The sequence below is a fragment of the Manis javanica genome, chromosome 2 (genome assembly GCF_040802235.1).
Source record: "Manis javanica isolate MJ-LG chromosome 2, MJ_LKY, whole genome shotgun sequence".
Lineage (NCBI taxonomy): Eukaryota > Metazoa > Chordata > Mammalia > Pholidota > Manidae > Manis > Manis javanica.
The window spans coordinates 12,058,334-12,111,069 of record NC_133157.1 but is presented as its reverse complement, the minus strand read 5'-3'; the positions used below and the strand labels follow the sequence as shown (position 1 = coordinate 12,111,069).

Below are 52,736 nucleotides of genomic sequence, written 5' to 3'. Positions count from 1 at the left end.
ATTAGGGAGCCAGTCCCATGTGACTCCAGTTCCCTCTGGCTCCTGGACACACGGCTCCCAACCAGCAGTAAGAAATTGGCCAATTAACCTGTGGTGGCTCCTCCTTCACCACGAAGAGAAGCTGAGGGCCTGGGAGGCAGTCTGCAGGAGGGGTGTAAACTCACCAACCATGAGCACAGGTGGGAAGGAGCTGAAATTCTGTACTTGGAGATGGATCTGCCTGTGCGCTTGTGGGTTTGTGCACGAGTATGTCTGTGCTCATGAGTGTGTGTGTGTCTGCATGTATGTTGTAAGTTTGTGTACATGTTGTTAGACAATTGCATGCATGTGTGTACTACATTAGACTACAGTCTGACTTTTTACTGAGTTAGATCCAGTCTGGGGTCTGTGTTAGTGCAAATACACAGGTTATCAGTCATCTAACGTGTGACAAGGGACTCTGGATTCATGCCTGTGATGCTCAGTATTTGCGTACTTTTTGCAGGACTGGGGCATTTCCCAATCAGGCAGGAGTCACAGCTGAGCGGGTCAGAGCCCAGATCCAGGGGTAAAATTGTTGTCTGTGCTGTTGGAGAAGAAGCCTCCTGACCTTCCAAGGAACAGGGTCAGAGGGCTCACAGCTCTGCTCACAGTGGGTGCTAGTGCCATGTGACTGTGTGGGGACACGTCTGGGTGTGAGAGCAGGACGTGTCCTGTGGGCTGGCCTCTATGTATCTGCACCATGTGTGTGTTACCATGTGTATGGATGCAGGTGGTGGTGTAATGACGGTGCCTGTGACCAAAGAGGCTTACCTCCCTGGGAATGGGGTGGGTCGGAAGTGGTCGAAGCTCACCTCTCAGTGATGGGAGTGTGTGCACTGCTTGTTGTAGTGAGTGTGTCGTGGGTGCGTGTGGGTGTTGCTGGAGCATGTTTCTTGTGAGATTTTGCTGCCGTGTGTGATCCTGTGTGTTTTTGTGATGTGTATACACAGTGAAGAGTTATGTATATGTGGTGTGTGAGTTGTGTGTTTCAGTAGACGTGTGGTGCTTGTCTGTCAGTGGTGCATTGTGAGTGTATATGTGGGTGACACATTATTGGATATTGTGCATGTGTTAGCTTGTCTGTAATATATGACTTTTACACATATGAGTGTTTATGAATGAAGCACATACTGGTGTTCCTTCCCTCACAATGGGAATCAGACACGGGTGAACGGAATCCTCATCTCAGAAGTGTGCATGTGTATGTGTGTGTGTGTGTGTGTGTGTGTGTGTGTGGTTGGGGACTTCTAACTTGCAACCATGATCTCAACTACATCCTGTGCACCCTCCCTGTAGGGCCACCAGCTGAGATAACCGATGCCCCAGCTGAAGAGGACCTGCTGTCACTGTCATACACCTGCGTGTGACTGAGTCCCTCAGTCTCCTAACCCTTCATGTGCACTTACCATCCCAGGCAAAGATAGGCACCATGCTGGGTGAAGTTAGATGGCAGAAGCCACACAAAGTAGCTGCAAGACGTTTGGAAGGTCCCTAATCCCTGTGGCCTCACATTAAGGTCTATAGAATGGAAGCTTACAGGCCCTCATAAACATCTGTGGCTAGAATTAAAGTTAATGTATCAGAAGGCCTTTTCTCAATTGGAAAACATACAGATATGAATGAAGGAATTACCTAGCCCGAGCACTAGGACAATTTTGGACTTCAGGTTTCTTGCAGTCCTAAGATAAGACAGGATGTAGGTGCTCATAAGCACCAAAATGGGAGACTCTCATGTTACAGCATGGGTTCTGATCACACAATAATATTAAGTTGAATTACACTAAATAGCAATACTTAATCACCTTCAACCACAGAAAATGTCAGTTATATATAGTCCTATATTTGTACATACATATGCAATATTCCATATATATAAAATGATACTTTAATCTATATATATCAGGAAATATACACATATATATTTTATGTTATATATGTGTGTATATGTATATATATATGCTTCATATGTTTTGATATATTCCTCCATATATGTATATATAAAGACATTCATATAGAGATGGAATGTACATATAGAGATGGAATGCATATGTATACATATATCCCCATCTCTCTCTATATATGTGTATATGTATTTACATATCCCATCTCCAAAAACTGCTGTTGTATGTCTATGGAATTTATATTATTTATGTTTCTTTTTCCTAACAGCTTAAATGGGAAAAACACCCAATCTTGCTGTAGCAGTGAGATTTTATCTGGTAATGGATGCTCATGTTACATTTTTCTTTCATTGTAGAATCTTGGCTGTGTGTGTGTGTGTGTGTGTGTGTGTGTGTGTGTGTGTGTGTGTGTGCATGTGTGTGTATATCCATATATATATATTTTTTATTAAGGTATCATTGATATACACTCTTATGAAGGTTTCACAAGAAAAACAATGTGGTTATTACATTCACCCTTATTACCGAGTCTCCCCCACCATATCCCATTGCAGTCACTGTCCATCAGTGTAGTAAAATGCCACAGAGTCACTAGTTGTCTTCTCTGAGGTACACTGTCTTCCCTGTGACCCCACACACACCATGTGCACCAATCACGATACCCCACAATCCCCTTCTCACTCTCTCCCCACCTGCCCTCCCCCAGTCCTCCTCTTTGGTAACCACAAGTCCATGCTTGGAGTCTGTGAGTCTGCTGCGAAGTTGTTCCTTCAGTTTTTCTTCATTGTTATACTCCACAAAAGAGGGATATAATTTGGTATTTGTCTTTCTTTGCCTGACTTATTTCACTGGACATAATACCCTCTAGCTCCATCCATGTTGTTGCAAATGGTAGGATTTGTTTCTTTCTTATGGCTGAATAATATTCCATTGTGTATATGTACCACATCTTCTTTATCCATTCATTTACTTATGGACACTTAGGTTGCTTCCATTACTTGGCTATTGTAAATAGTGCTGCAATAAACATAGGGGTGCATATATCTTTTTGAATCTGAGATGTTGTTTTCTTTGGGTAAATTGCTAGGAGTGGAATTCCCAGGTCAAATCATATTTCTATTTTTAGTTTATGAGAAACCTCCATATTGCTTTTCACAATGGTTGAACTAGTTTATATTCCCACCAGCAGTGTAGGGGGATTCCCCTTTCTCTGCATCCTCACCAGCATTTGTTGTTCTTAGTCTTTTCAATGCTGGCATCCTTACTGTGTGAGGTGATATCTCTTTGTAGTTTTAATTTGCATTTCCCTGATAATTAGTGATGTGGAGAATCTTTTCATATAACTGCTGGCCATCTGAATTTCTTCTTTGGAGAAGTGTCTCTTCATATCCTCTGCCCATTTTTTAATTGGGTTATTTGCTTTTTGGGTGTTGAGGTGTGTGAGTTCTTTATACATTTTGGATGTTAACCTTTTGTTGGATATGTCATTTTCAAATATATTCTCGCATACTATAGGATGCCTTTTTGTTCTGCTGATGGTGTCCTTTGCTGTACAGAAGCTTTTTAGCTTGACGTAGTACCACTTGTTCATTTTTGATTTTGTTTCCCTTGCCCAAGGAGATGTGTTCAGGAAAAAGTTGATCATGTTTATATTCAAGAGATTTTTGGCTAGGTTCTTTTCTAAGAGTTTTATGGTTCTATGACTTACATTCAGGTATTTGATCTATTTTGAGTTTACTTTTGTGTATGGGGTTAGACAATAATCCAGTTACATTCTCTTGCATGTAGCTGTCCAGTTTTGCCAACACCAGTTGTTGAAGAGGCTGTCATTTCCCCATTGCATATCCTTGGCTCCTTTATCATATATTAATTTATTAGACATGCTTGGGTTTATATCTGGTCTCTCTAGTCTGTTCTATTGGTCCTTGGGTTTGTTCTTGTGCCAGTACCAAATTATCTTGATTACTGTGGCTTTGTAGTAGAGCTTGAAGTCAGGGAGCATTATCCCCCCCACTTTATTCTTCCTTTTCAGGATTGCTTTGGCTATTTGGGATCTTTTGTGGTTCCATATGAATTTTTTAACTATTTGCTCTAGTTCATTGAAGAATGCTATTGGTATTTTGATAGGGATTGCATTGAATCTGTAGATTGCTTTAGGCAGGATGATGTTGAATTTCATTAGGAGATGTATGTAAAGCCCTTAGCAGAGTGCCCAACACACAGAATAATCTCCAATATGTTCACCATTTTCATAGAAGATTCTTTGTGGATATTCTGCATTGGGAGAGATTCTGACATCAGGGGGCTCTCAGTGATCACCCATTTCTAGAGTACTGATGAATTCAAGGCTGGTGGCTGCTGGGACAGGCCAGCTCACAGGAGGAGTGTGACAGCGCTCCAACACCACCTCAGCACGGGAGTCTCACATTACTGTAAGGTAGAAACTACTGATACAACTTTGCTGGGGTTCATCTACTATTTCTGCCACAGTGAACTATTAGAGGTTCGCTCTGACACAGTGTCATAAATTACCCAGTAAGCTCATGAAATAGCATATTACAGAGGGCAGGGACCTTTTATTTTTGTTCACTGCTGCATTCTCAGTTCCTCATGGAGGAGAGGATTCAGACTCAATGTTCAATAATAAATAATGGTTGGATGAAACTTTGAATGACCTCTTGCTTCTGCACATCTTCCTCGCTTAGTGTGATATTTCCCGGAGCAGACTGGGATGCAGTGACAAAGCACGCAATCACAGGTGGGAATAATTAACAGGAATCTAGTTAAAAAGTCACTCTTAAGTCAGAAAAGTACAATATAGAACATATCCCCATCATCTTTTCTGATATTTCTCTCCCTCCCTTTTCCCCAGCAGGTAACAGCCCAGCATGAGGCCTGAGAACCAGAGCAGCGTGTCTGAGTTCCTCCTCCTGGGGCTCCCAGTCCCCCCGGAGCAGCAGGGCATGCTCTTCACCTTGTTCCTAGGCATGTACCTGACCACGGTGCTGGGGAACCTGCTCATCATTCTGCTCATCAGACTGGACTCGTGCCTCCACACCCCCATGTACTTCTTCCTCAGCCACCTGGCCCTCTCTGACATCTCCCTTTCTTCCATCACTGTCCCAAAGATGCTGACAAACATGCATAGTCAGTGGCAGTCTATCACATATTTGGGATGCATTTCACAGGTGTATTTCATCGTCTTCTTTGGTTCCCTTGATGGCTTCCTTCTCACAGTGATGGCGTATGACAGGTATGTGGCCATCTGTCACCCTCTCCACTACACCACCATCATGAGGGACGATGTGTGTGTCATTTTCATGGTCGGGTGCTGGCTCTCCTCCTGGGCCCAGGCTCTGTTGCACACCCTCCCTGTGGGCCGGTTGTCCTTCTGTGCAGGGACGATCATTCCCCACTTGTTTTGTAATCTTGCTGTTGTGCTCAAGTCCTCCTGCTCAGACACCTCCCTCAATGAGCTGCTCATCCACACGGAAGGCGGACTGGTCTTCATCGTGTCGGTGAGTGGGATCCTGGGCTCTTATATCCGCATGGCAGTCATCATCCTGAAGGTCCCATCTCTCAAAAGAACCTCCAAAGCCTTGTCTACATGCGGCTCCCACCTCTTCGTAGTGTGTTTATACTATGGGACACTCGCAGGTGTTTACTTTTTCTCCTCATCAGGAAAGTCCAAAGAGAAGGACATCATTGCTTCATTGATGTACATTATGGTCACCCCCATGCTGAACCCCTTCATCTACAGTCTGAGGAACAGTGATATGAAATGTGCTCTTCAGAAAATTATCAGAGGCAAGGTCTCCACTTTGAGTCATTAATGCAATCCTGCTGTCATGGGCCCTTGTGGGGGCTGTAAAATATGTCTCCTTTATAAGTTGCTACATGAATAATTCTTAATGCTATCACCATTCTTCTCCCAGTCTCATTTTATGCTTCCTCACCTTCTTCTTCTCCTGATTGTTTATTTTCCCGGCCTGCTCTTGGAAATCTGTGCATACATGAAGTTTTCTGCCGTGAAATTCCAGTCCCTCCTGGATGTTCACTGCAAGCTTGTGAGTCTATGATCCCATATCCCTGGACTTTAAGAATTGTTCTTATCTCTATCTTTTTCTTCAATAACCTTCTTTAAATGGTACTGATATCAATACATATTCACATGAATTTTCTTAATACCATTAAACTTCATTCATTTCATGTTTGGGAAAAATCAGAAGAACTTACCACACTGTTTTGTTTACTGAAGAGTGTCTATCACATCTGGTCCTAATTAATCATTTACATTTTATTTAATCATCAGCTCAAGCCACTTAAAAGGGTGCTAATATGTTGCAAATTTCCAGATTAGAGATTAAGTAAGTAGCTTCCCTAAGACTTCATCTCAAACATGTGACTTTGAAACCCTGTATTTAACCAGTTTATTATATTGCCACATGGTGAATGTACATCATGCCACTGAATTATATGGCTAAATGAATGAAATATAAATGGCTAAAATGATCAATTTCTTGTAATGTACATTGCCATTATCCTGGTTTCTAATATCATTTAATATCATAACCCATTTGGATGTTTTTGATCCTTATATATAGCATTCAAAAGTACTCTGACATTCCATTTTTAAAATTCAGTATACTTAGGGTTAACTCATTCTCAATGTTTATAGTTTTCAAATGTTCTATATACCTTAATATATTCACTTTAGGCTGAAATGAAAAGATAGCATATGGTAACTTAAAGTCATTTGCAGACATAAAGATAAGTGGGAAACACAGCTGTATAGGTAAAAAGCAAAGCCAGTATTACTTTATTTTTCATTTTCATTTCCTGCAATACGAAAACACAGATTCATAAAGCAATATTTATAAGTCTATGCTAATTCTAGTCACACAATGTGTAGCAATGAGATGTCATTTATGACAATAACAGTATAGAGGGGGAGACATGGAGGCAAACAGGACCACAGGTTTGTGTGCTATTGGAGCTTAGTAGTACTAATTCAAACTATGGTGTTTATGTTTAAGATTATTATTGGAATGTCCAAGGTAACCACTGAGAAAACAACTAAGATACATACAGAAAAAGGAAACTACATGAAAATAAAAAACACACTAAAATAATTAAACACAAAAGAAGGAGGTAATGGATAATTTAGTAATAAAATATATACTAAGCATGTGGAAACCAAATAGCAAAATGGAGAAGTGAGAACTTTCTCCTCAATAATTGCCTTAAATATATGTGGACTATAGTCTTGAATTTAAAAGCAGAGACTGGAAAAAGGGTTTTTTAAAAAAGCATCATCCTTTTGTATACGGTTAATAAGATACTCATTTCAAATCCAAAGACACAAGGAGTTGAAAATGAAAGGATGGAAATAGATTTTCCTTGCAAATAGTACCTGAAATATAACTTTAACTATACTCATGTCAGACACATCGACTTGAAATAAAAAACTGCACCAAGAGACTAAGTAGAATATTTTATACTGGTTAAACTGTCAACCACTAGGAAGATGTAACAATTACAAACATATACACCAAATAACAGAGTCCCCCCAAAATATGAAGAAACCCTCAGAACTACAAGACATACTACTACAATAAAAACTGGGCCAAAGAAGTAAATAGACATTTTCCAAAGAAGATATTCAAATGGCCAACTAACGCATGAAAAAATGCTCTACATCCGTAGTCATTAGGGAAATGCAAATCAAATCCACCATTTCATACCTACTATGATGCTTGTAATTTTGTAAATGAAAAATAACCAGTGTTGGCTGGGATTTGGAGAAACTGGACCCCTCACACATTGCTGGTGAAAGGTAACTGTGGTGCAGCCACTGTGCCTCCAATCAAAACATTTTGGTTCTTTCTCAGTAAGTTAAACTTAGAATTACCACATGATCTAGCAACTCCACTCGTGGCTATAGATGCAAAAGATGTGAAAACAGGTAACAAAACAAACACTTGTATGTGAATGCAGCAGCTTTGTTCAGCAGTCACAGGTAGAAATAATCCTAACGTCCATCAACAGATAAATGGATAAACAAATGTGGTGCATTTGCACAGTGAAATAGTTGTAAAGGTCTGAAGTAGTGACAGATGCTACAACACGGATGAACCTTGGAAATATTATCCTAAGTGAAATAACCCAGACTCAACAGAGCACACATTACATGTTTCTATTTATATGAAATATCCAGAACAGGCAAATCCATAGAGACAGAAAGAAGACTACTGGTTGCCATGGACTGTGGGGAGGGTGGAATGGGGAGTGACGTCTTAAAGAGCACGTGGTTTCTGTTAGAAGGAATGCAAAATTCTGGAACTCAATATTGGTGGTGGTTGCACAACATGGTGAATGTACATCATGCCACTGAATTAGATGGCTAAATGAATGAACTATAAATGGCTAAAATGATCAATTTCATGTAATGTACACATTAGGGCAATAAAATAAAGAGGAAATAATATACTTAGTATCTGTTCACTTGAGTAAAGGGAACAAGAATAATGTACCAGAAAACAATGAATCTGAAATGGATTCCACAGCCAATTCACTCAAGAAGGCCACGTCATTTCTTGATAAGATGACGGCTGGGGCAGCTTTAGAAACAGCTTCCCTGGGTCCGCTGTCTCCTGCCTTATCTATCAGCTGATTCTTACTGACATGCGTAGCTCCTCAAATTAAAAGACTACATTAAAGTTCATGGGTCTAAATGCAAAGTCTCTTCTGATGGATCCCAGAACAAAAAAAGGACTTGAGTGGGAAAACTAGTAAAAATTCAAAGAAAGATTGTAGTTTACTTAGTGGTAAGCTACCAATCCTAATGTCTTGATTGTGCTGAGTGACCATGGTTATGTAAGATATTAACAATAGCAGAAACCTTGTGAAGGGTATAGGAAGTCTCTGTACTATTTTTATAATCTTTCTATGAAATAAAAATTATAGAAAATAAAAAGTTCATTAAAAAATAAACCGAGTTTATTACAAGTGTGGGTGCAAATGGGGTAGAAAAGTTGGGAGACGAGGACACCTGTCTGGATAATTTGGATGATGTTATCTTTCAACTTTTCAAACAAAGAAGAAATGAACCAAGAAGAGTAGAATGAAAACAAACTTATTAACCCTCCCGACATTTCAGATAACTTGATTCTTGAAAGGGGAAAAAGTAACCCTAGTAAATCTACTTACATGCCCTTTGGATAAACGTTCATGAATGAGCCAGTGTTTGCGAAAAAGAGACAAAAGGGGAAAGAAGGGGAAAGGGAGAGAGAGAGAGAGAGAGAGAGAGAGAGAGAGAGAGAGAGAGAGAGAGAGAGAGAGAGAGAGAGAGAGAGAGAGAGAGAGAGAAACAGCAACGTCTGTGTGACTTGTGAGCCGAGAGGAAGGCTCACCAGGTCCTGAAAAGCCACGGCTGCGGCTCCTTTCTGTGCCTCTATTGCAACAAGGACCGTGGTCCTGAGCTGTCCTGGGCCACAGACAATTATGAAAAGGGTTCCCCTAAAGCCAATGAGGTAGCTACTGTGGCGGTTCCCTAAGTGTGATGGTACTGATGGGGCCTGCCTGGAGGAGGAAGCTTACCACCAGGTTCTGGGTAGAGAAGACCCATGAATGTATATCCTCTAACCACTTACACAACATAAGGGGAGGAAACCAAAGCAGATGCCTAAGATATCACTCAACTGGAAATGCAAATTTATTAATTATTTCATGCAATTAGCATATGGAAAAGATGCTAAATGGCTCTTGCACATACACAGTGCTGGCTCATGTTATTACCTCCTGACAAGGTGTAACAATTGGGGGGCATATCTGGCCTTCCACAATCAATATGGGATCCCATCAGATTCTCAAGGAACAGCAGGAAACAATAGACTTCTGGAAATGGGAGCACCTCCCACTCCCACACCCGCGCCCATCCGCAGACTTTCCTCCGCTACCCTGGGGTCCATGGCATGGAAAACAGCCCACCCTCCTCCTGTACTCAGTAAAGCACATGTCCTCACCAAATGGCAACTTCAGAAGAGGGACACCGAGTATTAAGGAACGTTGATATGGTCACGGGGTGTATCCCTCTGCTGAGCGCTCCAATGGACAGGAAGTTCTATCCAGTCCTGAGGAGACGACCGCTGACGCTTACACCCAGTAGGTATTCCTCAGGGAACACCAGCAAATTCTAAGGCTTCCCTGCTCCCTTTAATTAGTTAAATGCCTACTCTTAGAGAGTCACTTGATGGTCCAAGATTATTGGCTGCTCTGAGGAGCATGTGATCCCCAGGTCAATGCTTACAACAGTCACAGAGCCTACTATGGACTCAGACCCCCATGCCTGACTTTTCCAGGGCCAGCTTCCCCCCACTGCAGGACCCTCATCAAAAGACCTGGAATTGGTGGCTCTGGAGTCGGCTTCCTAGTTATGATTCCCAGTAGGAAGCCCAAGGAGCTTCAGGCTCTTCCGACAAGCTACGCAGTGCATCCAATCTCTTCCTCCTCTAAACCCACGCCCCTGGTGCAGAACCCACTGTGCATTCCCTGATCTAACACAGCCTCATTAGGGACATGGCATGCTCCTGGTCCTGGGTGCCACCTAGGGACCATCACCCTTACGCTACCCAGGTGGCCCGTTCATTACTTCACAGTAACCAACATTTTATGGACTTGACTGATCCCAGTATTAACCACAGCAATCTCAGGAGCCCACTGAATTTCAGGAAGGAGCTCTCCATGGTCTCCAGGTGTTATTACACACAGATGGAAGGAAAACAAGCCTGCCTTACGCTGACCACTGGCCAAATAATTTTGTCTAATTTTTCAGATGTCATAGTTCCCATCATTCTTTGATTTCCATAGCTGGGATGCATGTTCTAGATGGCTATGTGGACCCTGCAATTAAGTAAAAATAGGCCAAAACTGTTGCCTTAACCAAATGGGATGCCATTTTCTTGCCACAACTCTTCAAGTTCTTAGTATGGCTCAGTATAAACTGAAACAAAACTGCCCAGGCTTGAGAGCAATTAGCCAAGATCTTTTAAGAGAAGGGATAATTATTTCTGTTGTTTTTTTATTTAAGAGCCCAATTTGGCCTGTTCTGAAACTTGGATGTACGAATGGTCACTTGTGTTGGATACAATAACCTTCACGCTGGGGTCCCATCCACTAAGTCTCCTCTACATAACAGGGTTGTAATGACCAAGGCCATTCCGTCTTCACTGACAAGTCCTGGGCAGTTAAAGGTGCACCTCTTACATGGCCACACACATTAAGAGCCAACTTTAACAGCCTCTCAGCTTTAATTTACATTCACTTTTGAAAGGACATGATACACCTGTACTTGGGTGCCTGTGGGGAGCCTCAACAGTCCACTCATCACACACACACCTCCAGCTGGCAAGGCTTGAGGAGATCTAGCTGTCCACAGGCACCCAGGGGTGTCAATACATGGATCACATCCTCTTAGGAGGAGATTGACTAGACACATACAAGCTACTCAAACACTTGCTACAGCCTTTCCCAAAGGGACTGGCATACTCCCCACCTAAGGTTCAAGGACCTGCCACTCCAGTTAAATTCTTAAGCACCATCTGATCCACTGAGGGACACTGCATATCTGGTAGAGTTTAAAGCCTACTCCCGTCTTTGTCAGCTCTCAAGCAGGCCGACACCTGTTAGATCACTTAGGCTTCGGCAGGTGGCATATTTCCCATTTACAATTAGTAGTGAGACCTGTTTACATAACCACCAGCAATCAGCCCACTTGGAATGGGGCCCATTACAGTAGAAGGCACTGGGGTTATGAAAGATACAGACACTTCCCTTAGTGCCTCCTGGGCACTTCTTTGCAATTAAAGCTCAGGACATGACCTAGTATGTTCTTTAGTGTTTAAAAATGACCAATAATGGCTAAGAGTTGCCTGTGGGGTTCTTGTCTAGAAGATTGTCTCCTAAGGCCCCATGCCGCACACCATCAGAGCAACCATTGCTGGGTGCAAACGGGGCTCTCACTGAGACTGAGATTCTCAAAAGTCCTGAACATGTGATGCTCTGCACACCTTTGGCCAATGTGACCTGGTCATGGAGGCAGCACCTGGCAAGCTCAGCACAGACGTGGGGTGCACCCAGTTAGATGGAGACGGCAACCACAGGATGGAGGAAATCTGAGCCTCGGGCATATCCCCCCTGTGGGAGGCCGCCTCCCTGGCCAAAAATCACTTCTGATGTCACAGTGCCACAGGAGGCCACCCCTCTCCTTGATCCCTGGGATTCCTGGGAGCCTTTGGGTTCAATGAAATGAACTTCAAAGTGAGTTCAGATATTTTCTGAACAGAGTGCCACCAGCACCCTGATGGAGACTGGTGGATGGAAGCTCATTTTCATCCCTCAACTAGAATGTCCTCAAGGGTCAGTGCAGTTGGCCAAACCCAGGCAAACATCCTGACATCAGAAGATGCCCTCGCCAACAACTGACCCCATTTCACGTGTTCAGCTGTTGGCCATTGCCAGTGATGTAGCCATATGTCCTTACCAATGGTCACAATGATTTCTTATTCATGATTTACTTTTCTTGGTAAAGAACTCTGAGAATTCCTTGCTTATCAAATACCAGATACAGATTTAGAGCACACAACACCTGCCACAGAGCCCTGCCTTTTTTTTTTGTCCACACAATGATTCAGACTACTAAGGCCCAATCTATGCTTAAAGTGATTATTATAAACATATATGGATAGACACAAGTCCCAAACTTCCTAAGATCACAGTCCATGTTCCATTTCTTTACCTCTGGCTCAGTAGGCATGTGAAACATCAGGTCCCGGAGGAGCCTCCACCCTTCGGCCCTGGACTGCGTGCAGACATCATTCCCTCTCCTCCGCCATGGTCCTCCTGGCAACAAGCCTGACCCCCGTGTGCGAGGGCACAGCACTAGGTGTGTGATCACTGGGGTGGCATCATGGGGATCACGTAGTGATGTAGACACAGTTTTTGGGTCATTGAGGCCAAACTGACATGCCTCTGAAGAATGCCTTGACCTTGGCAGGTGACTCCACTGGCATCGTGCCCACCCCACCATTCCTGACACTGCCCAATGTACAACACGGGGCCTCAGGAAACATGCCTCATCCCTTCTGGAGTTCTAGGCAGTGCTGATAGTGACCAGCACTCACGTTGCTTCTTAAAGCTCATCAGCCTTATGCTCACCAGCCAGCCCGCGTTCAATTCAAGCTCCATCGCCCTTATTGTGCTGACTGACTGGGGGTCCTGGTGCCTCCATGGAGGCCACAACGTTACACAACCAAGTGAAATCATTGATGCCAGTCACAAAACATGCAAAATATTATGCAAATATGTGATCTGAGCAGCCGCCGCCCTGAAAGCCTGGAGTGAGAGGCAGGGCTCTGTGGCAGGTGTGGTTGCTGATAACCCCTGGCCTCAGGTGTTCTTCTGGCCGGTCAAGGGGCATTTGTCTCCTTTGTGTGTTTTATCCTATATGTGGATAAGGAACACGGGCAATATGCTTGGTTGCCGCTGTACATGATGTGTTTCTCCAGCAAAATTTCCCCAGCACCTCCCTTAATCACTACAAACTCCCAATACCATTCCCTCTGCTTCACCAAACCTACTCGATCTCCTGCACCCACTCAGCTCTCCCCAGGAATTCTGTGTATGAATAGAAAACTTTGTCTTAAATTCTCTTCCTGAGTGAAGAGAGGAGAGCTTCTGACAACTGAAAGAAATGTGTTTTTGATAACACACTGGGGTATGCCTACCAAAGGTCTACAGGCTGAATCTCTAACCCCGACCCCCTGCCATATACACAAAATGTAAATTAGTAAAATATTAACCTTCATGGAGTGTCAGTGAGGGTGGTTCAGAAATTCCTACTATCATCTTTACAGCTTTTCTAAGCATGAAATCATTTAAAAATTAAATGTAAATATGAGTCACAGCAGGACCCTAGCCAAGAAAAGTTTGAGCTTGGAACCGTGCCCAGGAAATATGGACTCAAAACATCCCTATTAGGGACACCGTCTCCTGTGACTTCAGTTCTCCCTGGACACGCTCATCCACACTGGAGGTAAGAAATTGGCCAATTAACCCACGATGGATCCTGCATTCCCGTGAAGACAAAATGAGGATTTGGGCCACTTCTGGAAGAGGTGTCTACACGCAAAGATGAGTGGAACAGGTCAGAAGTGCTGGAAATGTACACTTTGCAGTGGATATGCGTTTGTGCTTGAGGGTGTGCGTATGAATGTGTGTGTGAGTGTGGGTGTGTGCATGCATTATTGTGTATGTTTGGACAGTAGCATGTACATGCGTGTGTGTCTGGGTGTTTCTGTGTGTGTTGTATCTGACAATAGGCTGATTCTTTTCCCAAGTTAGATTCAATCTGGGCTCTCTTTAGCACATGCACACCAAGTGATCTGCCTCCCAGCATGCGACTATTGACTCCTGCTTCATGCCTGTGAGCCTCAGTATTTGCTTCGTGTTGTCAGGATTGGCACATTTCCCCACTGGGCAGGTCACAGTTGAGCCAGTTAGAGCCCAGCAGTGGGGGTAAGACTGTTGTCTCTTCTGTGGGAGAAGAAGCCTCCCAACCTGCTGAGGAACAGGGTCAGAGGGCTCACCCCTCTGCTCGCAGTGGGTGCTAAAGCTGTGCCACTGTGTGGGGTGCATCCAGGTGTGAGAGCAGGACATGTCCTGTGTGCTGGCCTCTGGATGTCTGCACCATGAGTGTATTACCATGTGCATGGATGCTGGCAGTAGTTTAATGATGGTGACTGTGACAGAAGAGGCTTAACTGTCCCACACTGACGGCCTCCCCAGGAAGGGCATGTAAGGGGCCAAAGTTTGCCTCTCAGTGAGGGGAGTGTGCGCACCATTTGTTGTAGTGAGTGTGTGGTGGGTGTGCATGAGAGTTGGAGTGGGTTTCTTGTGAGTGTTTTCTATTGTGTGAGGCCTTGTGTGTTTTCCCTGACATGCATGTATAGTGATGAGTTAGGTATTTGTGGTGTGTGAGTTGCGTGTTTTAGCTGATGTATGGTGCTTGTGTGTCAGTGGTGCACTGTGAGTGTATTTGTGGGTGACACATTATTGCATATTGTGCATGTGTTAGCTTGTGTGTAATTTATGACTTGTATGCATGTGAGCATTTACAAATGAGGCATATACTGGCGTTCCTCCCCTTAGAAGGGAATTTGACACATTGGACACAGGTGAATGGATCCTCAAGTCAGCAATGTGTATGTGTGTGTGTGTGTGTGTGTCTGTGTGTGTGTGTGTGTGTGTGTGTGCATGCATGGTTGGAGGCTTCTAACTTGTAACCATGATCTCCAGTACGTCTTACCCACCCTCCTCGTGGGGCACCACCAGCTGAGATAACCGGTGCCCCAGCAATCTGTCCTGAAGAGGAGCTCCTGTCACTGTCACACACCTGCGTGTGACTGAGGCCCTCAGGTTCCTGACCCTTCACGTGCACTTACCATCCAGGCAAGGAAAGTTAGGCACTGTGCTGTGCAGAAGTTTGCTACTTAGATGAAGTCCCACTTGTTTATTCTGTCGCTTCCCTTCTCTGGGAGACGTATCCAGGTGGCCAGTACTCAAGAGTTTACTGCTTGTGTTTTCTGCTAAGAGTTTTCTGGTTTTACATCTTGTACAAAGTCTTTAACCATTTCCAGTTTATTTTTGTGTGTATAGTGTAAGAACTGGTCCAGTTTTATTCTTTTGCACATAGTTCTATAGTTTTCCTAACACCATTTACAAAGAGACTGCCTTCTTCCCAGTGTGTATTCTTGACTCCATTGTCATATTAATTTACCAGATAAATATTAACTGCTCAATAAATTAGACTGAGCTACATGAAATAACCAGTATTTGGTCATTTTTAACTTGCAGAAAATTGCATGGAGAGAGTCACATAGACACAAACAGACATTTTTATTTAGCATTGAAGTTGAATTTCAATATATATGTATATATATGGAGATATATAAATACATATAACATATCACACACATGTGTGCTCCATATATTTGGCATATATAATATTCCCATGTATACATATATTCCTGGAGCCAGACTGGGATACATGATGAGGCACCACCCACAGGCAGGACAAATTAAGAGGAATGTAGTTTAAAAGTTGTTGATTTCACAAAAGTTGTAACTTGGAATGTATCTCCATTGTTTTTTCTCATATTCCTCTCCCTCCCTTATCCCCAGCAGGTAACAGCCCAGCATGAGGCCTGGCAACCAGAGCAGCGTGTCCGAGTTCCTCCTCCTGGGGCTCCCCGTACCCCCGGAGCAGCAGGGCGTGCTCTTCGCCCTGTTCCTGGGCATGTACCTGACCACGGTGCTGGGGAACCTGCTCATCGTCCTGCTCGTCAGGCTGGACTCGCGCCTCCACACCCCCATGTACTTCTTCCTCAGCCACCTGGCCCTCTCTGACGTCTCCTTTGCATCCATCACTGTCCCAAAGATGCTGACGAATATGCAGAGTCAGTGCCGATCTATCACATATTCCGGGTGCATTTCTCAGGTGTATTTCTTTGTATTGTTTGGTTCCCTTGACAGCTTTCTCCTCGCTGTGATGGCGTATGACAGGTATGTGGCCATCTGTCACCCACTACACTACACCACCGTCATGAGGGATGAGGTGTGTATCCTCCTTGTGGTTGGGTGCTGGCTCTCCTCCTGTGCCCAGGCTCTCCTGCACACCCTCCTTGCGAACCAGCTGCCCTTCTGTGCAGGAACGACCATTCCCCACTTCTTTTGTGATCTTGCTGCTGTGCTCAAGTCCTCCTGCTCAGACACCTCCCTCAATGACCTGCTCATACTCATTGTAGGAGGATTGGTCTTCATCCTGCCATTAAGTATGATCCTGGGCTCATATATCCGCATGGCAGTCATCATCCTGAAGGTCCCCTCCCTCAAAAGAATCTCCAAAGCCTTGTCTACATGTGGCTCCCACCTCTCTGTAGTGCTTTTATACTATGGGACAATTGCAGGCGTTTACTACTTCCCTTCATCAGCTGACTCCAAGGACAAGGACATGATTGCCTCTGTGATGTACACGGTGGTCACCCCCATGCTGAACCCCTTCATCTACAGCCTGAGGAATAATGATGTGAAACGTGCTCTTCAGAAAATATTCAGAGCCAAGGGCAGCCCTTGGTGCCATTAATTCAATCCCATTGTAATGGGCATTCACAGGGGCTGTAAAATAGGTGTCCTTAAAAGTCCTAATTTGGATATCACATCACTGATACCAATCTTCTCCCAGTCTCATTTTCTGTTTCCTAGAGTCTTTTCTATGCCTGATTTTGTTTTTCCCTACCTGTTCTCTGAATTCTGTGTATTAGTGTTGCTACAGTGAAATTCCAAGTCCTCCTGTGATGTTCACTACAGCTTGTGAGTCTGTCTGTCCATGTCTCTGGCATTAAGAAGTGTTCTTATCTCCATCTTTTTCTACCATGATGTTCTGTGCATGGTTCTTTTAGCAGCACATACTCACAAGGATTTTCTTAATATAACCAAGCTTCATTTATTTCTTATGTGATGAATTCACAGTAAGTTATGAAACTCTTTCATCTGTGGAGGGGTGTCAATCATGACTTCTTTTAACTAATCATTAAAAGGCATGTTTTGTTTAATTATCATAATAAGTCGATTGTAAGGTGCTAATATTTTCCTTATTAGCAGCACAGCAAACAAAAGCCCAGATGGATCAATTAAGTAGGCTCTCTATGACTGGATCTCAGATCTGTGAGACATCAGGACCACATGTTAATGAGATTACTTTATTGCCATTACATAGTGTCTGATCCCACTGACTAGTGTCAGTGTCCTTGACCCTTACATAAAGCATGTGACAAGTACTCTTTTGTGTTCCCCCTTTTAAAATTGTCATGATAGCTAACCCATTCTCAGTGTTTATTGCTTTCAAATGTGTGTATATGCGTTCAAATATTCATCCAGGGAGTGCTCAGGCTGAAATGAAAAGACACTATTTGCTAACACTAAGTCAGATGACATCATGAAGATCAGGGGCAAACAGTGCTACACAGGTAAATGTAAATCTGGTGTCACTGTGTTTTTGTTTGTGAGTTCTCCTTCTGTTTCCAATATGATTAAGAAACAATATAATAAACTAATTATGAAACTATGCTAACAGGCACACAATGTATAAAGATGTTAGACACGACAACAATATCGGGTGGGGGCATGGAGATATGCAGGATCAGAATTTTTGATCCATTTCTAGTTTACTTTTGTGTATGGAGTTGGACAATTATCCAGTTTCATTCTCAAACATGCAGCTGTCCAGTTGTACCAACACCAGCTGTTGAAGATGCTGTCATTTCCCATTTGTATATCCACGACTCCTTTATTATATATTAATTGACCATATATGTTTGGGTTAGTATCTGGATTCTCTATTCTGTTCCACTGTGGGTCTGTTCTTGTGCCAGTACCAAACTGTCTTGATTACTGTGGCTTTGTAGTAGAGCTTGAAGTAGGGAAGCGAGATTCCCCCCTGCTTTATTCTTCCTCCTCAGGATTGCTTTGGCTGTTTTGGGTCTTTTGTGGTTCCATATGAATTAGAACTGTTTGTTCCAGTTTGCTGAAGAATACTGTTGGTATTTTGATAGGGATTGCATTGAATCTGTAGATTGCTTTAGGCAGGATGTCCATTTTGGCAATATTAGTTCTTCCTAGCCAAAAGCATGGGATGAAATTCCATTTGTTAGTGTCCTCTTTAATTTCACTTAAGAATGTCTTTTAGTTATCAGGGTATAGGTCTTTCACTTCCTTGGTTAGGTTTATTCCTAGGTATTTTATTCTTTTTGATGCAATTGTGAATGGAATTGCTTTCCTGATTTCTCTTTCTGTTAGTTCATCAATAGTGTATAGGAATGAAGCAGATTTCTGTGTATGCTGCAACTTTGCTGAATTCAGATATTAGTTCTAGTAGTTCTGGAGTGGATTCCTTAGGGTTTTTAATGTACAATATCATGTCATCTCCAAATAGTGAGTTTGACTTCTTCCTTACCAACTGGATGCCTTGTATTTCTTTGTTTTGTGTGACTGCCATGGCGAGGACCTCCAGTACTATGTTGAATAAAAGCAGGGAGGGTGTGCATCCTTGTCTTGCTCCCAATCTTAGGGGGAAAGCTTTCAGCTTCTTGCTGTTAAGTATGATGTTGGTTGTGGGTTTGTAACATATGGCCTTTATTATGTTGAGGTACTCGCCCTCTCTACCCATTTTGTTGAGAGTTTTTATCATGAATGGATGTTGAATTTTGTTGGATGCTTTTTCAGCATCGATGGAGATGATCATGTAGTTTTTGTCCTTTTTGTTGATACGGTGGATGATGATATGGATTTCGAATGTTGTAGTACCCTTGCATCCCTGGGATGAATCCCACTTGGTCATGGTGTATGATCCTCTTGATGTATTTTTGAATTTGGTTTGCTAATATTTTGTTGAGTATTTTTGCATCTGTGTTTATCAGGGACATTGGTCTGTAATTTTCTTTTTTGTGGTGTCTTTGCCTGGTTTTGGTATTAGAGTGATGCTGGCTTCATAGAATGAGTTTGGAAGTTTTCCTTCCTCTTCTATTTTTTGGAAAACTTTGAGGAGAATGGGTATTAGGTCTTCTCTAAATGTCTGATAAAATTCAGTGGTGAATCCATCTCGCCCGTGAGTTTTGCTCTTGGGTAGTTTTTTGATTACCACTTCAATTTCATTGCTGGTAATTGGTCTGTTTAGATTTTCTGTTTCTTCCTTGGTCAGTCTTGGAAGGTTGTATTTTTCTAGAAAGCTGTCCATCCTTCTAGGTTATACAGTTTGTTAGTGTATAGATTTTCATAGGATTCTCTAATAATTCTTTGTATTTCTCTGGTGTCCATTGTGATTTTTCCACTCTCATTTCTGATTCTGTTTATGTGTGTAGATTCTCTGTTTCTCCTAATAAGTCTGGCTAGGACTTATCTATTTTGTTTATTTTCTCAAAGAACCAGCTCTTGGTTTCATTTGTTTTTTCTATTGTTTTATTCTTCTCAATTTTATTTTTTTCTTCTCTGATCTTTATTATATCCTTTCTCCTATGGACTTGGGGCCTCATTGGTCTTCTTTTCCTAGTTTCATTAATTATGATCTTAGACTGTTCATCTGGGATTATTCACCCCACAGATTTTGGGGTGTTGAGATGTTGTTTTCATTTGTCCCCATATATTGCTTGATTTCTGTTTTTATTTGGTCATTGATCAATTGATTATTTAAGATGATTTTGTTTTTGTTAAGCCTCCATGTGTTTGTGGGCCTTTTTGTTTTCTTTGCATAAATTATTTCTAGTTTCATACCTTTGTGGTCTGAGAAGCTGGTTCGCACAATTTCAATCCTTCTGAATTACCTCAGGCTGTTTTTGTTTTCTAGTATGTGATCTATTCTGGAAAATGTTCTGGGTGCACTTGAGAAGAATGTACATCTTGCTGCTTTTGGGTGGAGTGTTCTGTACATGTTTGTTAGGTCCATTTGTTCTAATGTGTTGTTCAGTGCTTCTGTCTCTTTACTTATTATCTGTCCTTTGGAGTGAGTGATGTGTTGAAGTCTTCTAAAATGAATGCATTGCCTTCTATTTCCACTTTTAATTCTGTTAGTATTTGTTTCACAAAACTAGGTGGTCTTATGCTAGGGCATAGATATTTATTATGGTTATAACTCCTCTTGAACTGATTCCTCTATCATTGTGTATTGTCCTTCTTTGTGTCCTGTTATTTTCTTTGTATTGAAGTCTATTTTGTCTGATACAAATACTACAACATCTGTTTTTTTCTCCCTATTATTTGCATGAAATACCTTTTTCCACCCCATCACTTTTAGTCTGTGTATGTCTTTGGGTTCCAAGTGAGTCTCTTGTAGGCAGCAAATAGATGGGTCTTGTGTTTTCATCCATTCTGTAACTCTATGTCTTTTGACTGGTGCATTCAGTCCATTCATATTTAGGGTGATTATCGATAGATATGTACGTATTGCCATTGTAGGCTTTATATTCATGGTTATGAAAGGTTCAAGGGGAGCCCGTTACTGTCTAACAGTCTAACTTAACTTGCTTATTATGCTATTCAAACACTATATAAAGGTTCTCCTTTTTTCTTCCCTTCTTTTTCTTCCTCCCCCACTCTTTATATATTAGGTATTATATTCTATACTCTGTCTATTCCTTGACTGACTTTGTGGGTAGACGATTTAATTTTGCATTTGCTTAGTAATTAATTGGTCTACTTCCTTTACTGTGGTTTTATTTTCTCTGGTTACAGCTACTTAGCCTTAGGAACACTTCTACCTTTAGCAGTTCCTCCAAAATACACTGTAGAGACAGTTTGTAGGAGGTAAATTCCCTCAACTTCTACTTATCTGGAAATTGTTTAATCCCTGCTTTAAATTTCAATGACAATCTTGCCAAGTAGAGCATTCTTGTTTTGAGGCCCTTCTGTTTCACTGCATTAAATATACCATGCCACTTCCTTCTGGACTATGAGGTTTCCGCTGAGAAGTCTGATGATAGCCTGATGGGCTTTCCTTTGTATATGATATTTTTAATCTCTCTAGCTGCTTTCGATACTATATGTTTCTCCTTGATCGTTACCATTTTAATTATCATATGTCTTGGTGTTGTCTTCCTTGGGTCCCTTCTGTTGGCAGATCTGTGTATTTCCATGGCCTGAGAGACTTTTCCTTCCCTAGCTGGGGAAGTTTTCAGCAATTATTTCCTCAAAGAGACTTTCTATCCATTTGTCTTTATCTTCTTCTTCTGGTATGCGTAAAATGTGAATATTGTTCCATTTGGGTTGGTCACATATTTCTCTTAATATTCTTTCATTCCTAGAGATGTGTTTTTCTCTCTGTGCCATAACTTCTTTGTATTCCTGTTCTATAATTTCTATTTCATTTACTATCTCCTCTACCTCATCTAATCTACTTTTAAATCCCTCTATTGCATATTTCATTTCAGTTACTTTATTTTCCAAGTTTTCATCCCTTCCTTGAAGTCCTCCCTGAGGGCTTGTATATTTTCCTGTAGCTCTGTGAGCATGTTTATGATTTTTATTTTGAAGTCTTTATCAAGAAGATTGGAGTTTTCAGTATCACTTAACCCTCTTTCTGGTGTTTGAAGGATTTTGGTTTGTACCAAGTTCTTTTGTCATTTCATCTTTCTAATGACTAGTATGGAATAATAATTTTGTGTACACAGCATGCCCTAGTGCCCAGAAGATCTACAATCTGGAGCTCCCCAGCCCCTGGAGCAATGGCGGTGGTCACAAGCATGCGGCACCAGTGCCTGCCTGGAGGAACGAGCTTTTCCTGTTGACCAGCTGCAGTGCTTGCCTCCACTGAGAGGCCAATGTGCTCACCGTGCAGGGAGCAGCCTCTGCATTATTCACTTGTAGCTGCCAAAGGCAGGGACGCCCTCCAGCTAGCCTGTCATGATGGCCGGGGGAGCAGGTTTGCCAACTGCTGCCGGCCAGGAGGAAGAAGCAGCAGGCTGAGTACTGCAGTGGGGGGGCCTCAGTGCTGTGTTGCCAGCCAGGGGGATGGAGTATGTGATGCTCCTGAATGTTCCCAACATGCTGGGCTTAGTGTGCCGGGATGATTTTGTTCACCTGTCCTCTCTCTTAGACAGCATGCTCTGTGAAATCCTTGCTCCTTTATCAGCCTTCTCACTATTGGGAAGTCTTTCATTGTGCCTGCCTTTCTATTGTCCTGGAGTGGCAGATGTGGATGCCTGTTGTCCACAGCGGCTGGAATCTCAGTCTCTGCGTATTCTGCCTATCTTTGCTTTCCAACCACTCTAATCTCAAGAGCACCATGTAATGTGGGTTTGTGCTCCCAGAGAAGGTGTCCAGGTGTTTAACAACAGCAGGCATAGATATTTAGCAGTGCTGGGCTTCTACTCCCTCCCACTCCATTTCTCTTCCTCCCACTGGTGAGCTGGGGTGGAGGGAGGGCTTGGGTCCCACCGGATCATGGATTTGCGACTTTATCCACTTCTCTGAGGTCTTCTCTTTTACCCAGACATAGGCCATCTACTGCAGTCTTCTTCCTAGTTGCTCTTTCAGGATTAGTTGTATTTCCTCTATTTTCATGTTACATTGTGTTTTTGGAGGAGGTTTCAGATTCACTTCTTATGCTACATTCTTTTTTAACCACTCAACACCAGTTAATGCTAAGGCTTCACTGCTTCCTTTAATTATTTAAGAGACTACCATTAGACAGTCACTTGATGACCTACAATTATTGGCTGCTCTGAGAAGCACCTGACACCAGGGTCATCACTAATGAAAGTCACAGAGCCTACTACCTACTCAAACCCCTCTTTCACAGTATCCAGAGCTAGTGTTACCCACTGCAGGACCCTCTCGAAAGACCTGCTATTGGTGACTCTGGAGTCGGCTTCCCAATTATGTGATTTCCCCTTAGCAAGAGATTGACTAGATACACAAAAGCTACCCAAACACTTGCTACAGCATTTCCTAATGGGGATTGCATATTCTTCAGCAAAAGATCGAGGACCTGCCACTCCAGTTAAATTCTTAAGCACCACCTGATCCACTGAGGGACACTGCATATCTGATAGAGTTTAAAGACTACTCCCAACTTTGTCAGCTCTCAAGCAGGTTAACACCTGCTAGAGCTCATTGGATTCTGCAGGCAGCATATTTCCCATTTGGAAATACTACTCAGATCTATTTACATATAATCACCAGTAATAAGCCCACTTGGAATGGGGTCCATTACCTAGAAGGCACTGCAGTTATGAAAGATGGTCATGATACAGACACTTCCCTTAGTGCTTCCTGGAGACCCCTTTACAACTAAAGCTCAGGACATGACCTAGTTTGTTCTTTCATGTTTAAAGACACCCACAATGGCTAAAAGTTGCCAGTGGGATTTTCATTTAGAACATTGTCTCCTAAGGCCCCGTGCTGCACACCATTAAAGCAATCATTGCTGGTTGCAAAATGGAATCTCATTGAAACAGAGATTCACAAAATATCTGAACATGAGATGCTCTGCACACATATACCCACTGTGTTCTGCTCATGGATGAAGCACCCTTCAAGCTCAACACAGACGTGACATGCACCCTGCAAGATGGAGATGGCAACTACAGGATGGAGCAAACCTGAGCCTCTGGGACATCTCCCTTGCAGGAGGCTGCCTCCCTGTACAAAAATCACTTCTGGTGTGACAGTGCCACAGAGTCCACTCCTCTCCTTGATCTCTGAGATTCCTGGGGAGCCTTTGGGTTCAACTAAATGAATTGCAAAGCGAGTTTATATGTTTTCTGAACAGAGTGCTTCCAACAGACTGTTAGAGGCTGATGGAGGGGTGCTCATATTCATCCTTCAACTTGGATGTCCTCAAGCATCAGTAAAATTGGTCAAAGCTCATGCAAACATCTTTTCAGCCAAGGATGCCATAGGCAGCAATTGGCTCCATTATAGATCTTTAGCTGTTGGCCATTGCCAATGGTGTAGCCTTGTGGTCTTACCAATGGTCACAATGATTTCTCACTCCGGGTTGATTTTTTGGGTGCAAAATTCTGAGAGGTCCTTGCCTCTCATATATCAGAGATACAAACTAATATTACATATGCCTTGTCCACACAATGATTCAGACTACTAAGGCTCAATCTTGTGCCTAAAGTGGTTCATATAAACATATACTTATAGACACCAGTCCAAAACTTACAGTGATCATAATCTATAATCCATTCCTTTCATTTGGCTCAATAAGTCTATGAACATCATGTGGTAGAGGAGAATCTGCCCATCAGTCTTGGACTGCACACAGAGAGCATTCCCTCTCTTCTGCCCTGGCTCTCATGGTAACCATCCTGAGCTACCATGTGAGGAGACACATCACTGGCTCTCTAATAACTGGGGTGACATCCCATGGGGATTCCACAGTGTCATGGGAAGAATTCCTCAGCTCCTTGATGCCAAACTAACATTGATGCCATTTAGGAATACCTTGACCTTGGCAGATGTCTACACCTGCATTGTACCCACCCCATCATTCATGCCACTGCCCAAGGTACAATACCAGGCCCCAGAAAACACTCCTCATTCCTTTTTGAGTTCTAGACAATGCTCATAGTGACCAGGAATGCATGGTACTTCTGAAAGCTCACCAACCTTATGCTCACCAGCAACTCCTCATATAATTCAACCATTCCATTTGCCTCCACGGAGGCCACCGCATTACACAATAAAATGAAATCATTGATGCCAATCAGGAAATGTGCAAAATAATATCCATATATGTCATCCAAGCAGCCACCACCCTGAAAGCCCGGAGTGAGAGGCAGTGCTCTGTGGCAGCTATGGTTGCTGATGACCCCTGGCCTCAGGTGTTCTGCTGGCCGGTCAAGGGGCATTTGTTCCCTTGGGGTGCTTTTTGCTACATGTAGATAAGGAACACAGGCAAAGTTGCTCAGATACCACAGTACATGATGTGTTTCTCCAGGAGAAACGTTCCCCCAGGCCTCCCTTAATCACCTCAGAGTCCCCAAACCACTCCTTCTGTTTGACCAAACCCACTTGGACCTCTTGTACCCACTCAACTCTCCCCAGGAGTTCTATGTATTAGGAAACAGGTTTTTCTTAAATTCTCTTCCTGTGTGAAGTCTGGAGAGCTGCTGACGACTGAACCAAAAGTGCCTTTTGATAATATTCACTGTGGTATTCTTATCAAAGAACTACCACCTGAATCTCCAAACCAAACCCCCTGCCATACACACATAATAAAAATTAGTAAAATATTTCCCTTCATGGTGTGTCAGTGAAGGTGGTGTAGGAATTCATATTATCATCTTTACCACTTTTCTAAGTACGAAATTATTTAAAAGTTAAATTTAAATATCTGAGTTTCCGCAGGAACCTAGCCAAGAAAAGTTTGAGCTTGGAATCGTGCCCTGGAAGTAAGGGTCGAAAACATCCCTGCTCTTAGGGACACTGTTCCCTGTGGCTTCAGCTCTCCCTGGACACGCTCTCCCAAACTGCTGGTAAGAGATTGGCCAATTAACCCACAATGGCTCCTTCTTTCCTGTGAAGAGATGCTGAGGATTTGGGCTACCGTCTGGAAGAGGTGTCTAAATGCAAAGACGAGTGGAACAGGTCAGAATGCTGGACATGTGCACTTGGCAATGGATCTGCCTTTGTGCTTGAGGGTTAGCATATGAATATCTGTGTTCATGAGTGTAGGTGTGTGCATGCATTATTGTGTATGTTTGGACAGTAGCCTGTGTGTGTGTGTGTATGTTATGTATCTGACTATAGCTTGATCCTTTTTCTGATGTAGATCCAATCCGGGTTCTGTTTTAGCACATGCACCCCAACTTATCAGCCATTTAATGTGTGATGCTTGTTGTAGTGAGTGTGTGATGGGTATGCATGTGTGTTGTTGGACCCAGTTTATTGCAATCAGCATTGTACATTTTTGGTGACATGTATACGGTAATGAGTTATGTATATGTGGTGTGTGGGTTGTATGTTTTAGTAGATGTGTGGTGCTCAAGTGTCAGTGGTGCATTGTGAGCATATTTGTGTGCATGTTTTAGCTTGTCTGTAATTTATGACTTGTATGCATGTGAGTGTTTAGGAATGAGGCACATACTGGCTGGCATTCCTTTCCTTAGAATGGGAATCAGACACAGGTGAATGGAATCCTCAACTCAGTAATGTGTGTGTGTGTGTGTGTGTGTGTGTGTGTGTGTGTGTGTGTGTCTGATATTGTATGGTTTGGGCTTCTGACTTGCAACTACCATCTCCAGTATTTCCTATGCACCCTTCCTGTGGGGCCCACCAGCTGAGATAACCAATGCCCCAGAACTCTTTTCTGAAAAGGACCTGCCGTCACTGTCATATACCTGAGTGTGACTGAACCCTCAGAGTTTCCTAACCCTTCATGTGCACTTACCATCCAAGGCAAAGATAGTTAGGCACCATGCTGGGGGAAGTTTGAGGGCAGAAGCCGCACCAAGTGGCAGTGAGACCTTGGGAAGGTCACTGATCCCTGTGGCCTCAGGTTACATGTATATAGAAAGGAAGCTTACAGGCCCTCATAGACATCTCTGGCTAGCATACAAGTTCATGCATGTGAGCGCCTTTTTTCAATTGGAAAATATACAGATATGAATGAAGGAGTTTCCTAGACAAAGCGTTAAGCAGATTCTGGGCGTCAGGTTCCTTGTATTCCTAAGATAACACAGGGTGTAGGTGCTCAGAACTAGAGAAGTGGGGGAGTCCCATGTTAAGGACTGAGTTCTGATATCACAATAAATTTATATTGAACTACAACAGAGTACCAATATTTGATCATTTAGACAGAAAATTGCTATTTTATATACAGAGCTATTATTGTATATATGTGGAATAATCCATATATATAACTACAACTAAATCTATATAAATATGGGGATATATACATATATATCTGATGTATGTGTATATATCTCATAGTTATATACATATACACATACAAATATTCCCATCTATATATATGTATGTGTGTGTGTGTGTGTGTGTGCAAGTGTGTGTTTCATCAGTGACAGATACTGTTTTTATCTGTGGAATTTATATTTCAGTTTTCCAGTAAGTGAGAAAGAATACTAATTCTTTGTGTAGCACTGAAGGTTTAGGTGGTAATGTAAGTCTGATGTTGGATTTCATCAGGAAATGTATGTAAAGCCCTGAGCATAGTGCCTACAATATAGTTTTATCCCCAAAATGTTTGTCATTGTTGCAGAACATACTTTGTTGGCTATTTCAGACAGGGTGTTATTCTGGCATCAAGGGTCTCTAAATGACCACCCATTCCTAGAGTGCCAACGAGTTTACAGTTATGGGCCAAAGGATTAGTCAGGTTGCAGGAGGAATGTGACAGTCCCCCAAAACCACCTCTCCTCTGGAGCCTTTAAGGCACAAACAAATGACACTAGTTTGCTAGGACTTACCTATTATTTCTCCTGTGGTGAACTACTATGGTTTTCTCTGTCTTGGTGTCATAAATTATCTGAGTATACTTGTAAAAATATACTCACAGAAGTTAGGTCACCTTGATTTTCTTGTTCACTGTGCATTGTCAGTCCATCGTAGAGGGTTGAATCAGACTCAATAATCAGTAAATAACAGTTGAGTAAGACCCAGCAACTGTACTTCTGGGAATTTGCCTTGAAGAAACCAAAATCTCTAATTAAAAATATATGTACCCCTTTGTTTACTGCATGATTTAAAATCTCCAAGATGTGGTAGCAACTTAAGTGTCCAGCATTACGTGAATGGATAAAGAAGAGATGGTATATCTACAATGAAATATTATTCAGCCATAAAAAAGAATGAATCTTGCTATTTCTCACAACATGGATGGATGGAATGTGTTATGCTAAGTGAAATAAGGCAGACGGAGAAACACAATTTCTGTATTATTTTACTCATGTGGAATCTGAAAGACAAAACAAACTAACAAATGAAATAAATGGCATAAATAGATGTATAAACATAAAGAACATATTGCTGGTTGTCATAGGTTAGGGAGGTGGCAGATGGGGAAAATGGGTGAAATAAGTAAAGATGTACAAATTTCAAGTTATAAATTAAATGAGTCCTGTGGATGGAAGTACAGCAAGGGAAATTAACCAATAATACTACTGTAATTCCCTTCTATGCTGACAGAATGCAACTACATGTGGTATGGTGAGCATTTGATGATCACATAATTGTGAAATTATTAAGCTGTACATCACAAACCAATATAATATTTAATATGAACTGTATTTCAATTAAAAATTATACAGATACCTCAACAAACTAAAAAATAAATAAATAGTGGTGAATGGCACAGTGAATAACCTGTCTAATGAGGTCTTATTGGCTGTTTTGGGGTGCAATGCTTTTCTGGAGCCCATCTTGGATAGAGTGCAGACACAGGTGTGACTCATAATATAGTTAGAAATAACTAGAACATATTTAGAAAGTCATTGTTTTCTCATAAAATTACAGGGTTGAATGTATCTGCATCTTTGTTTCTCATGTTCCTCTCCCTTCCTTATCCCCAGCAGGTAACAACCCAGCATGAGGCCTGGGAACCAGAGCAGCGTGTCCGAGTTCCTCCTCCTGGGGCTCCCCGTCCCCCCGGAGCAGCAGGGCATGTTCTTTGCCCTGTTTCTGGGCATGTACCTGACCACGGTGCTGGGGAACCTGCTCATCATCCTGCTCGTCAGGCTGGACTCGCGCCTCCACACCCCCATGTACTTCTTCCTCAGCCACCTGGCCCTCTCTGACGTCTCCCTTTCATCCATCACTGTCCCAAAGATGCTGATGAACATGCAGACTGAACGCCGGTCTATCACCTATTCTGGGTGCATTTCACAGGTGTATTTCATTGTATTGTTTGGTTCCCTTGACAGCTTTCTCCTCACAGTGATGGCATATGACAGGTATGTGGCCATCTGTCACCCTCTCCACTACACCAGCATCATGAGGGACGAGGTGTGTATCCTCCTTGTGGTTGGGTGCTGGCTCTCCTCCTGTGCCCAGGCTCTCCTGCACACCCTCCTTGCGAACCAGCTGCCCTTCTGTGCAGGGACGACCATTCCCCACTTCTTTTGTGATCTTGCTGCTGTGCTCAAGTCCTCCTGCTCAGACACCTCCCTCAACAAACAGCTTCTCTTTGCTGAAGGTGGACTGGTTTTCCTCGTTTCGGTGAGTGGGATCCTGGGCTCTTATACCCGCATGGCAGTCATCATCCTGAAGGTCCCCTCCCTCAAAAGAATCTCTAAAGCCTTGTCTACATGTGGCTCCCACCTCTTTGTTGTTTTTTTATACTATGGGACGATTGCAGGTGTTTACTTTTTCTCCTCCTCTAGCAAGTTCAAAGAGAAGGACGTCATTGCCTCAGTGTTGTATATGATGGTCACCCCCATGCTGAACCCCTTCATCTACAGCCTGAGGAATAACAATATGAAATGTGCTCTTCAGAAAATTTTCAGAACCAAGGACACCCCAAGGATGAAATCAGTCCCACTGTAATGGGCACACATGGGGCTTGTAAAATAGGTCTTCTTAAATGTTGGACATCTCGTCACTGATATCAACCTTCTCTCAGTCTCATTCTGTGTCCTCTTCTCTCTTTCTTCATCTGACTGTTATTCCCTACCTGCTCTTTAAATCCTGTATATATTTCTTCAGTGAAATTCCAAGTCCTCCTGTGATGTTCACAGCAAGTTTATGAGTCTCTGAGTCCACGTCCTGGGATTTAAGAAATTTTATCTCCATCATTTTCCTCAATGAGGCTCTATATACACACAAGGCAGTCATCATCCTGAAGGTACTCTCAGAAGCACACACTCACACAGATTTTCTTGATACAAGCAAACTTCATTTATTTCGTATGTGAAGAATTCATAGGAAGTTATCAAAATCTTTCATCTATTGCGTGGTGTCAGTCATTAATGGAATTAACTAATCATTGAAATGCATATTTCGCTTAATCATAAGAAAAAGTCCCTTATAAGATTCTAATATCTTCCAATTTTTCAGCAGAGCAAACTAAAGCTCAGAGATCAAGTAAGCAGCTTCCCTAAGACTTGATCTCAGATATGTGACACATTAAACCATGTGTTAATTAGATTATTGTTATTACCTGGTCTCTGACACCATTAACCACTGTGGGTGTTCTTGACCCTTACATAAAGCATAGAACGAGAATTGCTCTTTTGTGTTTCCCCTTCTGAAACTGTAATTATGGCGAACACATTCTCAATGTTTATAGTTTTCACATGTGTGTATATGCTTCAATGTATTCATCTCGGGAGTCCTTCAGGCAGAAATGAAAAGATGCTATTAGGTAACTCTGGGCTATATGACATCATGAAGATCAGTGGCAAACACTGCTACACAGGTAAATGTAAAGACAGTATTATTATATTTATATTTGTATGTTCTCCTTTGGTTTCCTGAATAATTAAAAAATAAATTCATAAACAGTGACTAAAACTATGCTAACAGAGATGGAATTAAAGATGGCGGTGTGAGAGGAGAGACAGAGGCTTCATCCTAAAACTGGACACAATTAGAATATTTAATTGGCACAACTAATCCTGAGATAGCAACAGGAAAGAGGGCGGTGCCAGGCTGCACACACCTGGAGAAAAGAGCAGACCTCAGAGAACGGGGTAACGTACCAGAGCTGTGGCTCCCCAGGACCCCAGCCCCTCCCCCACCCCAGTTCACCGGTGGGAGGAAGACAAACGGAGCAGGGAGGGAGTGGAAGGCTTGGGGCTGCTGAACAGCTAGCTCCGGCGATGTGCGCTGGGAGCACAAACCTAGATGTCATGGTGCCTTCATGTGACTCGCATCACTACTGTGTTGGAAAGTTAATACAGGCAGAGTTCCTGGGGAGACTGGGATTCCGGCCGCTTATGGAAACCAGGGATCCATATCCAGCTGCTCTGGGACAAAAACATACCTGTGTGACCAGCCCACTGAATCAGGCAGTGGAGACAGGCACAGCAGCCAGGAGGCGGGGAACAGCTCTTTCCTCCACCAAGGAACCAGTACCACTCCCCTGCGACCCCCGACATTGCTTCAGGGGCTGAGCAGCTGCAGAATAGAGCTTCTGGACACTAGAGGGCGCCATATACAAATATGAAACGCCAAAGGAACCTTGTCCAGAGTAAAATTGTTAGTACAACTCCTGAGAAATATTTAAAAGATATGGACTTTGTGACTCTTCCTGAAAGGGAGTTCAAAATAAAAATCATCAACATTCTAATGGAGTTAGGAAAGACATCCAAGAACTCAGGAATGAACTCAGGTTGGATATCCAATCATTAAAGAACACCATGGATGGTATTAAGAGCAGGTTGGATATGGTGGAGGAGACAATAAATGAAATAGAAACTAGAGAAGAGGAATACAAAGAAGCTGAGGCACAGAGAGAAAAAAGGATCTCTAAAAATGAAAGAATATTGAGTGAACTGTGTGACCAATCCAAGAGGAACAATATTCACATTATAGGGAAACCAGAAAAAGAAGAGAGAGAAAGGGATAGAAAGTGTCTTGGAGGAGGTAGTTGCTGAAAACTTCCCCAATCTGGGGAAGGAGATAGTCTCTCAGGAGAACCACAGATCTCCCAATACGAGGGACCCAACGAAGACAACACCAAGACACATACTAATTAAAATGGGAAAGATCAAGGATAAGCACAGACTGTTAAAAGCAACCAGAGGCAGAAATAAGATCACATACAAAGGAAAGCGCATCAGACTAACATCAGACTTCTCAGCAGAAACCTTACAGGCCAGAAGGGAGTGACATGATGTATTTAATGCCATGAAGCAGAAGGGCCTGGAACCAAGATTACTTTATCCAGCGAGATTATCATTTAAATTTGAAGGAGGGATGAAACAATTTCCAGATAAGCAAAAGCTGAGAGAGTTTACCTCCCACAAACATCTCTGCAGTCTATTTTGGAGGGACTGCTATAGATGGAAGTGTTCCTAGGGTTGGATAGCTGTCACCAGAGGTAGTAAAACCATGGTAGGGAGGGTGGAGCAGCTGATTGCAAGGCAAATGCAAAATTAAATTGACTATTCCCGAAGTCAATCAAGTGATAGACCAAAAGTACCGAATTTGATACCTAATATATAAAGAATGAAGGAGGAAGAAAAAGGAGGAGAAATAGAAAAGAACCTTTAGATTATGTTTGTAACAGCATACTAAGTGAGTTAAGTTAGACTCTTAGATAGTAAGGAAAGTAAAGTAACCTTTGGTAACCACGAATCTAAAGCCTGAAATGGCAATAAGTACATACCTATCGATAATCACCCTAAATGTAAATGGACTGAATGCACCAATCAAAAGACATAGAGTCACTGAATGAATAAAAAAACAAGACTCATCTATATGCTGCTTACAAGAGACTCACCTCAAACCCAAAGACATACACAGACTAAACATCAAGGTATGGAAAAAGATATTTCATGCAAACAACATGGAGAAAAAAGTAGGTGTTGCAGTACTAGTATCAGACAAAATAGACTTCAAAACAAACAAAGTAACAAGACACAAAGAAGGACATTACATAATCATAAAGGGCTCAGTCCAACAAGAGGATATAACCATAATAAATATATATGCACCCACCACAGCAGCACCAGCATAAGTGAAACAAATTCTAAGAGAACTAAAGGAGGAGATAGACTGCAATGCATTCATTTTAGGTGACTTCAATACACCATTCACTCCAAAGGACAGATTCACTAGACAGAAAATAAGTAAGGACACGGAGGCACTGAACAACACACTAGAACAGATGGACTTAGCAGACATCTATAGAATTCTACATCCAAAAGCAACAGGATACACATACACATTCTTGTCAATTGCACATGGAACATTCTCCAGAATAGACCACATACTAGGCCACAAAAAGAGCCTCAGTAAATTCAAAAAGATTGAAATTGTACCAACCAACTTTTCAGACCACAAAGGTGTAAAACTAGAAAAGAATTGTACAAAGAAAGCAAAAAGGCTCACAAACACATGGAGGCTTAACAACACGCTTCTAAATAGTCAATGGATTAACAACCAAATTAAAATGGACATCCAGCGATATATGGAAACAAATGACAACAACAACACAAAGCCCCAACTTCTGTGGGACACAGTGAAAGCAGTCTTAAGAGGAAAGTATATAGCAATCCAGGCATATTTAAAGAAGGTAGAACAAACCCAAATGAATAATCTAATGTCACAATTATCAAAATTGGAAAAAGAAGAACAAATGAGGCCTAAAGTCAGCAAAAGAAGGGACATAATAAAGATCAGAGAAGAAATAAATAAAATTGAGAAGAATAAAACACTTGAAAAAATCAATGAAACCAAGAGCTGGTTCTTTGAGAAAATAAACAAAATAGATAAGCCTCTAGCCAGACTTATTAAGAGAAAAAGAGAATCAACACACATCAACAGAATCAGAAATGAGAAAGGAAACATCATGACGGACCCAACAGAAATACAAAGAATTATTAGAGAATACTATGAAAACCTATATGCTAAGAAGCTGGAAAACCTAGAAGAAAATGGACAACTTCCTAGAAAAATACAACCTTCCAAGACTGACCAAGGAACAAACACAAAATCTAAACAAACCAATTACGAGCAAAGAATCTGAAGCGGTAATCAAAAAACTACCTAAGAAAAAAACCCCCAAGCCAGATGGATTTACCTTGGAATTTTATAAGACATACAGAGAAGATACAGTACCCATTCTCCTTAAAGTTTTCAAAAAAAATAGGAGAGGAGGGAATACTCCCAAACTCATTCTATGAAGCCAACATCACCCTAATACCAAAACAAGGCAAAGACACCACCAAAAAAGAAAATTACAGACCAATATCCCTGATGAATGTAGACACAAAAATACTCAGTAAAATATTAGCAAACCAAATTCAAAAGTATATCAAAAGGATCATATGCAATAACCAAGTGGGATTCATCCCAGGGATGCAAGGATAGTACAACATTCGAAAATCCATCAACATCATCCACCACATCAACAAAAAGAAAGACAAAAACCACATGATCATCTCCATAGATGCTGAAAAAGCATTTGACAAAATTCAAAATCCATTCATGATAAAACCTCTCAGCAAAATGGGTATAGAGGGCAAGTGCCCCAACATAATTAAGGCCATATATGATAAACCCACAGCCATCATCATACTGAACAGCAGGAAGCTGAAAGCTTTTCCTCTGAGATCGGGAACAAGACAGGGATGCCCACTCTCTCCACTGTTATTCAACATAGTACTGGAGGTCCTAGCCATGGCAATTAGACAAAACAAATAAGTACAAGGAATCCAGATCAGTAAAGAAAAAGTTAAACTGTCACTATTTCCAGATGACATGATATGGTACATGAAAAACCCTAAAGACTCCACTCCAAAACTACTAGAACTGATATCAGAATACAACAAAGTTGCAGGATACAAAATTAACACACAGAAATCTGTGGCTTTCCTATACACTAACAATGAACCAATAGAAAGAGAAATCAGGAAGACAATTCCATTCACAATTGCATCAAAAAGAATAAAATACTTAGGAATAAACCTAACCAAAGAAGTGAAAGACCTATACCCTGAAAACTATAAGACACTCTTAAGAGAAATTAAAGAGGACACTAACAAATGGAAACACATTCCACGCTCTTGGCTAGGAAGAATTAATATCGTCAAAATGGCCATCCTGCCCAAAGCAATATACAGATTTAATGCAGTCCCTATCAAATTACCAACAACATTCTTCAATGAATTGGAACAAATAGTTCAAAAATTCATATGGAAACACCAAAGACCCCGAATAGCCAAAGCAATCCTGAGAAGGAAGAATAAAGTGGGGGAGGGAATCTCACTCCCCAATTTCAAGCTCTACTACAAAGCCATAATAATCAGGACAATTTGGTACTGGCACAAGAAAAGAGCCACAGACCAGTGGAACAGATTAGAGACTTCTAACAGTAACCCAAACATATATGGTCAATTAATATTCGATAAAGGAGCCATGGACATACAATGGGGAAATGATAGTCTCTTCAACAGATGGTGCTGGCAAAACTGGCAGCTACATGTAAGAGAATGAAACTGGATTACTGTCTAACCCCATACACAAAAGTAAATTCGAAATGGATCAAAGACTTGAATGTAAGTCATGAAACCATAAAACTCTAAGAAAAAAACATAGGCAAAAATCTCTTAGACATAAACATTAATGACTTCTTCATGAACATATCTCCCTGGGCAAGGAAAACAAAAGCAAAAATGAACAAGTGGGACTATATCTAGCTGAAAAGTTTCTGTACAGCAAAAGACACCATCAATAGAATAAAAAGGTACCCTACAGTATGGGAGAATATATTCGGTAAATGACAGATCCAATAAAGGCTTGACATCCAAAATATATAAAGAGCTCACGCACCTCAACAAACAAAAAGCAAACAAACCATTTAAAAAATGGGCAGAGGAACTGAACAGACAGTTCTCCAAGGAAGAAATTCAGATGGCCAACAGATACATGAAAAGATGCTCCACATCACTAGTTATCAGAGAAATGCAAATTATAACCACAATGAGATATCACCTCACACCATTAAGGAAGGCTACCATCCAAAAGACAAACAACAACAAATGTTGGCGAGGTTGTGGAGAAAGGGGAACCCTCCTACACTGCTGGTGGGAATGTAAATTACTTCAATCATTGTGGAAAGCAGGATGGAGGTTCCTCAAAATGCTCAAAATAGATTTGTATTTGACCCAGGAATTCGACTTCTAGGAATTTACCCTAAGAATGCAACACTCCAGTTTTAAAAAGACAGATGCACCCCTATGTTTATCGCAGCACTATTTACAATAGCCAAGAAATGGAAGCAACCTAAGTGTCCATCAGTAGATGAATGGATAAAGAAGATGTGGTACATATACACAATGGAATATTATTCAGCCATAAGAAGAAAAGAAATCCTACCCTTTGCAACAACATGGATGGAGCTAGAGGGTATTATGCTCAGTGAAATAAGACAAGCAGAGAAAGATAAATACCAAATGGTTTCACTCATCTGTGGAGAATAGAATAAAGGAAAAACTGAAGGAACAAAACAGCAGCAGAATCACAGAACCCAAGAATGGACCAACAGTTACCAAAGGGAAAGAGACTGTGGACAGTGACTGTAGTGGGGTTTGTGGGGGGAAGTTGGGGTAGGGGAGGTTGTTTTAAACATAATGTTCTTCGTGTTATAGTAGATTAATGAATACAAAACAAAAAAATAAATAAAATAAAATAAAAGGTTACAAAAAAAGAATGATTTATATTGATTAAACTGTTAACCACTAGGAAGAAAGAACAATGATAAACATATGCATCTAATAACAGACACCCCAAAAATATGAAACAAACCTTGAGAAAATTACAAGACATACAAACCAAATAAAAACTGGGCCGAACAGACATTTTCCAAACAAGCTATTTAATGGCCAACTAACACATGAAAAAATGCTCTACATCTTCAGACATTAGGAAAATGCAAATCAAAACTGCCATTTTCGATCCACTACAATACTCATAATTTTGTAAATGAAAAATAACCATTGTTGGTGGGATTTGGAGGAACTGGACCCCTCATACATTGCTGGTGAAAGGTAACTGTGGTGCAGCCACTGTGCCTCCAACCAAAACATTTTGGTTCTTTCTCAGTAAGTTAAACTTAGAATTACCACATGATCTAGCAACTCCACTGTTGGCTCTATACCCAAAAGACATGAAAACGGATAGTAAAACAAACACTTGTACGTTAATACAGCAGCTCTGTTCAGTGTTCCCAAGGTATAAATAATCCCAATGTCCGTCAACAGATAAATGGATAAACAAAACGTGTATACATGTACAGTGGAGAGGTTGTAATATGAAGTACTGATAGATGCTACAACATGGATGAACCTTGGAAATATTATGCTAAGTGAAATAACCCAAACACAAAAGGGCACATATTACCTGTCTCTGTTTATATGAAATATCCAGAATAGGCAAATCCATAGAGACAGAAAGAAGACTACTGCACCCCATGGACTGTGGGGAGGGTGGAATGGGGAGTGACTTAATGAGCACATGGTTTCTGTTTGGAGGAATGCAAGATTCTGGAACTCAATATTGGTTGTGGTTGCACAGCATTGGTGAATGTACATCATGCCACTGAATTATACATTATAAAGGGCTAAACTGATCAATTTCATGTACTGTGCATATTACTGCAATAAATAAAATGAAGAGGAAATAATATACTTAGTACCTGTTCACTTGAGTAAAGGGAACTACAAGAATAATGTACCAGAAAACAATGAATCTGAAGTGGATTCCACAGCCAATTCATTCGAAAAGGCCACCTCATCTCTTGATAAGATGACGGCTGGGGCAGCTTCAGAAACAGCTTCCCTGGGTCCACTGTCTCCTGCCTTATCTATCAGCTGATTCTTACTGACAGGGGTATCTCCTCAAATTAAAGATTACATAAAAGTTGATGGGTCTAAATGCAATGTCTCTTCCGAAATGGATCCTAGAACACAAAAAAGACGTGAATGGGAAAACTATTAAAAATCCAAAGAAAGATTGCAGTTTACTTAGTGGTAAGCTACCAATCCTAATGTCTTGATTGTCCTGAGTCATCACGGTTATGTAAGATACTAACAATAGCAGAAACCTTGTGAAGGGTATAGGACATCTCTGTACTATTTTTGTAATCTTTCTATGAAACAAAAATTATAGGAAATACAAAGTTTATTAAAAAATAAACCACTGAGTTTGATTATTACAAGTGTGGGTGCAAATGGGGTAGAAAAGTTGGGAAATGAGCACACCTGTTTGGATCAATTGGACTGTTATCTTTCAACTTTTCAAACAAAGAAGAAATGAACCAAAAAGAGTAGAATGAAAACAAACTTATTAACCCTCTGGGCATTTCATATAACTTGATTCTTGAAAGGGGAAAAAGTACCCCTAGTAAATCTACTTACATGCCCTTTGGATAAACATTCATGAATGAGCCAGTGTTTGTGAAAAAGAGACTAAAGGGGAAAGAAAGGGAAAGGGAGAGAGAGAGAGAAAGACAGAGAGAGAGAGAGAAACAGCAACGTCTGTGTGACTTGTGAGCCAAGAGGAAGGCTCACCAAGTCCTGAAAATCCACAGCTGCAGCTCCTTTCTGTGCCTCTATTGCAACAAGGACTGTGGTCCTGAGCTGTCCTGGGCCACAGACAATTAGGAAAAGGGTTCCCCTAAAGCCAATGAGGTAACATCTGCGGCGGTTCTCTAAGTGTGACAGTACTGATGGGGCCTGCCTGGAGGAGGAAGCTTACTACTAGGCTCTGTGTAGAGAAGACCCATGAACATATATCCTATAACTCACACAATAAGGTGAGGAAACTGAAGCAGGGTCTTAAGATATCACTCAACTGGATATGTAAATTCATTAATTATTTCATGCAATTCGCATATGGAAAAGATGCTAAATGGCTCTTGCGCTTACACCGTGCTGGCTCATATTATCATTACCTCCTGACAAGGTGTGACAATTGGCGGGCATATCTGTCCTTCCACAATCAATATGGGATCCCATCAGATTCTCAAGGAATAGCAGGATCCAATAGACTTCTGGAAATGGGAGCACCTCCCACTGCAACACCCGCGCCCATCCGCAGACTTTCCTCCGCTGCCCTGGGGTCCTGGCATGGAAAACAGCCCACCCTCCTCCCGTACTCAGTAAAGCGCATGTCCTCACCAAATGGCAACTTCAGAAGAGGGTTACTTAACACTGAGTATTAAGGAACGTTGATATGGTCAAGAGGTGTATCCCTCTGCTGAGCGCTGCAATGGACAGGAAGTTCTATCCAGTCCTGAGGAGACGACTGCTGATGCTTACACCCAGTAGCTATTCCTCAGGGAACACCAGCAAATTCTAAGGCTTCCCTGCCCCCTTTAATTAGTTACATGACGACTCTTAGAGAGTCACTTGATGGTCTAAGATTATTGGCTGCTCTGAGGAGCACCTGATCCCCAGGTCAATGCTTACCACAGTCACAGAGCCTACTATGGATTCAGTCCCCCATTCCTGACTTTCCAGGGCCAGCTTCCCCCACTGCAGGGCCCTCATCAAAAGATCTGGAATTGGTGGCTCTGGAGTCGGCTTCCTAGATATGATTCCCAGTAGGAAGCCCAAGGAGCTTCAGGCTCTTCTGACAAGTTGCACAGTGCATCCGATCTCTTCCTCCTCTAAACCCACGCCCCTGGTGCAGAACCCACTGTGCATTCCCTGATCTAACACAGCCTCATTAGGGACATGGCATGCTCCTGGTCCTGGGTGCCACCTAGGGACCATCACCCTTACGCTACCCAGGTGGCCCGTTCATTACTTCACAGTAACCAACATTTTATGGACTTGACTGATCCCAGTATTAACCACAGCAATCTCAGGAGCCCACTGAATTTCAGGAAGGAGCTCTCCATGGTCTCCAGGTGTTATTACACACAGATGGAAGGAAAACAAGCCTGCCTGACACAGACCATTGGCAGAATAACCTTGTCTAATTTTTGAGATGTCATAGTTCCCATCCCTCTTTGATTTCCATCGCTGGGATGCATGTTCTAGATGGCTATGTGGACCCTGCAATGAAGTAAAAATAGGCTAAAACTGTTGCCTTCACCAAATGGGATGCCATTTTCCTGCCACAACTCTTCAGAACAGTTTGGCCTGTTCTGAAACCTGGATGTACGAATGGTCACTTGTGCTGGATACAATAACCTTCACGCTGGGGTCCCATCCACTAAGTCTCCTCTACATAACAGGGTTGAAATGACCAAGGCCATTCCGTCCTCACTGACAATTCCTGGGCAGTTAAAGGTGCACCTCTTACACGGCCACATATATTAATAGCCAACTTTAATAGCCTCTAAGATTCAATTTCCATTCACTTTTGAAGGGACATGGTACACCTTTACTTGGGTGCCTGTGGGAAGCCTCAACAGTCCACTCATCATACACACCTCCTGCTGGCAAGGCTTGAGCAGATCTAGCTGTCCCCAGGCACCCAGGGGTGTCAATATATGGATCACATCCTCTTAGGAGGAGATTGACTAGACACATACAAGCTACTCAAACACTTGCTATGGCCTTTCCCAAAGGGATGGGCATACTCCCCACCTAAGGCTCAAGGACCTGCCACTCCAGTTAAATTCTTAGGCACCATCTGATGAACTGAGGGACACTGCATACCTCATAGAGTTTAAAGCCTACTCCCGTCTTTGTCAGCTCTCAAGCAGGCCGACACCTGTTAGATCACTTAGGCTTTGGCAGGTGGCATATTTCCCATTTACAATTAGTACTGAGACCTGTTTACATAACGACCAACAGTCAGCCAGCTTGGAATGGGGCCCATTATAGTAGAAGGCACTGGGGTTATGAAAGATGGTCATGATACAGACACTTCCCTTAGTGCCTCCTGGAGACCCCTTTGCAATTAAAGCTCAGGACATGACCTAGTATGTTCTTTCGTGTCTAAAGACGACCCATAATGGCTAAGAATTGCCTGTAGGGTTCTCGTTTAGAACATTAGAGCAACCATTGCTGGTTGCAAACTGGGATCTCATTGAAACTGAGCTTCTCAAAACATCTAAACCAGCAATGTTCTGCACACATCTGTCCTCGGTGTCCTGGTCATGGAGGCAGCACCCGGCAAGCTCAGCATAGATGTGGGGTGCGCGCAGTTAGATGGAGATGGCAACCACAGGATGGAGCAAACCTGAGCCTCGGTCATATCCCCCTGCAGGAGGCCGCCTCCCTGGCCAAAAATCACTTCTAATGTCACAGTGCCACAGGAGGCCACACCTCTCCTTGATCTCTGGGATTCCTGGGAGCCTCTGGGTTCAGCAAAATGAACTTCTAAGTGAGTTCAGATATTTCCTGAACAGAGTGCCACCAGCAACCTGATGGAGGCTGGTGGACGGAAGCTCGTTTTCATTCCTGAACTAGGATGCCTCCAAGGCTCAGTGCAGTTGGCCAAACCCAGGCAAACATGCTGACATCAGAAGATGCCCTCACCAACGACTGACCCCATTTCACATGTTTAGCTGTTGGCTATTGCCAATGGTGTAGCCATGTGTCCTTACCAATGGTCACAATGATTTCTTATTCATGATTTACTTTTCTTGGTAAAGAACTCTGAGAATTCCTTGGTTCTCAAATACGAGAGACACAGAATAAAAGCACACATGTCTCTGTCCACACAATGCATCAGACTACTAAGGCCCAATCTATGCTTAAAGTCATAAATATATATGTATGTTTAAGATACAAGTCCCAAACTTCCTAAGATCATAGCCCATATTCCATTTCATTCCTTTTGGCTCAACAGGCATGTCAAACATCAGGTCCCGGAGGACCCTCGGCATTTCGGCCCCGGACTGCGTGCAGACAGCATTCCCTCTCCTCCGCCATGGCACTCCCGGCAACAAGCCTGACCCCCATGTGAGAGGGCACAGCACTGGGTATGTGATCACTGGGGTGGCATCATGGGGATTATGTAGTGATGTGGACACCGTTTGTGAGTCATTGAGGCCAAACTGACATGCCTCTGAATAATGCCTTGACCTTGGCAGGTGACTCCACTGGCATCGTGCCCACCCCACCATTCCTGACACTGCCCAAGGTACAACACGGGGCCTCACGAAACATGCCTCATCCCTTCTGGAATTCTAGGCAGTGCTGACAGTGACCAGCACTCACGTAGCTTCTTAAAGCTCATCAGCCTTATGCTCACCAGCCAGCCCGCGTTCAACTCAAGCTCCATCGCCCTTATTGTGCTGACTGACTGGGGGTCCTGGTACCACCGTGGCGGCCACAACATGACACATGAAAATGAAATCATTGATGCCAGTCAGGAAATGTGCAAAATATTATGCAAACATGTGATCCAAGCAGCCAACACCCTGAAAGCCCGGAGTGAGAGGCAGGGCTCTGTGGCAGGTGTGGTTGCTGATAACCCCTGGCCTCAGGTGTTCTGCTGGCTGGTCAAGGGGCATTTGTCTCCTTTGTGTGTTTTATCCTATATGTGGATAAGGAACACAGGCAATATGCTTGGTTACCACAGTACATGATGTGTTTCTCCAGGAAAATTTCCCCAGCACCTCCCTTAACCACTACAAAGTCCCAATACCATTACCTCTGCTTCACCAAACCTACTCGACCTCCTGCACCCACTCAGCTCTCCCCAGGAATTCTGTGTATGAATAGAAAACTTTCTCTTAAATTTTCTTCCTGAGGAAGAGAGGAGAGCTTCTGACAACTGAACCAAATGTGCCTTTTGATAATACACACTGGGGTATGCCTACCAAAGGTCTACAGCCTCAATCTCTAACCCCAATCCCCTGCCATATACACAAATGTAATTTAGTAAAATATTACCCTTTATGGAGTGTCAGTGAAGGTGGTACAGAAATTCCTACTATCATCTTTACAGCTTTACTAAGCATGAAATCATTTAAAAATTAAATGTAAATACAAATCTCAGCAGGACCCTTGCCAAGAAAAGTTTGAGCTTGGAACCGTGCCCAGGAAATATGGATTCGAAACATCCCTATTAGGGACACCGTCTCCTGTGACTTCAGTTCTCCCTGGACACGCTCATCCAGACTGGAGGTTAGAAATTGGCCAATTAACCCATGATCGCTCCTGCTTTACCGTGAAGAGAAAATGAGGATTTGGGCCACTTCTGGAAGAGGTGTCTACACACAAAGATGAGTGGAACAGGTCAGAGGCCCTGGAAATGTACACTTGGCAGTGTGTCTGGGTTTGTGCTTGAGGATGTGTGCATGATTATCTGTGTGTATGAGTGTGGGTGTGTGCATGCATTACTGTGTATGTTTGGACAGTAGCATGTGCACGCATGTGTGTCTGGGTGTTTCTATGTGTTTACTATCTGACTACAGGGTGATTCTTTTCCTGAGTTAGATTCAATCTGGGCTCTCTTTAGCACATGCACACCAAGTTGTCAGCCTCCTAATGTGTTGAGTATACACTCCTGCTTCATGCCTGTGAGCCTCAATATTTGCTTCCTGTTGTCAGAACTGGCACATTTCCCGACTGGGCGGGTCACAGCTGAGGGGGTCAGAGCCCAGCAGTGGGGATAAGACTGTTGTCTCCGCTGTAGGAGAAGAAGCCTCCCGACCTGCTGAGGAACAGGGTCAGAGGGCTCACACCTCTGCTCACAGTGGGCGCTAGTGCTGTGTGACTGTGTGGGGACACATCCGGGGCGAGGGCAGGACATGTCCTGTGTGCTGGCCTCTGTGTGTCTGCACCATGAGTGTGTTTCCATGTACATGGATGCTGGCTGTGGTTTATTGACGGTGCCTGTGACCGAAGACGTTTAACTGCCCCTCACTGATGGCCTCCCCGGGAATGGTGTGGATCATAAGGGGCTGAAGCTCGCCTCTCTGTGATGGGAGTGTATGCAACGCTTGTTGTAGTGAGTGTGTGGTGTGTGTGCAAGGGTGTTGTTGGAGCAGATTTCTTCTGAGATTTTTCTATTGTGTGTAGCCTTGTGTGCTTTTGGTGACATGCATGTAAAGTGGAGAATTACATATTTGTAGTGTGGGAGTTGTGTGCCTTAGCTTATGTGTGGTGCTTGTGTGTCAGTAGTGCATGATGAGTGTACTTGTGGGTGACACATTATTGCATATTGTGCATGTGTTAGCTTGTGTGTAATTTATGACTTGTATGCATATGAGTGTTTAGGAATGAGGCACATACTGGCGTTCCTCCCCTTAGAAGGGAACTGGACGCAAGTGAATGGATCCTCAACTCAGCAATGTGTCGGGGTATGTGTGGGTGCACGCATGGTTGGGGGATTCTGACTTGCAACCATGATCTCCAGTATGTCCTATGTGCCCTCCCTAAGGGGCCCGACCAGCTGAGATAACCGGTGCCCCAACAATCCAACCTGAAGAGGAGCTCCTGTCACTGTCACCCACCCACCTGCGTGTGACTGACGCCCTCGGTTTCCTGACCCTTCACGTGCACTTACCATCCCAGGTAGAGAAAGATAGGCACTGTGCTGTGCAGAAGTTTGCTAGTTAGACGAAGTCCCACCTGTTTATTCTGTCACTTCCCTTCTCTGGGAGATGTATCCAGGTGGACAATACCCAAGAGTTTACTGCCTATGTTTTCTACTAAGAGTTTTCTGGTTTCACATCGTACATAAAGTCTTGAACCATTTCCAGTTTATTTTGTGTGTATGGTGCAAGGAACTGGTCCACTTTTCGCCTTTTGTACATGGCTGTGCAGTTTTCCCAACACCATTTACAAAGAGACTGCCTGCTTCCCAGTGTGTATTCTTGCCTCCTTTGCTCATAGCAATTGACCAGATAAATATTAATTGTTCAATATATTAGATTGAGCTACATGAAATAAGCAATATTTGATCATTTTTTACTTACAGCAAATGGCGTGTAGAGAGTCACACAGACACAAACACATATTTGTAGCACTGTACTTGAATTTGTATATATATATATGTATATAGATGGCAATTATACATACATGTAACATATCACACATATGTGTGTTCCATATATTTGGCATATATAATATTCTCATGTATACATATATTCCTGGAGCCAGCATGGGATACATGATGAGGCACCACCCACAGGCAGGACAAATTAAGAGGAATGTAGTTTAAAAGTTGTTGATTTCACAAAAGTTGTAACTTGGAATGTATCTCCATTGTTTTTTCTGATATTCCTCTCCCTCCCTTATCCCCAGCAGGTAACAGCCCAGCATGAGGCCTGGCAACCAGAGCAGCGTGTCCGCGTTCCTCCTCCTGGGGCTCCCTGTCCCCCCGGAGCAGCAGGGCATGTTCTTTGCCCTGTTCCTGGGCATGTACCTGACCACGGTGCTGGGGAACCTGCTCATCATCCTGCTCGTCAGGTTGGACTCGCACCTCCACACCCCCATGTACTTCTTCCTCAGCCACCTGGCCCTCTCTGACGTCTCCCTTTCATCCATCACTGTCCCAAAGATGCTGACAAACATGCGTAGTCAGAGCCGATCTATCACGTATTTGGGATGCATTTCACAGGTGTATTTCATCGTCTTCTTTGGTTCCCTTGATGGCTTCCTTCTCACAGTGATGGCGTATGACAGGTATGTGGCCATCTGTCACCCTCTCCACTACACCACCATCATGAGGGACAAGGTGTGTATTGTTTTCATGGTCGGGTGCTGGCTCTCCTCCTGGGCCCAGGCTCTGTTGCACACCCTCCCTGTGGGCTGGTTGTCCTTCTGTGCAGGGACGATCATTCCCCACTTGTTTTGTAATCTTGCTGTTGTGCTCAAGTCCTCCTGCTCAGACACCTCCCTCAATGAGCTGCTCATCCACACGGAAGGTGGACTGGTCTTCATCGTGTCGGTGAGTGGGATCCTGGGCTCTTATATCCGCATGGCAGTCATCATCCTGAAGGTCCCATCTCTCAAAAGAACCTCCAAAGCCTTGTCTACATGTGGCTCCCACCTCTTCGTAGTGTGTTTATACTATGGGACACTCGCAGGTGTTTACTTTTTCTCCTCATCAGGAAAGTCCAAAGACAAGGACATCATTGCTTCGTTGATGTACATTATGGTCACCCCCATGCTGAACCCCTTCATCTACACCCTGAGGAACAATGATATGAAATGTGCCTTTCAGAAAATTATCAGAGGCAAGGTCTCCACTTCAAGTCATTAATGCAATCCTGTTGTCATGGGCACTCGTGGGGGCTGTAAAACAGGTCTCCTTTATAAGTTGCTACTTGAATAATTCTTGTTGCTTTCACCATTCTGCTCACAGTCTCATTTTATGTTTCTTCACCTATTTCTTCACCTGATTATTTACCCTGCCTGCTCTTGGAATTCTGTGTATGGATGAAGTTTTCTACAGTGAAATTCCAGTCCCTCCTGTATGTTCACTGCAAGCTTGTGAGCCTGTGAGCCTATACCCTGGCCTTTAAGATAAGTGTTCTTTTCTCCATCTTTTTGCTCAATAACCCTCTTTATCTGGTACTGATATCAATACATATTCACATGAATTTTCTTAATACCACCAAACTTCATTCATTTCATGTGTGGGAAAATCAGAAGAATTTATGACACTGCTTCATTTACTGATTTGTGTCTATCACATCCGTCCTAATTAATCATTTACATTTTATTTAATCCTCAGCTCAAGCCACTTAAAGGGGTGCTAATATGCTCCAAATTTCCAGAAATGCAAACTAAAGCCAATAGATATTAAATAAGTAGCTGGCCTAAGACTCAATCTCAAATGTGTGACTTTGAAATTCTGCATTTGTTTTATGCCATTATCCTGGTTTCTAATATCATTTAATATCATAACCTGTTTGGATGTTTTTGATCCTTATATATAGCATCCAAAAGTCCTCATATTCCATTTGTAAGATTCAGTATGTTTAGGGTTAACTCATTCTCAGTGTTGAAAGATTTCAAATTTTCCATTCACCTTAATACATTCACTAAGAGTCCTTTAGGTTGAAATGAAAAGATATCATATGGTGACTTAAAATCATAAGAAGACATAAAGATAAATGGAAAACACAGCTACATAGGTAAAAATCAAAGCCAGTATTATTTTATTTTTCATTTTTATTTCCTACCATATTAAAACACAAATTCATAAAACAATTCCTATAAATCTATGCAAATAGTCACATAATGTGTAACCATGAGATGTCATTTGTAACAATAACAATGTAGAGGGGGAGACATGGAGAAACATAGGACAAGCCTTTTTGTGTGCTATTGGAGCTTAGTAGTAGTGATTCAATCTATGTGGCTTTATGTTTAAGACAATCATTGGAATCTCCAAGGTAACCACTGAACAAACAACTAAAATATATACAGAAAAAGGAAATTACATGAAAATAAAAAATGCACTAAAAACATTAAACAGAAAAGAAGGAGGTAATGGATAATTCAGTAATAACATATTTACTAAGCATGTGGAAACGAAATAGCAAAATGGAGAAGTGAGAACTTTCTCATCAATAATTGCCTTAAATATATATGGACTAAAGTCTTGAATTAAAAAGCCAAGATTGGCAGAATGGGTTTTTTAAAAAGCATGATCCATGTGTATATGATTAATAAGACACTCACTCTAATTTCAAAGGCAATGGAGTTGAAAATGAAAGGATGGAAATGGATATTCCTTGCAAATCGCAACTGAAAAATAACTTTAACTATACTCATGTCAGACAAATTGACTTTAAATAAAAAACTGGACCAAGACACTAAGAAGAATAATTTATATTGATTAAACTATTAACCACTAAGAAGAAGGAACAATTATAAACATATGCATCTAATAACAGACACCCCAAAAATATGAAGCAAACCTTGAGAAAATTACAAGACATACAACCCAAATAAAAACTGGGCCCAAGAAGTGAACATTTTCCAAACAAGATATTCTAATGGCCAACTAATATATGAAAAAATGCTCTACATCTTCAGACATTAGGAAAATGCAAATCAAAATCACCATTTCCAAACCACTACAATACTCAGAATTTTGTAAATGAAAAATAACCAGTGTTGGCTGGGATTTGGAGAAACTGGACCCCTCATACATTGCTGGTGAAAGGTAACTGTGGTGCAGCCACTGTGCCTCCAACCAAAACATTTTGGTTCTTTCTCAGTAAAGTAAAGAGAAGGCCACGTCATTTCTTGATTAGATGACGGCTGGGGCAGCTTTAGAAACAGCTTCCCTGGGTCCGCTGTCTCCTGCCTTATCTATCAGCTGATACTTACTGACAGGGGGAGCTCCTCAAATTAAAAGATTACATAAAAGTTGATGGGTCTAAATGCAATGTCTCTTCTGAAATGGATCCTAGAACACAAAAAGGACGTGAGTGGGAAAACTGGTCAAAATCCAAAGAGACTGCAGTTTACTTAGTGGTAAGCTACCAATGCTAATGTCTTGATTGTGCTGAGTGACCACGGTTATGTAAGATATTAACAATAGCAGAAACCTTGTGAAGGGTATAGGAAGTCTCTGTATTATTTTTATAATCTTTCTATGAGAAAAAAGTAGACAAAATAAAAAGTTTATTTAAAAATAAACTACCAAGTTTGGTTATTACAAGTGTGGGTAAAAATGGGGTAGAAAAGTTGGGAGAGCAGCACCCCTGTTTGGGTAATTTGGACTATGTTATCTTTCAACTTTTCAAACAAAGAAGAAATGAACCAAGAAGAGTAGAATGAAAACGAAGTTATTAAACCTCCTGGCATTTCAGATAACTTGATTCTTGAAAGGAGAAAATGTAACCCTAGTAAATCTACTCATGTGCCCTTTGGAAGAACATTCATGAATGAGCCAGCGTTTGTGAAAAAGAGAGACAAAAGGTAAAGAACGGGATAGGGAGACAGAGAGAGAAACAGCAATGTCTCCATGACTTGTGAGCCGAGAGGAAGGCTCACCAGGTCCTGAAAAGCCATGGCTGCTCCTGCTTTCTGTGCCTCTGTTGCAAGAAGGACTGTGGTCCTGAGCTGTCCTGGGCCACAGACAATAATGAAAAGTGATCTCCTAAAGCCAATGAGGTAGCTACTGTGGCAGTTCCCTAAGTGTGATGGTACTGATGGGGCCTCCCTGGAGGAGGAAGCTTACCACCAGGTTCTGGGTAGAGAAAACCCATGAATGTATATCCTATAACCACTCACACAACAATAAGGGGAGGAAATCGATGAAGGGGACTAAGATATCACTCAATTTGAAATGCAAAATTATTAATTTCATGCAATTATCATATGAAAAAGATGCTAAATGGCTCTTGCGCTTACACCGTGCTGGCTCATGTTATCATTACCTCCTGACAAGGTGTGGAAATTGGCTGGCATACCTGTCCTTCCACAATTAATATAGGATCCCATCAGATTCTCAAGGAACAGCAGCATCCAATAGACTTCTGGAAATGGGAGCACCTCCCACTCCAACACCCACACCCATCCGCAGAGTTTCCTCTGCTGCACTGGGATCCATTGCATGGAAAACAGCCCACCGTCCTCCCGTACTCAATAAAGCACATGTCCTCACCAAATGGCAACTTCAGAAGAGGGACACTGAGTATTAAGGAACGTTGATATGGTCAAGGGGTGTATCCCTCTGCTGAGCGCTCCAATGGACAGGAAGTTCTATCCAGTCCTGAGGAGACGACTGCTGATGCTTACAGCCAGTAGCTATTCCTCAGGGAACACCAGCAAATTCTAAGGCTTCCCTGCCCCCTTTAATTAGTTACATGAAGACTCTTAAGAGAGTCACTTGATGGCCTAAGATTATTGGCTGCTCTGAGGAGCACCTGATCCCCAGGTCAATGCTTACCACAGTCGCAGAGCCTACTATGGACTCAGACCCCAATCCCTGACTTTCCAGGGCCAGCTTCCCCCACTGCAGGACCCTCATCAAAAGACCTGCTATTGGTGAGTCTGGTGTTGGTTTCCTAGTTATGATTCCCAGTAGGAAACCCAAGGAGCTTCAGGCTCTTCCGACAAGCTACGCAGTGCATCCTATCTCTTCCTCCCCTAAACCCACGCCCCTGGTGCAGAACCCACTGTGCATTCCCTGATCTAACACAGCCTCATTAGGGACATGGCATGCCCCTGGTCCTCGGTGCCACCTAGGGACCATCACCCTTTCGCCCCCCAGGTGGCTCATTCATCACCACACACTAAGAAACCTTTCATAGACTGGACTAATCCCAGTTGTCAAATCACAGCAATCCTAGGAGCCCAATGAATTTCAGCAAGGAGATCTCTATGGTCTCCAGGTGTTATTACACACAGATGAAAGGAAAACGAGCCTGCCTGACACCGACCATTGGCAGAATAACCTTGTCTTACTTTTCAGTGCTGATAGTTCCCAGCCGCCTTGGATTTCCATCACTGGGAGGGATGTTCTAGATGGCTATGCAGCCACGGCAATGAACCAAAACTGGCGAAAACTGTTAGCTTCACGTAGTGGGATCCTGGGTATATGCCGCAAATCTTCAAGTTGTTAGTATGCCTCGGTATAAACTGAAACAAGACTCCCCAGGGTTAAGAGCAATTAGCCAAGGACTTTTAAGAAAAGGGGTAATTATTCCTGCTGTTTTTTATTTAACTGCCCAATTTGGCCTGTTCTGAAACCTAGATGAATGGTCAGTTGTAGTGCATACAATAACCTGCATACTGTGGTCCCATCCATTAAGTCTCTAAAATGACTAAGGCCATTCCGTCCTCACTGACAAGTCCTGGGCAGTTATAGGTGCACCTCTTACACGGCCACATATAATAAAAGCCAACTTTAACAGCCTCTCTGCTTTAATTTCCATTCACTCTTGAAGGGACACCATACACCTTTACTTGGGTGCCTGTGGGGAGCCTCAAGAGTCCACTCACCACACACACCTCCTGCTGGCAAGGCTTGAGCAGATCTAGCTGTCCCCAGGCACAGAGGGGAGGCAATACATGGATCATATCCCCCTTAGGAGGAAATTGACACACAGAAGCTATTCAAACACTTGCTACGGCCTTTCCTAAAGGGGATGGCATATTCCCCAACTAAGGTTCGAGGACCTGCCACTCCAGTGAAATTCTTAAGCACCATCTGGTCCACTGAGGGATGTTGCATATCTTAGAGTTTAAAGACACTCCTAACTTTGTCAGCTCTCAAGCAGGCCAACACCTGTTGGATCTCTTCGGCTTCTGCAGGTAGTGTATTTCACATTTGCCCACTTGGAATGGGGCCCATTACCTAGAAGGCACTGGGGTTATGAAAGATGATTGTGATACAGACACTTCCCTTAGTGCCTCCTGGAGACTCCTTTGCTATTAAAGCTCAGGACACGACCTAGCAAGTACTTCAGTGTCTACAGACCACATATAATGGCTAAGAGTTGCCTGTGGGGTTCTCGTTTAGAAATTTCCTGCTTAGGCCCCATGCTGCACACCATTAGAGCAACCATTGCTGCCTGCAAACGGGGCCCTCAGTGAAACAGATTCTCACAAGACCTGAACCTGTGATGCTCTGCACACCTTTGTTCACTGTGACCTGGTCATAGAGGCAGCACCCGGGAAGCTCAGCACAGACGTGGGATGCACCCAGTTAGATGGAGACGGCAACCACAGGACAGAGCAAACCTGAGCTTTGGACATATACCCCCTGTGGGAGGCTGCCTCCCTGGTCAAAAATCACTTCTGATGTCACAGTGCTGGAGGAGGCCACCACCTCCTTGATCCCTGGGATTCCTGAGGAGCCTTTGGGTTCAACAAAAGGAACTTCAAAGTGAGTTCATCTGTTTTCTGAACAGAGTGCCACCAGCACCCTGATGGAAACTGATAGAATGATGCTCGTCTTCATCCCTCAACTAGGATGTCCTCAAGGGTCAGTGCAGTTGGCCAAACCCAGGCAAACATCCTGACATCAGAAGATGCCCTCGCTAACAACTGACCCCATTTCATGTGTTTAGCTGTTGGCCTTTGCCAGTGGTGTAGCTATGTGTCCTTACCAATTGTCACAATGATTTCTTTTTCAGGGTTTACTTTACTTTGTAAAGAAGTCTGAGAATTCCTTGCCTCACAAATACCAGAGACAGAATAAGAGCATACATGTCTCTGTCCTCACAATGATTCAGACTATTAAGGCCTAATCTTATGATTAAAGTGATAAATATAAACATATATTTATAGACACCAGTCCCAAACTTCCTAAGATCACAGTCCATATTCCATTTCTTTCCCTCTGGCTCAGTAGGCATGTGAAACATCAGGTCACGGAGGAGCCTCCACCCTTCGGTCCTGGGCTGCATGCAGACATCATTCCCTCTCCTCCACCGTGGTCCTCCTTTCCTGTGAAGACAAACAGGGTTTGGGCCACAGTCTGGAAGAGGTGCCTAAACGGAAAGACGAGTGGAACAGGTCAGAGGCGCTGGATATCTGCACTTGGCTATGGATCTGCCTGTGTGCTTGAGGGTGAGCATATGAATATCTGTGTTCACGAGTGTGGGTGTGTGCACGCATTATTGTGTGTGGTTGGACAGTAGTGTGTGCGCGCGCATGTGTGTGTACTATCTATGTGGCTACAGGCTGATTCTTTTCCCGA

At 42.7% G+C, this 52,736-nt stretch overlaps 4 protein-coding genes across 4 annotated transcripts; all 4 read left to right on the top strand.

Annotated features, from left to right (window-relative positions):
- Window positions 1-4,810: 4,810 nt before the first annotated feature.
- On the top strand, window positions 4,811-5,755 carry LOC140844929 (olfactory receptor 1J4-like). The gene has a single exon (XM_073218028.1). It carries the CDS (start codon window positions 4,811-4,813, stop codon window positions 5,753-5,755), a length of 945 nt encoding a protein of 314 aa, XP_073074129.1.
- A 10,379-nt stretch (window positions 5,756-16,134) lies between these two features.
- On the top strand, window positions 16,135-17,121 carry LOC108385284 (olfactory receptor 1J4-like). The gene has a single exon (XM_017639871.3). The coding sequence runs from the start codon at window positions 16,177-16,179 to the stop codon at window positions 17,119-17,121; it is 945 nt and encodes a 314-aa protein (XP_017495360.3). The 5' UTR covers window positions 16,135-16,176.
- Window positions 17,122-29,054: 11,933 nt separating this feature from the next.
- On the top strand, window positions 29,055-30,600 carry LOC140844956 (olfactory receptor 1J4-like). The gene has a single exon (XM_073218128.1). It carries the CDS (start codon window positions 29,079-29,081, stop codon window positions 30,033-30,035), a length of 957 nt encoding a protein of 318 aa, XP_073074229.1. The 5' UTR covers window positions 29,055-29,078; the 3' UTR covers window positions 30,036-30,600.
- A 14,771-nt stretch (window positions 30,601-45,371) lies between these two features.
- On the top strand, window positions 45,372-46,331 carry LOC140844928 (olfactory receptor 1J4-like). Its single transcript, XM_073218009.1, has one exon. It carries the CDS (start codon window positions 45,387-45,389, stop codon window positions 46,329-46,331), a length of 945 nt encoding a protein of 314 aa, XP_073074110.1. The 5' UTR covers window positions 45,372-45,386.
- Window positions 46,332-52,736: the final 6,405 nt, after the last annotated feature.

Bases quoted from the DNA above. Each gene is read 5' to 3' on its own strand.
- LOC140844929 (XM_073218028.1), top strand. From the start codon at position 4,811: ATGAGGCCTGAGAACCAGAGCAGCGTGTCTGAGTTCCTCCTCCTGGGG.
- LOC108385284 (XM_017639871.3), top strand. From the start codon at position 16,177: ATGAGGCCTGGCAACCAGAGCAGCGTGTCCGAGTTCCTCCTCCTGGGG.
- LOC140844956 (XM_073218128.1), top strand. From the start codon at position 29,079: ATGAGGCCTGGGAACCAGAGCAGCGTGTCCGAGTTCCTCCTCCTGGGG.
- LOC140844928 (XM_073218009.1), top strand. From the start codon at position 45,387: ATGAGGCCTGGCAACCAGAGCAGCGTGTCCGCGTTCCTCCTCCTGGGG.